This window comes from Vigna umbellata, chromosome 4 (assembly GCF_029865625.1).
Source record: "Vigna umbellata cultivar VRB3 chromosome 4, Vumbellata_1.0, whole genome shotgun sequence".
NCBI lineage: Eukaryota > Viridiplantae > Streptophyta > Magnoliopsida > Fabales > Fabaceae > Vigna > Vigna umbellata.
In genome coordinates, this window is record NC_142168.1 from 47,580,534 (window position 1) to 47,641,481 (window position 60,948).

The 60,948-nt window shown below is 36.4% G+C and overlaps 4 protein-coding genes and 1 pseudogene across 4 annotated transcripts; 2 read left to right on the forward strand and 3 right to left on the reverse strand.

Moving 5' to 3' along the window:
* The first annotated feature begins 11,292 nt into the window (after positions 1-11,292).
* On the forward strand, positions 11,293-14,240 carry LOC124847267 (UPF0481 protein At3g47200-like). The gene is made up of 2 exons (XM_047324718.2): positions 11,293-12,336; positions 13,588-14,240. Exons 1-2 carry the CDS (start codon positions 11,801-11,803, stop codon positions 14,126-14,128), a joined length of 1,077 nt encoding a protein of 358 aa, XP_047180674.2. The 5' UTR covers positions 11,293-11,800; the 3' UTR covers positions 14,129-14,240.
* Positions 14,241-32,355: 18,115 nt separating this feature from the next.
* On the forward strand, positions 32,356-35,609 carry LOC148200419 (uncharacterized). Its single transcript, XM_088112091.1, has 4 exons — positions 32,356-32,758; positions 32,922-33,318; positions 34,024-34,115; positions 35,170-35,609. The coding sequence occupies exons 2-4, from the start codon at positions 33,204-33,206 to the stop codon at positions 35,314-35,316; spliced, it is 354 nt and encodes a 117-aa protein (XP_087968217.1). The 5' UTR covers positions 32,356-32,758; positions 32,922-33,203; the 3' UTR covers positions 35,317-35,609.
* Positions 35,610-44,032: 8,423 nt separating this feature from the next.
* LOC148200420 (uncharacterized) lies at positions 44,033-45,601 on the reverse strand. The gene is made up of 2 exons (XM_088112942.1): positions 45,425-45,601; positions 44,033-45,358 (listed from the first exon to the last, which is right to left on the reverse strand). Exons 1-2 carry the CDS (start codon positions 45,599-45,601, stop codon positions 44,033-44,035), a joined length of 1,503 nt encoding a protein of 500 aa, XP_087969068.1.
* A 150-nt stretch (positions 45,602-45,751) lies between these two features.
* LOC148200421 (uncharacterized) lies at positions 45,752-46,603 on the reverse strand. Its single transcript, XM_088112943.1, has one exon. The coding sequence runs from the start codon at positions 46,601-46,603 to the stop codon at positions 45,752-45,754; it is 852 nt and encodes a 283-aa protein (XP_087969069.1).
* A 5,290-nt stretch (positions 46,604-51,893) lies between these two features.
* LOC124833428 (uncharacterized) lies at positions 51,894-52,779 on the reverse strand (annotated as a pseudogene).
* Positions 52,780-60,948: the final 8,169 nt, after the last annotated feature.

A 60,948-nucleotide genomic window follows, 5' to 3' on the forward strand; every position in this document is an offset into this window, starting at 1 on the left:
ACAATCACACAAATTAACCAGTTAAACCAGAGTCCCCGGCACGGCGCCAAAAACTTGATGGACAAATTTATGAACACCAAAATATGATGTCACAAACTTGTTTTTCAATCGGCAAGTATGACCGAATCGTTCAAGTAATAACTTGGTAAGACCAAGTATCGTTCTTCCCAAAGGACTCACGACCTAGTTTAGTTGTGTGGTTTATTGATTAGCTAAGACTTAAGAAGAAATATTTGGATTTTATATGCAAAAGACCAAAATTAAATATGTATGCATGAAGTTTTGATCAATGGCAAAAGCAAAAGATAAACACTTTCAATGAAATATATGTATGAATATGTTGTTGGGGGTCAATTTCATCTATCCACTCTCATATATTTTAGGAATTCAACATTCAAATCATCATTGTTAATGCCACTCTCTAAGTACCTTTCAAGAAGGCTTCTCCTAATCACGAGTTCATACAATTCCTAGCATTCCTAATATTAGTTCATAAGTACAGGAGCTTAACGACAACCATATAATATTGGGAGAAATTCCCCGGATCTAGACTTCCCCGTACGCGCCGTATCGACAAACCAATATCATGCATCGAATGAGTTAAACAATGCAAGCATTAAGCAAAGAGGAAAAACCCTAACTAATGATGAAAGAAAGCATAGATCTTAATAAAAGATGTAAAAACAAATTCGATATATGAGAGCTTCAAAAGATTACATTGATTCCCCAACAAACATACAGAGTTTAGTTCACCATATTCATGGTGAACCTAGATGAATAACAATGAAAGAATGAAGATAAAACCCTAAAAACGTGAAGAGGAAGCCTCAGAATCCAAGATCCTCCTTCACAAGGGGTGGAAGAGAGAGTGTTTCTTCGTTCCCGCCAAGATACCTAACCCTAGGAACCCTAAAGCTTATATATTTTCGTAATTACAGAAAATTAGGTCCAAGCCCATAAAAGTGCCGCTCAGCGGTAAAGTACCGCTCAACGGTAAGTGCGTGAGACGTTTCTTCCCCTCAGCGGCCATTTTGCCCCTCAGCGGATCTCCCGTAAGCTCCTGATTGCCGCTCAGCGGTAAACTGCCGCTGAGCGGTGACTTCGGCTTCTCCTTTTGCACTTTTTGATGTCTTTTCTGATTCCATCTCTCTCCTTCTTTACTTCTTTCACCAAATTCACCTTAAAACCTGCACAAAAACACTGAAATCAAGCATAAACTTGTCCAGCTCTCTTATTTAAAAAAATATGAAGAAAAGAATGATTTCAAGCTAGTTTCTAAGTATAAAGGTTGCTTTTAGTATCAATTTTAAGCATGAAAATAACAGTTTTTCAACTGTTATCAGTATTCTAGGAGAAGTATTTCCTTCTTGGACTTGCTCAACCACAACAAATGAGCTGATACAAATGAAATTCATTAGTGTATAACAATTGTACCGTTGGAAAGATAAGAGATGGATGATGACATACTCAAGGTACGACTTAACTTCACTGCAATTGATTAAGACATGGGCATGAGCAGAGTTGAATTCAGCATCAGTTAACCAATGAGTGTATTCTTTCCCTACATGACGGCCTGATTGTCGAAAAACTGATAATGGACCTTCATGTGGTTCAACTTGCCATTGCATTTCATTTCTGACTTGAGTGGGGGACAACATGAAGTTTTTGAAATAATGTGAACAAAAATACGTTGTCTCTCTGTGCAAGTAAGCTGCACAAATTGAGCCTTCTACTCTACCTTTATTTTTAACTGAACGTTTGGATTCTCCCATAAACCTTTCAAATGGATACATCCACCTGTATTGCACAGGTCCCCCAAGCCAAGCTTCATATGCAAGATGAATTGGAATATGCTCCATTGAATCAAAGAATGCAGAGGGAATGTCTTTCTAATGCAGAGAATAATTGGGATATTTTCATCCATCTTTTAAGGGAATTCTCCTTTAGTGTCGTGCAAACACAAATCTTTAAAGAAGTTACTGATTTCTATCAGTGGATTTAACACGTGCATTGGCAAACAACTGAACGCAAGAGGGATGAAAGTCTCCATGAATACATGACAATCATGACTCTTCAACCCTTAAATAGTACCGTTCTGAACATTTGCACATCTGGACAAGTTAGAAGCATATCCATCTGGCATTCTAAGCTCCTTGATCCATCCACACACTATTCTTGCCTCGTCTTTTGACATGGTGTAATTGGCTTTTGGTTTAAATAATCGGCCGTTACCTTGCGCCTTCAACTCTAAGTCTTTTCGTCCACAATACAAAGGTAAATCTTTTCTTGCTTTCTCATTATCTTTTGTCTTACCTATAACATTCATAACTGTGTTGAAGACATTGTCAAAGAAATTTTTTTCTGTGTGCATGACATCGAGGTTATGTCTTAGCAAGTTGTCTTTCCAATAGGGAAGTTCCCAGAATATGCTTCTTTTAGTCCAATTATGCCATTGTCCAAATCCTTCTATCCTATTCTGACCAAATTCAGTGACTTTTGGATAGTCTTTCACTCTTCTCCAAACGTGTGATCCAGTCAACTTCGGCGGGGGCATATCTGTTTCAACTTGCCCTTTGCGAAATGCCTTTTTGTTTCTTCTAAAGGGGTGATCAATGGGCAAGAACCGTCGATGACAGTCAAACCCAACTACTTTTCTGACCATAACTCAATTGGAATGACTTTGTATCTCCCATGCAATGTGGACAAGCTAATCGACCATGCGTGCTCCAACCAGATAACATGCCATACGCTGGGAAGTCATTAATAGTCCACATCAAGGCTGCCCTCATAAGGAAATTTTGCTTCCTTGAAACGTCATACGTCCAAACACCATTCCATAGCTTCTTCAAATCATCAATCAAAGGCTCCAAATAAACATCAATCAATGATTTGGGATTAGATGGACCTGGTATTATACACGATAAAAACATGTAAGGCTTTGTCATACACATCTCAGGTGGTAGATTGTATGGGGTAACTATCACGGGTCAGCATGAATATGGTGATGCAAACGTCTGAATGTACGGGGGTAAACCCATCAGAGCATAGACCAAGTCTGACGTTACGCGGTTCACTAGCAAAGGATGGATGTTTACGATTGAAGTGCTTCCAAGCTTCACCATCAGAATGATGATGCAAAAATCCTTTAGTTTTGTTACCATCATGCCATGTCATGTGTTCTGATGTTTGCATTGAAGTAAACATTCTTTGTAATCTTGGATTATAGGCAAGTAGAACATGGACTTTAAGGGAATTGGTTTTATTTGCCTCCTTCCAGCATGCATCGTATGATATCGAGGTGAGCTACAAAACTTGCATTCCACCAACAATGCATCATTTTTGCCATTGTCATTGTCATAGAATAACATACATCCATTAACACAACAATCAATCTTCTTGACTTCCAATCCCAACTTTGAAAAACATTTTTTGGCTTGGTAATAATTCTTCGACATAAAATTGTTTGGTGGTGTCAAATCTAACATCAATTTTGTATAAAAGTCCACTGCTTGAATGGGCACGTTCCAATTAGATTTGCCAGCCATGATCCAATGCACACTGACAATTTTGACTCAGTTGAACCTTCAAATACAGGTAGATTTGCCTCTGTCAGTAAATTGTAAAACCTCTGAGTGGTTTCATTTGGAGGCTCTTCATCATGACTATCTTTTGCTTCTTGTTCAGCATGGCGATGAAGAGCATTGTCGACCATCTCTTGCATATAGGCAAATTGATCTATCTCAGATGTATGTACAATAGTATTCGAACCTGATGCAAGCCGCTTTTCAACTGTAGTGGAGGTCGAAGGAATTTCTTCACCATGAAATGTCCAAACCGTGTAATTAGGCATGAACCCTTTTTGGTATAGGTGAAGTTTGACGACTTCATCTTTCAAAATCCTTGTACATTCACACTTGATGCATGGACATCGAATCCCTCCATCCAGAGCATAATATTGATATCGTCGGGTCGTCTCCACAAACTCTTCAACTCCGATGACAAAAGATTCCTTCAAACCTCTCCTTCCGCTATAACAACGGTCATACATCCATCCATGGTGGTTGGGAAAATGGGCCATGTTCTGTGACAAGCCAAACAAAGGCAAATTTAGCCAAAGCAGCAGCACTCCATGTGACATAAGTAATAAACCTATTACTACTCAAGTCGAACATGGAAGACAATTTGAACACTACTGTCATAAGCATACAATTTGTATATGCAAAGAGAAGTCCTTAGTATTGAAATGCCTAAGACATCCTAAGGGGTTGTGTATTGAAGTTGGGGGAGACAACTTATTATTACTGAAGTTCTCTTTTAAAGAGTACTTCCACATATTTTGTAGGTTATAAGTGTTTATAGTATTTTCACACTTCTCATTCCATTGAGAACGTGTGTAGTACCATAGGATTTTAAATGACTACTGAACTTAATCAAGTTGTAGCCTAATAAATGAAAGACAATATACATGAACATACAATATAGAGATCAACAAAATTTAGGCAATCAAATAGACAACAACAAAATTTTGTAGTGTGAGTTCTTAATTAGCTAGGTTTTACCATTCTAAACTTGTTAGGATAGTTTCTTTCGAGTTTATTTTCCTAGTTTAGTGCAATTTGCAATTGTAGTACACCTTTTGTAAGGTTTAAGTAGTGATTTTTAGCTACTTCATCTACTTTTTTAGGTTTCAAGTAGGCAAACTTTGAGATTTAGCTACTTCATCTATTTTGACATGTTTCTTAGCTTCCTTTAACAACTTTAAACTTGTTAGGATGTGTAGAATACACAATCTTAGGTTACTTTAGAACAATTCTCATTTTCTCACCTTTTTAGTACACTTTTTAGGTTTAAGTAGCCAAATTTTCAGATTTAGGTTGTTTTTGTAGTGTGAGTTTCTAATTAGCTACGTTTTACCATTCTAAACTTGTTAGGACAACTTCTTATAAGTGTATTAGGCTAGTTTAGTGCAGTTTGCAAATTTTAACCATTCTAGTGCATTTGTAGTAGTCATTTTGAAGAAGAAAAAGCTGTATTTGGTGTCAATTTTCGTACACAAGTGATTTTGTGCTATTTTCCAGTTTAAACAAGTCCTAATTGTTGTTTTAAACTTGTAAGAACACTCAAATTGAGACCAGATTCATCTATGTGCAAAATAGCATATTCAAACCTCATTTTTGAGTCAAATTGGGAACTAAAAGGGTGAATCTGCTATACACTTTGGTTTTGAACCCAATTAGAGTTCAAACAAGTTTAAATTGATGAATTAAAGTTGCTCAAAGTGGAGAAGGACCATAATTAGTGAATTCAAAGGGGCTGTCCAACAAGCAAAAATGTGAAAATTGGCAACTCCTATAGCCAATTTTTGAGTTCTAGGTTGTTTTCGTAGTTTGAGTTTCTAATTAGCTAGGTTTTACCGTTCTAAACTTGTTAGGACAATTTCTTTGTTGTTTCTTAGGCTAGTTTAGTGTAGTTTGCAAATTTTGACCATTCTAGTGCATTTATAGTAGACCTTTTGAGGTTTTGAGGTTTGCATTATAGGTTCTAAGTCTAAAACCTCTTACATATTTGACAATCAATTTCAAACAATTCAAAACAAAGTTTGACAAAACTCAATGTATTCAGTATCATAAACTCCAATCAACATAACTTAACATTCAAACTGGACATTCACAACATTTTATAACAACATAAAATTCATGAAACAAGAATGAAAATAACATATCACATATAATCATGCAATTTCAGTTTAGGTGACCATACCTTCGCCTTTGTTTTCCTTTCCTGATCAAGTCTTCTTTGTAGACTCTCTTCCTCCCCTTCTGGCCACAATTCCTTTAAAAACTCACCTAAGACATCAAATAGAAGTGTATTTAGGGTTACTCATTAGATTTCGTTCCATTAATTTAATAAGCATAGCAAGAGTTTAAGCATTAGCTAATAGTATCCAAAAAGGAATAGCAATAACCAACTAAAACATCACCAAACAAATTTATCATACTGCACTAGAATTCAACAAACCAATTTCTTTGAATTTTGACAACTTTTGGCCAAAGAAAATAATCAAACAGTAGCTTGAAAAAAAAATTTGCATTAGAGAAAGTCCCTTGTTGGGTGGTTTGATACTAAATCACGTATGGAAGAGATTTAAACAAACAACTGAATGTTCAAGAAACTTTGTTTGGTGATTTTAATTGTGTTTAAACTCTAAAATGAGTTATAAACAACCTGCAACTCAAAATCACTACTCCACTTCCATTTTAACTCAAAAAGTGATGGTTTAGAAAGAAAATTTTCATATGAACCAAACTATGACCCAATGCGGTGCTTAAGACTTTACTTTTAATTCTTTCTTCCTTTTTTAAACTTTTCAAAAGTGTGAACAAAGTTCAAATGGGAAGATTGAAGAGTGCTACTAACAGGTCAGAAGTATGAAGAGAGTGAGGTGTTGGGTTAACTTCAACAACACTTTTAAACCATTCAATCAATATCAAACTTTATTTCTAATAAACACTTTTAAATAATTAAAAATAACATAAGCTATGCAACCATACAATTCAAATAATTAATGACAATTAAAAATCAGAATCAATTATGAGTTAGCAAAAGAATGTGTTGAAACATATTTCTTTGGTGCAGAGAGAGTAACTGAAGCTCTTCTTCCTCTACTCCAACTCTCCACTTCACCAAGGATTGTCAATATCTCTGTTCAAATAGGACTATTGAAGGTAAAGTTAAATTCAAAACATAAATGAGTATGGTTTACTGTGAAGTGTTGCATAGTTTTTTCACATTTTTTCTTTGAGAATGAAGAAAACATCAATTAATCTCTGCCAAAGCAATGAAACCAGACAAGTTGTTATCACTTCTCTTCCTCTGGTTGCATAGATTTTTACTTATGAATACATATGTCTAGTTTCACTAAGTCCAAACAAGAAAACAAAGTCCTGTAGACTAGTTGCCTTTCAATATGTATGTATATATATATATATATGTATGTATATATATATATATGTATGTATATATATATATATATGTATGTATATATATATGTATATATATATAATTGAAGCTTTCAATTTAGAGTATCATATCCAGGCTATAGAGTTGGCATATATAGCTTGATTGCTAACTCTATATCAATTTATATTAGCTTTTTTTTACTGGCTAATAAAATTTATGAAGTGATTAAAAATTATTTTAGTAAAACAATAATTAATTCAAAGATACTATAGGAAAAAAGGGAAAACAATTTGTCTAAAGTTTCCATGTAAAAGGACGTAGGGATAGTCTTAGAATGAAATAAATGTACTTAATAACTAGTTCACAAGGTTATAGTAGTGATTTCAATGTCAACTGTAAAAACATTTGTTCTAATGATGGAAAAGTAAATATGTAATTATAAATGATATTAATTCACTTAATATATTCTTTATATTGTATAAATATAAAGCTAAACCCAAAAGTCATGAAATCATTTAGCTGGGCTTTATCTATAAGGCCACTGCATCAACCAACAAAGTCATCCCTCCATAACTTTTCAACCAACCAAAACACCATTGCTTGCTTAACTAACAGAACAAAACCTCTTCCTAACCACAAAAGAACTTTAAAACAATTAATAATTCTTCCCTTGGAAAGAACAACATAGTGGGAACTCATTGTCTTTGCTTTAACCCTATATCCCTTACCACTTCCTCAATTCTTCAACCATATTCTCCTTAACCCCTTCCTTTATGTATCTACTCATTGTTATCTTCTGTATAAACATTTTTTTCGACTAATTACTCAAATATATATTATTAATAATATAGTCACAATTTTCTTAAATAACAACCAATTTTAGAAAGAAATAAATATATATTATTAATATAGTCACAATTTAAATACCAATTTATCTAAAATATTTTCTATTATTAAAATAAAAAATATTATAAATAAGAAAATGTGTTCATTCATTACAAAAATAATTCAAAATTTAAAAGATAAAAGAAATGAAATAAGTTGGATTAAGTAGGATTATTGAGATAATCTTTAAGACAGAAGAAACAATTTTGAATGGCAAGTTATTGACTTCAATTTAAGGTACCATTCTCAGGTATACCAAGTTATGTTAAAGTTGTTTAGGTTTCAAAGGATTTAGCATTTATCTTTTGACTATATGTTTTGCACTAGATTCTAAGAAGTCTTCAAGCAATTATTAATGAAGCTTTGTCAATTACTTTCATGCATAGGTGTTGAATTTATTATGTTTATTTCTAGATGTGGTTGTTAAAATTTCATATTTGGTATCATTAGTTTATTGATTCAGTTGAAAATTTTGATACATATATACAAACACACTATTATGCATACATAATGTGGTCAGATGAAATTGAAGAAGGAAGAGAGAGAGAATTGATGTTCGTATAGTGGATGGTGCACCAGAGAGAGTGTGGTGTGCATTGACAACATATTAGACAAAGAAAAGGTTTTGTTAAATGAAATTAGAAAGCTTAAATGGCTATTCATCAAGTGTGTGGGACTCTTCAGATTGATTCATGTGATGGGCATGACAAAGGAACCAAGTAAAAGGAAATACCAATATTGCATATTTTGGACATCATTGAGAATGTTTATCTGAATGAGTCTATTGAGAGAATGGATAAAGAGCAGCAACAGATAAAAGGTGGAAATCAAATCAAGAGAATCAACAATACAATCAACAGATGTTTCAAAAAGTCGGGCAAAATAACTTAAAGAAGAAAAGTGTGGTGATCTTCATGGAACCAATGGTTCTTGAAAAGAAGAGTTAAAAACTGCAGTTAAAAGTTATGCTCTGTCGTTACAAAACTTGATGTTGCAAAGCAAGAACTAAGTAAAATTCGGCAGAGGTATGATTTATCCTTAGAAGTAGGAGTTTATGCTTTCAAGCAAGCCAAATAAGCAGAAGATTTTGAATATCTTCTTTATTCTCACAAAAAACTCTGATTTCAAATTTGTTAAAATAGCATTCTTAATTCAAGTTGTTCAGTAATGAGATCAATGAACTTGGTGGGAAAACATCCTTCAATAAAAGGAAATTTCGCGAGGACTTCATTAAGCAAAGGCTTCCCCGTTTGCTCCCAAAAATAAAGAAAGTTTGTAAAAGCATATGTGCTTTGAATAGTGTAATTCTCAGCATTTTACATGGTTGTGGCATCTTGTACCACTGATCCCATGAGGACGTCATAGATGACTATGACCCTTTTGGCTTGAGATGAGAGGGATTGAAAAAGTTTTCACAGGCTCTGGAAGATGCATGGAGGCCCCGAATGAAGGAATTAGATGAGATGAGAAATCAATTTCTGTACTGTTTAAGTTCGGAGAAGGGGAAACAAAGGTTGGAAAATCAAAGGCATGGAAATGAATGTTAGAAATGGAATTGCGGTGACGAAGTGTGGCTTGGCGAATGTGAGTGACAGTGGAAACGTAATGAACTGGTATGTTGTGTGATGAGATAATGTTTGAGAGATGCAGAAGCTGATTGAGATGGCCTTGTGCAGGGAAAGGTATCAGAACCACCACCACTTGATTTTTCTTACCAAGATTTTTTCTCCATTGGAAGCCATGACCAGGAAGTTAGAGAAGTTATTACTCAACTTTAACAATGGATTTCAAAGTACATTTCATATCACATAATCGTGGAGAAGTAGATTTGATAAGAGATGATTAACAAAAGTACTTTTGTTTTTTGAGGTCACATTGAATGAAAAAGATAGGGATATAATGATGACATCACAACAGCTGGAAATGATCAAAACAAAAAGAAGATTTCATGCAGAGACTAATCCAGGATTTCTAGATGAAAGAACTGAGAAATTTGAAGTGGCATGCTCTAGGAAAGAGATCTTCGTATTTTTACAAAATGAAACGGATTTATGGATGGAAACAAGATAAATTGGATGCAAGCAAGCCCCTACTCCATTGATCTCAAGCATAAGCTATAGGGAAGCTAAAGTAAAACCCGCAGTAGACAAAAGAATGAACCCAAGATAAAGACTGATCTTGTTCAAACATGGCCAAGGCATATAGCATATTCAGTTAGTCTCATTAATCAATTCATGCTCAATGCAAGATAACCTCACCTTAAATCTGCAGCATACAGAGTTAGTACTAACCAACACCTATAATAGTTAGTTACTCACACTAGTGGTGTTTAAACAAGGAAGCAGTTGAATTTAATCACAATTTCCAGTTAAGCATCCAACAATCTATTCATTCAAATACCCTCAATGACCAATATCCAACGGATGTTGGCACCTTCAGAAACTCCAAGACCACACAAAAAGAACACAATTTCTACCACACACAATGACAGAGACAAAACAACATGAAAATGAAAAAAAAGAAAGAAAGCAAGCATCATTCAAGTACAATTTCTTCTCAACAAAAAATCAATTTTGAAAAAAAAACTTACCTCGAAAGAAAAATGGACGAAGATGCCAACCTCTGCAGACCCCGACCACGAACTTAACAAGCCCACATCACCCCAACGCTGCCATCAAGCCAACCTCGATGACCCACCACCACTACCGCAAAACGCCAACTATCACGACCCACCACCCTGCCTGAAAGACCATGCCACCAACGACCTAAGCTCCGCGAAAGAACGTTGTACGGTGACCAAAAACGAACTAGGGCTTTGGTATCGTTGGAGGAATTTCTGAAATTTGGGCAGAGGAGAGGAAACTTACGACTTTGGTATCGTTGGAGGAGCAATGGGGAAGGGTTGGAGGGAAGGGTTTTGGACGACGAAGAATACGACGAAGACTAAGACTGATGGGAAAATGAATTGCAGAGAGGGAACAACTTAAAATTCTTCGAAGACATTATCGAAGGCCTCTAAGCCGTCGATAATTGACTTCACCACTGCATTACCAAGGGCTCCTAGGCCATGAGTAAAAGGCCGCCGGAAAAACGCACATTTCCTGTAATGGATCAAGACCCATTTTAGTTCTTGTAATTATGGTGTTTAGAGTAAAAAGACTAAAAAAAAAAATCTCTATTGGATATTAAAATGATAGTTATCTAAATGTGAAATGTGAATGTTTAGTTCCAAGTATTCAAACGAAAATCAAGGATTCAATTAATTAAGCAAAAGAACCACGATAGAAGCTAAAGGATAGAACATGTGCATGCACGTATAAGCATAAAAGTAATACAAAGTAAACAGGAAATGAAATAAAAGACGAAAGGAAGGAGACACAAGGTGCGTGAACAACTTGCTCGTAAAGTCATGCTCTCCAAATTCCAATGGGAAAAAGAAATCCTTCCCCTTTATTAAATGAAAGTCTAGAACAGTGAGTGAGGGATCTTTATTCCTTGCCTAGAATTTACTCAAATGTACTTAGCAAGTAAACTTTATTCAGATAACAATACACAAACCCCTATGATAGTAAAATAATCTCGATCAGAAAATCTGTTACTACCCACACAAGCCTCTCCCATCTACATCCCCACAATAATAATTTTCTTGTCATCAAACAATGTCTGCAACTTCCATTTCAAACCTTCAAGAAAGGCTCCAGGAGCTTCAAAAGGCAAAGAAAACACCTTCACCAGCCCCCCAAAACGCCAAAATCCAACGAGTACCACCACACCTTCTCCGAAATCGAAAGAATTTCAGCAAGTACTACTCTCCAAAGTTAGTGTCATTTGGTCCCATCCACCATGGTGATCTCAATCTACACCTGGGAGAACAGTACAAAAAAATGTGGGCAGCAGAGTACATTGGCAGCACCAAAATATCCCCCAAGAACTGCACAAAAAGGTTGTACAAAACATGGAATCCTTGAAGCCCCTCTTTGACGACGATCTTTTCACCCAAAATCAAAGGTTTTCAGAGTACGAGAAACAAGGTTATGGATCTCCGGAGGACATGATCAGTTGGATGCTGCTCGTGGACGGGTGTGCCCTTCTTCACATTCTGGAACATGCGAAGCTCCACAAACCGTATAAAATGAACGTGAAGGTAGACCAGCTTGTGCTGGTGATGCAGGACGCGCTTCTGCTGGAGAATCAGCTTCCGTTCCTGTTGCTCAAACATCTATGGAGGGACTCCAAAGAAAACCTCATGGAAATTATGAAAGGGTTCCTCCGTTGCCACCATTGGGCCACCAAAGAAGATCAGGTAAACTTTACAGCGGATTTCCCACAGCCTACTCATCTTCTTGACCTTCAACGTTCTATCATCCTTTATAAACCTCCAACTCAAAACACTGACAAGAAAGGATGCTGTGTTCCAAAGCGCCACATCGGTAACGGAAGCGAGGCTCAAGATGTTTCACCTGAAAACCAAGACGACATGGTAACATACAGGTACAGTTTAAATTGTCTCCAACCATTTACTCACATTAAAGAGAAAAATAGGAACTATTAAAGAGAAAAATAAGACTTTGTTTATTTTAATGAATTTAAGGGAAAGTGATTGAATGAATTTGAGAGGATTTGAAGGTAAATTTTTTTTCATTGTTTATTTGAGTGGATTTGAAGATAAGTGAGAGTGAATTTGAAAGTAAAGTTTGTAAGAATTAGTATAAGATTTGATTGATGTGACAGATTAAAAATATTTATTTTCAAATTCACTCTCACTTACTTCGAAATCCATTTAAATAAACAACAACAAATTTATCTTCAAATCCTCTCAAATTCATTCAATCACTCTCTCCAAAATCCATTCAAGTGAACAAAGTGTAAATGATTGAGAAATGAGAGCTTAATGATGTGACATTCTTATATAATTAGTTTGTCTTTGTACTTGGAAAAAAATTGTTCAAAATAAGTCAAAAACATATTAATGGTTATGAGCTAAGTCGTGTGGACAAGAGTGGACAAGAGTAATTACGACTTATTAATTTATGAAGAAAACATGTATAGTTTTTATGACTTTGCTTTTGAAGTGGTTATTATTGTAGAAAAGTTGACAAAATAATCGAACTAAGATTTTTCAAAACATGTAAATCATTGTTCTTAAAGACTTATCCTTAGTGTATTACGCATGTTTCTCAAGATATAACTGAAACTTTTTAAAAGTCAGGATACTAGAATTAGCAAAGAACTCTAAAAAAGAGTAGAAAATAAACCTAAAATAACTTTAGGAAAGAAAAGAGAGAAATAATGAAACTAAGAAAAAAAAAAGATAATAAGAGAAAAGTGTTTTGTGTTTTGGAAGAGCAAAAGAATGCACCGTTTATAGAGTAAAATAAGAGATGGGAAAAGGCTCACGGTCTGGTGGAAACTACCCCTAGAGTTTGCACTTTAGATCCTGGTCAAAACCGTTCACAAAATTTACATCTTAATCCTTGGGGAAAAATATATTAGACCGTGCAGAGAAGAAATAATCATCATGCAACGTTCCTATATTTCTTTCGAAAAAAAAAAAGGTTTGCAATACAAGTTTATAACAGTTATGAGTTCACAATACTTATCTCATGACCACTAATACTTTTTTAACTTATATATCTTGGTAATATCTGGGTAAATTTGCCTTATATATGTAAAAAGACCTACATAATCATAAATACGTGATGCTTTGGTATAACTTATAATTTGTGTGTCTAAATTATGTAGGAACATAAAGGAGTTGAAAGCAGCAGGGATTGAATTCATGTCAAGTAAGACACGAAGGCCAGCAGACATATCATTCTCCCTTGGTTGGTTTCATTCAACACTGAAGCTTCCCGAGATAGTTGTGGATGACACAACAGCTGCTACTGTGCTAAACCTGATAGCGTATGAGATGTGTCCCGATTTTCAGAATGACTATGGGATTTGCTCTTATGTGTCCTTCTTAGACTCACTCATAGACCACCCAGATGATGTGAAGGAACTCAGACAAGAACGAATTTTGCTTAATTCACTAGGGAGTGATGAGGAAGTGGCTGACCTTTTTAATACCCTTAGCACTGATTTAGTGCCTGATATGGGGAAATATGTTCATCTTAGAAATCAAATTGAGAAGCATTATAAGGATAAACTTAGGACTTGGTTGGCTCTTGGGTATAATACTTATTTCAGCAACCCTTGGGCCATTATTGCTTTCCACGCTGCAGTTGTGGGTCTTGTCCTAACCTTTGTCCAAACTTGGTATGCTATTCACCCAACAAAATGATATCTTTGTTGTTGTTTTATGTATGATTGGGATCTCCAAACTTTTGAGTTCTTGTATTGTGTTACGGAATCACCAAAATTGCTGAAAATGTTTTGAATTGGTTTCTTGGATCTTTATAATGTAATGTGGTCAATAACGATGTTCCTATAAAGGTAATTACCACATATAGTTCGCTTTTGTAAAATTTCACTAAAGGCATTTTATATGGTTTGATTATTGATGTACGTAAAGGTGATTTATGAAGAATGAAACTTGTCATTATGGGTGTTAGAAGTGGGTTTAGATAAATATAAAATAACTATGAGTGATTTTGAAACTATTTGCGAATTTGGATTAGTTTATTTTAGAGAACTTTGATTTTTTTTTACTTTATTAAGTTTTATAGCTTTTTTTTTTACTTTCTTTAAGTTTTATAGCTTTAACCATTTGCCGGTGGTTAGAATTGAGAATATTTCAATGTAATTTTTCGAACATCATGGAAGGATGTATGAAACCACAAGAAACATTAGAAGGGAGAGTGAGTTGAATAGTGTTTTAAAATTGTTTTCACAATGTAGCGTCAGATGAGCATTATAAAGTAAGTTGATCAATAGGATTTATTAAGTAATTGTTGTTTTGCAAAGTTCGTGAAAAAGATATTGTTGATATGGGAGCTATATCTAGAAAAATCCATCTCACATATGTGTTTTTGATGATGAACAAAAAAAGTGTTTTATGGTTTCTTGTACAACAAATGACAAAACAATTGCTTAATCATTACTGTGTTTCTGCTTGAAATGCTTTTGTATATGTATTCATTGTATGGAAATGAATCAATTTTTTAAACACATTGCACTTTGTATATCTGAAAGAAATAATCGATTAAACTTTTTATATAATTTGTTAAATTTCTTCAAATTTCAATACACTAGTAAAAAAAGAATTTTAACTTGTGCATTTGACAACGATTTAGTTGTAACCAAAGTAAAAATTTACACAGTGGCATTTTTGTAATTATCGCAAACATATATGTCTCGGTTCAAAAAAGAACCGATTCCTAAAACTGGCACGATGACATTTTTGTAATTATCACAAACGTATATGTCTCAGTTCAAAAAAGAACTGATACCTAAAACTGATGCACTGGCCTTTTTGTAATTATCGCAAACGTATATGCCTCGGTTCAAAAGAGAACCAATGCCTAAAACCACGACATAAAATAACTGAATTTTTTCTTTTCTTTTTTGGAGAGGGTTTACACCATGGTTCTTTATAGAACCGAGGCCATAGACCCTTATTGCCTCGGTTCAAAAAATAACTGAGGTAATAACATATGGTTAGGGTTAAATTTCGTGAACAGAGGCATTTTCAGACAAAAGCTTTTATGTTTGGTGTTGCACCGCTGCTCTTTGTTCTTCCATTTTCGCAGCCATCCTCTTCAACTTTTCTTGCATTTTTTCTTTCATTTTACGTTGATTAAGTGCTTAGGTATGATTTTCTTTCTTTTTGATTGATTGATTTTGTAGGTGCTTTTCAGCTCTTCGATTAAATGCTTTGGGATGTTCATTCTGTTTCGTTTCAACCCCAAACTCACCTTCAAGGTTAGTTTTCTTTTAGGTTTTACATGTTTTTGTTTGGTTGATTTTTCTTCATACACCATACACATCAAAACATAGGTATAGGTAAAACTGAGAGTATGCTCAAACGAATTCTCAGTGAAATGAAAATTTGTATGAAGAACCAAAAAATCATGAAATCACCTCACAAATTTTCAGCTCAAATTTCAAAGTGTAACTATTTTAATTTTTTTTTAGTTTGAAAAAAAAATAAAAAAATATTCCAGATAAATAGAAAATAATGCTTTCTGCGTTTGTTTGTGTTTTTGGGATTTTGTCATATGGTTTATTTGATACATAAATGATAATTATTTTTTAAAAAAATTACTTTAAACTGCAGTTCTACTAAAAACTAAGGCAAAAAGGGTCTATTACCTCGGTTCTGGATTCAACTGAGGCAATAAACCCTTTAATTAATTAATTTAAGGGTCTACGACCTCAGTTCAAATTAGAATCGAGGCAATAGACCCAATTTTTATTCTTTTTATTTGCTTTACTACTTTGGTTTTTGTGAACCGAGGCAAAAAATTTTGACTTTTTACCTTGCCTGAATATACCTCGATTGTAGAACCACTGTCATAAACCCAAAACAACCGAGGCAATATCCCTTCGTTGCACTAGTGTACATGCTTAACAGGGGCAAAATAGCTATATATTAACTGATTACATTAGTTGTATAATCGATTAAAACACATTATTATGTCAACATGTGTTTGCTGAGTACATTGATGTGTTTGAAATGGAAAATGATTTTTAAATTTGCTTAAGTATGGAACTCCCAATTACATAAGTTTCATAATCGGTTAAAATGTTTATCTTGTGAAAATCATTTTCATTAAAAGCCATAACTGCCTATGACATTCATATTTGTTTATTGTTGGCTTGTATGATTTATTTAATCGATTGCATGTGCTGTTTAATCTGTTAAATCTGAAACAGATGTAAAACTATTAAAGTAGAAGAAAAAACTTAAAAGATTACATTAAAAGTGTAATCGATTACACTGTGTCTGGTTTGAAAAAAATATATAAATAGACACGTTGTGCGTCATATTCAATACAATTACATGAACTTACACTTTCATAGACACGTTGTGCGTCATATTGATTGCAGGAGCGTTCTAAGACTTGGATAATCAAGATGATACATTTGGAAAGAAATCATCAAGATTCTTGCAAGATAGTTGTGCTAATACATTATTGATAAAAACTACACTTCAGATGTACTCTTTGAGAATCAATGTTAACATTACAATCAAGAGGATTATGTTCCTGTTGCTGTGAGTTAGGAGGAGAACTTATGTGTTCTACATTGATTGTCACGAAATTGTTGACATCTATAACTAGAAAAATACTGCAAGAAAGAAAAATAATATAAAATTAGTTAATTAAATTTTTACTACAAATTAATTATGACAATAAAGATAACTTACATAAGTTGGAATTATCCCTTCTTCACATTGTATGATAATTTCTTTCATATAACACATGTAATACCCACAATTATTGTCGTTGGATTGTTTTGGACACAAGAAAACAAAAAGTTGAAAACATCTTTATAATTTGAACATAACAACAATCCAGAACTCAAGTAAACTCCAAACAGATTTAATGCATGGTAACTCTTAATATTAAGTCATCCTTATTTACATGTACGAAGATAATCCCTTCGCTAGATGGAAGACCAGAAGATATAACATAATTTGATAAAAACTACTTGTTTTACTGATATTTTAATTACAAGAAGCACTAATTTCATAGGATTATAAACCTCACCTCTGTTTGGGTATCAACAGATGCAACATGTTTATTTTTATGCAGATCTTGAAGTGAGTCAATTTCATCTTCTAATTGAGAAGCACTGATGAAATATACCAAGTCACCGATCTCAGCTTTAGGACTTGACAAATGTCGCTCAGAAATAAATATTTAAGAACCACCACCAGGCAAATCTCCTTTTCCATTATTTAATTGACCATTTTAGACCATTTAATACTGCTGATACTGGAGAGACGAAAGAAAAAAAAAAAAGAAACTTAAAAAGTGTTGATAACATATATAAGAAAAACAATTACACACTAAACACACCACATTTGTCTATAGTTGTGCAAGCCTCCTCAAAAGTGAATCCCATAACAACAAGTATGGACAATATCTCAGTTCTCTTCTGTTGAGGGTTTTTCCTGCGAAATGGAAACAAATAAATGGAATCTATATACACAATGTGAGTAAAATGCTTCCTAAAATTCAGATAACTAACAACAACGTATGCATGAATAACATAATATGGCTGGTGCAGTATTTAATATATCATATGATGCAACTATATCTCTTATTCATTTTAAATACTTCATCATAATTTGTTAAGGTATTGTTTTTTTTTAATTATTTGTACGAGTGAACTTGTTAAAGCCTTAAAAAATAAATTGCACGTTATATAAACTATTGTCGTGCATTAATGCCATTTACTATATAACCAAATTTGCCCATGCTATACTTCTCCATCAATCTTTTCCAGATTAAAATAAAATAATTCAAGATAATTTACAACGACTCGAATCAAATAAACTAAACATAATCTAATTACCTGTACCATCACCGCCATGTCCACCTTCGGGTACCTCGCCTTGTACATACAACATTCTAGGTTCGGACCCATCCTTCGATAATCTCTCTCAATGCCGACTCAGGGCTTTAGGGAAATGGAAATGGGAAGAAAGAGTACTTGGGAATCCTATCTTCCACCGCACTTGATGAACCTTGGCTGACAAGCAATGACGAAGGAGAAGAGAACGCAACAACCACTTGCTTAGCTAAGAACGATCAGGTTTGATGAATGGAACACAGGTTTGGGATGAACACGAATTGAAATTTGGGGGCAAGCGGGAAGAGAAATTTGGGGGTAAATACGAAGTGAAAATTTGGGGACAGTGGGTTGGATAAATCTGAACGAAGTGAGATTGAAAATTTAGGGAAAATAAGAAAATTTTTGGCAAAGGATAAAAAGAAGCTCGAAGGAAAAACGTAAAAGAGCACGCAGACGAGGGGGACTGAAAACCTCTTTTCAAAATTTTTTTAAATGTCCAACGTTTTTTATCTATTGTGTTGAAATAGATAACACTTTTAAAAAAAAACGTTATTTATTGATTTATTTTAAATTATGAATGAAAGAGGTAATATTAATTATCTATAGATAGTATTTTTCTAAGGAAGCGTGGTCTATTGTCACATTTTTAAATAGTTCTTTTTTAAATAATTATTATCTATTGTTCTGCACGTTCATAAATAACATTTATTTAAAAAAACGCTTGAGTATTATCTTTAGCCAATTTTACAGTAACGATGAGGATCTACGTTAGGAGAATTGGGAATAAAAATTATACATAGTCTATTAAGAGGTGTTGGGGCTGTTATGCCAGGGTTGTTAAGCTGTGTAATGTCTTTTAGGGGGTTAGCTATGTAAGGGAGAAAGGTGTCTTGAGATAGGGAGGTGATTTTTTTGTATGACAAAATAGAAAAATATGATTAATTTCACCCAAGAAAAACATGTTCAAAAAGTAGAAAGTAGAACCCATCAATGTCAAGTTCTCTTCAATTGTAGTAACATTGTCAATTCAATAGTCTCCCACTAGATAACTAAGAGGGAAAAGATTAAATAATTTGAAACGTGAACATAAATGTTTTTTTCTTTTATTTCCTTTTTGCTATAAAAGTGACTCTTTTTTTTTGTTGCATTTAACTTCATAACAAATAATATATAACCTATTGATTGTGCCAACTTTGCCCTATAAAGTGACACACCAACCCACTCAACAATGGTTGTGTGGTTGTAAAGGATATGATATAAACTATGGTTGGAAAGGATACTATATAAACAAATAACTTTATTATTATGTCTTTAGTCTTTTATTAGTGTTTAGCATTTTGAAGATGTAGAAAGAGTAGGAAACATCATGATGGAGGAATTGAGTTAATAATTTCAAAATAGATTAAATGGTTACATTTATTTAAAGCAAATGTAAAACAATTTTATATTTTATGTAAAACATTTTAGGATTAAATATGTTTTTAGTCCCTAAACTATTGGTCGTTTCTGGTTTTCGTCCCTCTTTCAAAATAAGGTACAATTTGGTCCTCATTCTTTTCGAAACGTTCGTTTTAGTCCTCAAAAACTAACACCATTAAAAATTTGGTCCTCATTTTGTACTACAACCAAAGTTTCGAGGACTAAAACGAACGTTTCGAAAGGAATGAGGACCAAATTGTACCTTATTTTGAAAGAGGAACGAAAACCAGAAACGACCAATAGTTTAAGGACTAAAAACATATTAAACCCAACATTTTATTATAAAATACATTTTATTAAAAAAATATATAAATAATTTAAATAATTCCTAACATAAAAATAATAAAGATTCCTAATTTTGTCATTCTTCTACTTAATAATTGTGAATGATAATTTATTTTACTGAATTATTTTTACTTCATCTTTTTTTTTATTTTGTACTAAATTATAGTAATGAATTATTATATATAATTCATTTTTATTTTATTTCAATTCTTTCTTTTATTGTACTTCATTTGTTAATTATGTTAGTGTTATTGTTCTTGTTTTATTTTATGTTCATGTAAAACAAAATATAAAAAAATATTTTTGATAATATATGAAATTGTCCTTTAATTTATAAAGAGTTATATTTTATTTCAATTAATGTATTTAAAATATTATTTTGTAATAATTTTAATTCAATTTCTATCATTAATATTCACAAATATGAACTCTAAAAGTAATTATGTAATTAAAATTATTAATTTTTTAATAAAATTATATGAATAAAACTATATAGGAAAATAATACATATAAAATATTTTCTATTTAATTAATACAATGACATATAAATCAAAATGATTTTGATATTATTTTCTATTTTTATTGTAGTATTTTTATTTTCTACCAACTAATTGAATTAAATTTTTCAATATTATTTTAAAATACACAAATTGAAATACAGGAAAAACTTTCAGTAAGAGGAGAGTTTGAAGAGAGTTTTTAAATTTTTCTTACAAATAAGTGTTAGTGCTTTGATAGGGGTTCGATAGTTTGCAGTAAATGTTAAACACTTAAATATTTCTAATTGTGTTACGAAAACTTTTACTAGTCCAACTTACTAGATCGTTTAACTTTACTGAGTAAACAATCCAAGTGTTTTAATTCACTTATGAGTTTACAAACACAACAAAGGTGTTTTGAGTAAACAATCCAAGTGTTTTAATTCACTTATGAATTTACAAACACAACAAAGGTGTTTTTAGAAAACAAGTACAAATTATAACTCTTATATAGAGAGGATAAGTTTTCAATACAAAGAAATATGAAGACTTGTAATAAACTTTTCTTTTTCATAAATAGTGTTAGACAATAAAAGTTTGAGAGAAAAGGATAACGTAAAATTTAAAGTGTATTCTTCTTTTCTCTCTTTATGCAATCCTCTTTATATAGTCTTCTTCGAAAAAGATTTGTTACTTAGAAGTATTGACTTTCTCGTAGGTAGGTAGCATTTTGGTACGGAGTTAGATGCTATGTGCTTTTGTAGAGATAGCTTGTATGGATGAGTAGAGCATAAAGCACTTGAAGAAACATTTTCAAACTGTCTTTCTATTATCTCTTAATGTTGCTCTGATCTAGTGCCAAACTTTTGAAAAAGCTTTATACTTTGGTGATCTACATAGATAAAGAGAAGACAACACCACAAACAAAAAAGTACTATCTATATATATGCATTTAATACATTAGATGTTATGCAATTAGGCAAGGTAATGTTAGGAGAAGACAAACTCGTCTATAGAAACCTTGAGATTGTTAGGACAAGACAAGCTCGTCTATATAAACTTTAGTTTTGAATTTTAACTAAACAACATGAAAGGAAGAAGTCTAACAGATTAAAAGAATAGAAAACAAATGTTAAGTGCTAGGATAGAAAAGCCTAAGTTAGAAAGAACAGGTAACCTCACAATAGGAAGTCCCATAGAATAGAAGAATAGAAAACGAACATTAAACGCTAGGATAGAAAATCCTAAGCTAGAAATAATAGGTAACCAAACATTAAACGCAAGGATAGAAAACCCTAAATTAGAAGGAATAGGTAACAACATAATAGGAAGCCTTTTAAAAGCTAGGACAGAAACTCTAAGTTAGAAAGAACAGGTATCCGCACTATAAGTCCAAAACACTAAGAAGAAAAGACATAAACGATCCTCTGAAAGAAGTCGAACACATACAAAATCACAGAAAGATCAAACTAGGATAACTTAGAAAACAATAAGATTAGGCCAACTTAGGAAAACACTTAAGATTTTAGGAAATAGAAAAACAACCAAGTCAAAACACCTAGATGCAATGCCAAATGACTATTAAGTCAAAAGCGTTTAAGAGAGTTGAAGCTAAACGTGTAAATCTTATCATACTTAAAGGGTATTTCATTTAACTCTCGAGAAAATGAAACAATGTCAAGAAGATGTCGTTGACAAAAACACCCTAAAAGACTAAAACTTAAAACACCAAAGAAAACAAAAACAATGATAAACGTTGTCCATACAAAAAAGTGTTTACTTAGTCTAAACGATACCAAGAGCTAAACTATTACTTCGTCTAAATGATGAAGTCTTTACTCAACACTTGGTGCCTTTAGAAGAAAAACTTAACTGAGAAACGCTACCTTAATAATAGGAAATCAAAAAACATTTTATTGTTTTGACCAAGCATTAAATGACATTACATGCTCAATATTCTAAAACAACAAAAGTGATATCTGATGAATGAATTATATATCAAAACCTTAAATATATCAGTAGTAGGTGTCATTAAACAGAAAGACATTCACATAATACCTATGTCTAAACAAATCATGAAAAGAACAAGCAAAACACGAACCAAGAAGGAGTCTCTTACAAACTAAACAATATCAACTACATTCATAAACAAAATATTATAAAACATAAAAACCTGAACAAACGCTGAAAACTTTTAAAAACATCAAAGCAAACAGGAAATAGGACATACATGCTTCTGTTCTATCTTGTGTAGGACAATTGCTACAAATGTTCATCTACCTCATCTTATAATGAATGTTGGAAAAAAGAAGATAAAAAGAAGAATTGATCAGTTTATCAAAAGTCGTGCTAAATGAGAGGTCAAATTTGTTTTGATATAAGTTCTGAAAAACATGTATGCTCTGACAAAAGACTTCATCCTATGACAAACATCTACACCAATAACCAGAAAAGAACATACCTCAAGACAAGTTTTGTCAAACGCTCATATTATATATTTTATAGAAATAATTATATATTTTTTATAGTTAGTAAGATTTATTTCATTATTCTAAATTTGAATATTCATTGTTGTTATGTTAGTAAAATAAGTAATGTTTCAATCAAAAGAATTTCTACATGAAATGTAATAAATAATAAAATAAATCATAATAAATTGTAATAATTAATAATAAATAGTACCTATATATATATATATATAATTAAATAATTAAAATAGTAATATCAAAATGGGTCATTCGATCCGACTAGACTCGGTCCATCACGAGTTGGCCACTTAGTGAGCCAACCCAACTCAACTCACTTATTACGGAGTTGAAAAAATTTGAATCTGGCTCGGCCGACATGGATTGGTGGGTTAAACGGTTTGACTCAATAGCTCACTTAATGACAAGTTTTATTTTCAATTAAAAAATAACAATTTTTCTAATTTAAATCTAAATAAAGGGAAATGGTTTTAAATTTGATTTATGATCAATCAAACATAAGATTTCATTCACAAAAGTATCACAAAATCTCCTCAACAAAACTTTTAATGTCTTCATAGCGATTCAAATTTGTTTCTACATAAAGATTGAGTTACTAAATATAGATTTGTGAATTTCTCATGTTGCCTAATTACTCCATACAAAAATAATTTCACGTGAGCCTTCGTTTCAACATTTTGTAAAATTACTAATCCAACAAAAAGTACATATTAGAAAAATTTGGTGGATTGGTGAATCAACCCGACTTACCACGAATTCAACTCAGTTAAGTCAAATTCTTAGTGATCTGGGTTCAAAATTGACTCATATCACTACAACAAATATGTTTATTACCAAAGGATTAATACCGTCGACCTTTTTTCCTTCGATAAAGTTCATTTACCGAAGGATTTATCGACGGTCATTTGAGTGGTTGATTACCGAAGGCTTTTGCTCGTCGGTAATGGGGTAGTGACAGTACCAAAGGAATACGCCCTTCGGTATAAGGTTCAATTTAGTGAAATTAGAATTTGGGATATCACTCTCCCCTTATGCCAAATTCAGTCTTTGTGAAAGCTTCTCCCCCCAAAAACCTCTCGACCGTAATCTCCCTCTCTCGTTCGGTGGCCATTTTTTCGCACTTCCCCCTAGCCTTTATGCCATTCTCCCTTTTGTGATTTCATCTACTCCTCAATCGCGGTGTGCCCATTCGTCTATCGAGGAAGGAAGTTGACCCTAAGGAAGCTGGTGGTTGAGGTGAGGGTTTACATTGTCGTTGGAAGGGGTTTTGTCACGGTGGTGTGGCGGCTTGATTAGGGTGCTATGGCGGCCTGAGTAGGGTTTGGACTATCGCAACAACGCCAATCGAAAGGGTGTGACGAGATCGTTGTCGCTACGTGAGGAGGTAGGTTCAAACTGTGTTGACACATTTTCGTTTTGAATATCATTGCATTACATTGAAGTTTTTGTTCAGTAGTCATGTATATTATGGTTTTGTGGTTTTGATTAGGGGCTGAGGCACAGTTGTTGAAGGGTTGAAGTTGAAGTGAAGTGTCAAAGATTTCATCATTTCCAGGTACATCATTTATGTTTAAGGACATGTCTTAATTGTATGAACTTTTGCCACTGTATTTGGTTGAGCGTGATGTTGCTGTCGTAAGTGCACAACAGATTTGAGCTCCTAAACTTGTGCATATATCAACACTTGTGGCCCCTAACTCTTTATTAGAATCCCTCTCCCTTTCACCATCTCTTGAAACCCATCTTTCAACAGCCACTTCTCCAATTGCTCTAATCCATATGCACATCTAATCACCAAAATGAATGCCCTTTTCGTTCATTCCAATCCTCACACTAATTCTATCAATTGGTCAGGATTTGGATGGTTTAGGCGACCAAGGACATAGGTCCTACACACCACACCTTATGCCCCGTAACCCTTTCATACTCTTTAACATACTGGAAAGTTAGAGTATGCTTTGTTGGGTTATAATGATTGGATGAGTCTAAAGTGAACTTAAAGCTTAGGTTATGAGAGCTTGTAGACCAGAATTGCAATACTATAACACTTATTTTGTGGTGTTTTGTTCTTCATGAGGCTAGAATGGTCAATTATAGTGCATTTAGATGGTTGATTGATGCCCTTGCACATTGCCTTGATTGTCCAATACCACTTTCCTTTTATCTTGAATGGTCCACTATGATCCTAGCACATCAAAATAACTGTTGTGTTTGATCTCAAACAGCTAGAACAACATTTGAAACTATTGTTTTAAATCTGCTTCGGTATATAGATCATTGTTGAACATCTTACATTAATCTTCTAGTGTCTTGTTGATGTTTTAGTTGTTGTTTATGAGTCTAGCTAGTTGTTCAAAAGCTATTTGAATCTTTGAGTCAAATTTTGGGTGGTGGAGTTGCTTAATTTGAGAAATATAGGGATTGACTAAGTCAAATTCTGGAATGTGTGAATGTGAAATGTGTGAATGTGAGTAACTTATGCCTTGTACGTTCTCTCTTTAGAAGAAGCTTTGTATCTATGAGTACTATTGAGGACTTTAGAGCTTAGTCATGACTGCTAATATGCTATATATACTTGTGTACCAATGTTATGCCCTTAGGACTTAAAAAAAATTTAAGAAAGCCTTGGTTGCAAGGTTAGGAGGGAATTGAAAGATTTGAAACAATTTAACATTGACTGTGGATGTCTACATAATAATCTTCAAGAACCTGTGTTATAATCACGGTAATAGAAAACTTGCAATTCATTTTTAGTCCTGCACCATCCATTTAAAACACAAGAAGACCCTAGAGTGCCAACTCCAACACTTCAAAACTAGTCAAACAATTTCCAACTATTTGAAACCAGGTTTTCCTCCAAATTTCGGCTTTCAATTTCACTTATTAGTTTTGTCAAGTCTTGTGCATCATATGTAGTTTAAAATTCTGTTGTCAAGTGTGTGAATCTGTTCCAGCTTTCAATTTTCATTTTCAATTTGTGTTTAGGTGCTAAATTAGGTGAAATTTGCTACATAATTGGCTACAACAAGTGTGGTTTGATGAATCTTGCTAGGTTTTTGCATGTGCAACATTTGAACAAGTGTATTTTTCCATTAGGAAATTGTGTGCACTGTTCATTTGGTAAATTTTAAGCCTATATGCAGAATCACCCTTTAAACCATCAAATTTGATTTAAAATGGAAGTTAAGCAGTGAATTCATATTGCAATCTGTTTTCTAGTTGTTTCAATGTTTAAACATCTTTAAAATGATGATATAAAGTTGATTGATGCATCAAAATAACTTCCGAATCACCTCCTAGAAATTTTCGGTTTGAAACCACTAATGTAAAAGCATTGTTCTAATCTAGTGTTAAAATCAAGTGCATTTGTTTGAAACAATCACCTGCAGATTCACATCTAGTGAGGGTAGCAGCTTGTGCTTCATTGTCTGATATATTTATAAGGTTAGATATTTCTTTTCCTACCTTGAGACTATTATTAGTTGGTACAAATATTGGTCTGCAATGTAGAGTGCTCATGCTTGATCCATCTGATTAATCTCTCTCGCTTTCTCTCTCTCTCTCTCTCTCTCTCTCTTTCTACATGCTACTGCATGGTTGTCACCTACATTAGCAATAATTTTTAATTTATTTGCTATGCATAATACTCAATAGGATGAGATCAAGGTTGTTGGACTTGAGTCTGCATAAACTTGTCAAACAAACCTGCAAGAGTTAACTGGATTAAAAAACATCCTAACAATTTCAGCTAAAGTAGACTAATTTTAAGTGATGTAAACATCCTAACAAGTATAGAGTAGTGAAATCAAGGTAGGAGAGTAGTGAAATGCAAAGAATAACCTAAAAGTTTGAGTATTTAGGTTCTAAAAAGTGTACTTAAAAGGTGAGAAATTGCCAATTTACCTAAAGTACACTAATTTTACTTAATGTAAACATCCTAACAAGTATAAAGTAGTAAAATCAAGGTAGGAAAGTAGTGAAATGCAAAGAATAACCTAAAACTCAAAGTTTGAGTATTTAGGTTCTAAAAAGTGTACTTAAAAGGTGAAAAATTGCCAATTTACCTAAAGTAGACTAATTCTACTTAATGTAAACATCCTAACAAGTCTAAAGTATTGAAATCAAGGTAGGAAAGTAGTAAAATGCAAAGAATAACCTAAAACTCAAAGTTTGAGTATTTAGGTTCTAAAAAGTGTACTTTAAAGGTGAGAAATTGCCAATTTACCTAAAGTAGACTAATTTTAAGTAATGTAAACATCTTAACAAGTCACAAGTCTGAAGTAGTGAAATGAACCTAGGAAACTAGTCAAAGGCAAAGATTTAGTTAAAACTCAAAGTTTGTGTAATTAGAACCCAAAGAAGTGTAATTACAAGGTGAATTCCACATTGTTGGTGTATGTATTATATATCTTTGCTTTTGTTGTGCAAGTGTGACTTATTGATAACAATAAATGTTTGTTGTATGTTCATGTATATGTTGTATGTTGATGTATATATTGTATGTTCATGTATTTTGTATGTTCGTTTATTAGGCTACAACTTGATTAAGTTAAGTAGTCATTTAAAATCCTATGGTACTACACACATTCTCAATAGAAAGAGAAGGGTAAAAGTAGTATAAACACTTAGAACCTACAAAATATTTGGAAGTACTCTATAATAAGTTGTCTTCCCCAAATTTAATACATAGCCCCTTAGGATGTCTAAGGCATTTCAATACTGAGGACTTCTCTTTGCATGCCTTTATTGTATGCCTGTGACAATAGTGGTCAAATTGCCTTCCATGTTCGATTTAAGTAGTAATAGGTTTATTACTTATGTCACATGGAGTGTTGTTGTTTTGACTAAGTTTATCTTTGTTTGGTTTGTCATTGAACATGGTCCATTTTCCCAACTGTCGCAACTGGGATTGCGACGGGAATACGAACCGAAAACGAACGGGTTTAGGAAAAGATTTTGGGAGTTGCCACCATAATTTATTATGGAAAAACTATGAAAAAACATAAAATAAAAGAATGGTCTAGGAAAAATGGATTTTAGGTTTGGGAATCGGTTACGCGTAACGAAGGTATTAGTACCTTACAACGCCTGCCTAAAAACAGTACCTTTAATTAAATGTATAAAGTTGACGTGGTTTTTTCAAAATATTCAATTTTCCCTAAAAAATAATAATATAAAAAAACTATTAAGAAAAAAAAATATTTTTAGTTTTATGAACCCGACAAGGATTAACCTTGCTCCTACGAATATCCATTTATGATGGACAATCAGGGATCGCGTAGTTCTTTATCTAGAAAAAGGTTTGTGAAATTTGTTTGAAAATTATTATAGATTGTTTGGGATTTTTTAAAAGCGAACCCCGACAAAGATTGACATTGCTTTTTTTAAAGATTTTTGTATTCTTCTATTTGAAAAAAAATGGTGGGGAAAAAAGAAAATGAAAGAGACCGATCATAAGCCGACGAGTACCCATACCTTTTATTTTATGATTTAGTATTTTTTTATTGGAAAATACATGATAAGAAACATTTTCTTTTTATTTATTTATTTTTGAAATTGTTTATTTATTATTTACTTTTTAAGTAAAATTTTAAAAAATAAATATCACGTGATGCAGGAGATATAACCAATACCAGAAGAAACGCAAAAAGATATTCTTTTTATGAAAAAAAACATTATTGGTGTGTAGTAAAAAACATAAAATCTTTTAAAAAAAACCTTCAAAGTACAATAAAAAGAGAAGGAGAATGGTGCAGAGATGACACACCTTTTTGGCTTTAAGTACTCCCCAGTTCTTCCTTGGTAGTTTTTGTTGGCACAGTCCTTTTAGCGTGAGAACTTACTTTCCTCTATACTCTCTCCCACTCTTTCTATCTTTATTATTCCAGAGTATCCTCTCTCTTGTTTTCCCTCCCTTTTTTTTTGTGACAGGGTGCGTATTTATACACACACATTGTAATATTATGGTAAACTTGCCCTTAATTGTGAATTAATTGTCAAAGAACAAAATAGGGAAAGAAAATGTCTTGGTTCCAAGAAAAAGAAATCAAATAATATTCAAGACATTGATTATAATTATTGTTAGAAAATTTGTCCATTTTTAAAATCATATTTTCCTCTTTAAAAGCAGCTGACGCACCAAATTATATTAACATACTATTTTAATTACTGTTATAATTATTGGCATAATATTGATTCAAATTATTACCATATCAAACTAATATTTCAAAAATATTTTCAAGTGATGGGTCCTGCATTAAGGAAAATTATTTTATTATTTTCTTTTTCCTTCTTTTTTTTTTACCCACCATTAATTATTATTCTCTTATTTTTTGTTCTTCTTACCTTTACTTTTAATTTTTCATTTTTATTAACTTACCCAGACGAAATTGGGTGTTGACAATTGTTCCTCTTTATTTAGATTTTGCTCGATAACATGAGCCTTAGATATTTTATGCTATCATAGTAAAAGCCACATAAAGATAAAAAAACACTAATTTCGTTCAGGTCTAAAGAGAAGGGAAAATTACCCCGAAGTGTACCTGATAGAGAGTGTAGCAACCTTGTGGATTTTGCGGAAGAGCCATGACACCTGTGGAGGTTGTGTCATACCCTATGAACTTTGTTGGGGAGGTGTATGAACCTCGTGAATTGAAACCCTTTTTTTAGAGGCGCACAAACCTCGTGAAATTTGATGGAGAGCCGCACGAACCTCAATGAAATTAGTTGGAGAGGCGCACGAACCTCGTGAAATTAGTTGGGGAGGCGCACGAACCTTATGAAATTAGTTGGAGAGGCGCACGAACTTCATGAAATTAGTTGGGGAGGCGCACGAACCTCATGATTAGTTGGAGAAACGCACGAACCTCATGATATTTGATGGAGAGATGCACGAACCTCATGAAATTTTATGGAGAGGCGCACGAACCTCATGAAATTTGATGGAGAGGCGCACGAACCTCATGATATTTGATGGAGAGGCACACGAACCTCATAGTATTTGATGGAGAGGTGCACGAACCTCGTGTTTTTTTTATGGAGAGGCCTACAAACCTCGTAATATTTGATGGAGAGGCGCACAAACCTCGTAGTATTTTAATTTGTTTTTTGATAATTCTCAAATTTGTTTTTCACTGATGTACTCTTTGTACTGATTTCCAGCAAGTTCATGACTTCCTTTCAGACGTTGGTAATGCATGGTGTGTTATGATTTCTCTTATGATGATGCATGCGTGATGCGGAGTGCATGAATGTTTGGGTGAAAATTCATGGGAGACCCAAATATTATATTTCCTGTTCCATTTTAATTAATTCCACGACATCCCTTAAGGACAAACTCGAACCCCCTGAACTTGCTTTGTGACGCTTAATATTTTCGGGAGGCACTTTGAAAGTTAAGAGTACCCTTATGATAAACAAATAAATAAATAAATTATACAATAATTTTAATTCCACTTTAAAAGCATTCCCTATCATGGAATCATTATGCATATAATTTTTTGACTGCGTCAAAATTAACTGGCAAAGGGAACTCCTCTCCATCCATTCTTGTGAGAATAAGTGCCCCACCATCAAATGCCTTGTTTACCACATATGGGCCCTCATAATTTGGAGTCCACTTGCCCCTATGATCCTTTTGTATTTGCAAAATCGTTTTAGGACCAGTTCGCCTTCTTGGAGTTCCATTGGGCGTACCTTCTTGTCGAATGTTTTTTTTTCATTCTTCGCTGGTATAATTGTCCTTGGCATGTTGCGGTCAACCGTTTCTCCTCAATGAGATTGAGTTGACCAAACCGGGTTTGAACCCAATCTGCTTCTTCTAACCAGGTTTCCATTAACACTCGTAAGGATGAGATTTCTACCTCGAACGGTAGTACTGATTTCATTCCGTATACCAAAGAAAAAGGTGTTGCGCTAGTCGATATGCGTACTGATGTGCGATAATCGTGTAAAGTAAAGGGAAGCATTTCGTGTCAGTCCTTATGCGTGACAACCATCTTTTGTACGATCTTCTTGATGTTTTTGTTTGCAGCCTCGGCTGCTCCATTCAACTTTGGACGATAAGGTGAAGAATTATGATATCGAATCTTAAACTCTTTGCACAACTCTTTCATCATTTGATTGTTCAGGTTTGTCGCATTATCAGTGATAATCTTGTTAGGGAGCTCGTATCGGCAAATTAAATCTCTTTTTATGAATTTCGTCACTACCTTTCTAGTGACATTGGCATAGGATGCAACTTCTACCCATTTGGTGAAATAGTCAATCGCGACCAGTATAAAGCGATGTCCATTTGTTGCTTTGGGTTCTATTGCCTCGATGACATCTATTCCCCACATTGAAAATGGCCAAGGTGTCGTCAATACATTTAGGTTTACGGGTGGGGCATTGATATTATCTGCATACTTTTGGCCTTTTTCACACTTTCTTACATGCGCGCAACAATCTCGTTCCATGGTTAACCAAAAGTAGCCCGCTCTCATAATCTTTCTATCCATTGAGTGCCCATTCATGTGTGTTCCGAATGTACCTTCATGAACCTCTTCCAAAATTGACTCAACCTTCCCTGCTTCCACGCACCTGAGGAGTACCATGTCATGGTTTCTTTTGTACAAAACATCCCCATTTAAGATAAAGTTGGCCGCCAACCTCCTCAGCGTCCTCTTATCATTCTCAGATGTCTTTTCTGGATATCCTTGAGTCTTTAGATAGTTCTTAATATCGTAATACCAAGGATTCTAGTTTGGCTCTAAATCTATGGAATGGTAGTATGTTGGCTCTTCGTGGCTCTTCATTTTGATCATTGGTACTTCCACATCCTGATTAATCTCAAACATTGATGATAAGGTAGCCAAAGCATCTGCCAATTGATTGTCATCTCGTGGTAAGTGATGAAATGTGATGGAGTCGAAGCTCTCAATCAACTTACTGATGTAGACTTGATAGGGGACTAGTTTTGCATCCCTGGTCTCTCATTCCACTACAAGAAAAATGTTATTTACATACGGATTATTATATACGGATTTTGATCCGTAGATAAAAATTTCATTATATACGAATTTTATATACGGATAAATTAGATATGGATTTTTTCGTATATAATGATAAAAATATTTATATACGAATTTTTTGTATATAAAATTGGTATGTAATGATAACGTTTTTTGGCGAAAATTTTACCAAAATAAATCCATGTATAAAATCAGTATCAATACAGATTTTGGTTCTCTAGTTATATACGGATTTTATAATAAATAATAAAAAAAAATTAAAAAACTAAACCTAGAAAACGTAAGAGTCAGAATCAATATTCCAAATTTCTCTTCGACTCCTTCTTCCCTCTCGTCGAGCCATCGAGCCCCTCTTCTTCCTCACGAGCTCTTGTTCTTCCCTCTCATCGAACCATTTTTATCCATTCCTTCTTCTCTAGCCTCCATTGAAATCCTAACCTCCACTGCAAACGCCTCTTTCGTGTTACCCTCTCCTCGAACCCTAGCCGCTACCACGTGCTCCATTACAAGGTTGAGAGGACTGGAGACCGCTCCACCAGTCATGCCTCCTCGTTGGCTCTCCCCTTGGAACCCTAACTCATTCTTAGACTCACATGGAGACGACTGGAATGGTAGCGTCGAAGTCTCGCTCATGCTCACTCAAAGAGAGGAAGTTCGTCCATTCTTCTCGTGTTCACTCACCTTCTCCAGAGAGTTATTCTTTCAATCGGTAAGTTTCTTCGTTCAAACCTTCTTCTTTGCTCGTCCCGTAAATCCCTAAATCCTTAAGTCCATAAATCCCTATCTTCTCTGTTGAGATTGATGCAAAATGGTCCGTTGTGGGGTTTGCACAACGATTCATCGAATATATTCTTTTGTTCTTGAATATGTAGTTGATTTTGATGCATAGAGCTTCTGAAATGTGAAAGACGGTGATGGAATTATTCCTAGGCCAAACCATGGAAGTGAGAGTGCAAAAGAAGAAGAGAGAGACCGGAGAGTGGGTCGCCGTTGATGCCAAGACCAAACCCCTCTTGGAGCTCCAAACCCCTTTTGTTGATTTGAACTTAGAATACAGATGTTCACTTCAATACTTAAGTATTTGTGGTTTGATCATATATATATTTGCAGGTTGAAGGTGAGGTCCAGCGATTAAATGTTGCAAAGTCAGTAAGATGAAACATTTGATGTTTAAGAGGCAGAATGAGCTTAAAGAATTTTACAGAGGAGTTCACATGGATTTCGATAGTGAATTTGCAAGACAGATTTTGACTAGTCTCATTGAATGTGGTACAAAACTTGTCCTATTATCTCCTTTATATAGTTTTTAAATCTCTCTTTCTTTATATCGCCCAGCATAGGCTTCAGGACCATAATGACTGAACCTTGTGATGTAAGGATTAGGTTAATGAGGCTTTAAAGAGAAAGAGTGGAGACAATATGTTTGCAGTTGTGATTTGCTTCCAGCAGCAACTTCCTTGCAACTTAGTGGCCCCTCGCTCTAGAGTGCATCGGAGCTTCTCTACTTATGGTTTGAAGGAATTACAGAGTTTCCTTGATAACTTGGGTAATTGAGTTCCTTCAATTTTCTTCTTTTTGAGGATTAAGATTCATTTGTAAGTGTAGGTGTAGTATGCTTGAGAGAAAACTTTGACTATAACATATGCCATCTAGTCGACATTTAATTTAGTTCTTGGATGTTTACAATCACTGCCACTGTCTCTAAATCATTCTTGTTATATTTCTGCATAATCAGTACGCATGGTTATGTGATGCATTTCAACAATCTTGTTCTTTTTAATAGGAGTATTACATGGTTCAGATAAACTTTTATGTAAAACAGATCATTTTTTAATTTCATCTTACTTATCATGTTTAAGTTTTTTGTATACATTACATTATTAGTTCTAAGACATCCTCATAAGAGAACTTTATGGCTTGTATAACTTCACTCTGATGTTGGTTCTTTCAATACTCTGCTTGGCATGGGAATAGGTAGCTGCACTGAACATGGCATGAACCTTTCGGGTTCTCCTTCCTCCGTGCTTAGTCTCTTTTTGGGTTCTCCTTCCTCTCTATTTGTTAAGGTACACAACCATGGAATCTTATTCTTCTCTTACCAAATTGTATCCCTTTAGTTTTGTTCTCATCTTGTATATTTGTTGTCTCTGCTTCCATTTTTATATCACTAGCGTTACTATTTAATGTGATCATTATATGTGATAATAATAAACAACATTTCCACATGAGGTTGGAGATGTATGAAGTGGTGCGAAGATGCAACTTATATCTGCACTCATAAGATAGGTGGGAATGGACACGTTAATTTTCTAATTAGGCAGATGATCCAAACATCCTGAAACAAGTTATAGTTTAGTGATCTATAGCACTTGATACTTAACTTTGTCTGCTTGTAGTTATGGGTATAAAACTTTTTATTTGTAAACAACACAAATAGTTCAGACATTTAAAGTAAACCTGAATTTAACAGTAGTGCCTCAAAGTGAAACAACGTTAGTATGATTGTATATCTGGTATAATTGGATAAGGTATGATTGTATATCTGGTATAATTGAATAAGGTATGATTGTATTTATTTTTGGTCTAATAGAAGGATAAATGAATGGGGTTCTAGTGTTAATAAACTCTTGCAATTTTTATTTTAATGAATATTAAAATGACAATTTGCTCCTCTGATAATATATTATGAGCATGGATACAAAAGCTTACATGTTTCTCTAATTTGTATACATTCTCAAATCTTGCTTGTGTAATTTGATTAATGTTTAACTGGTACATTGAATTCTTTGTCACAACATCATCTTCTTTTAAACAAAGTTGGTAGACTAATTATATGGTTAATAGTTTGTGTTAATCAAGCTTGTGGTTAAACCTGCTTTGTAACAGGGTCAAGGTTTTTCAATCTATATCTATCAATATATATAATTAATTCTAGTTGTTCTGATAAACACAATTTTTTTAAGGTATGAGCAAAGCATAGATAAGATTAACGGTTATATTTTTTTCCTATAAGTTTAAAAACTCTTACTAAGTCTACCAAGTACAATAACTAGATAAAATTTTATTATTAATGAGTAGTGTAAACATTTCTAATAGTGTTAAATGATGTGTTACTCTCAGGAGAAGAGCATGGTGGAAAGAATGAGAAGTGTTCCTCAGCAAAAGTTTTCGAACTTGGCTTCACATTTTTGCAACAATGGCAGGCATTGCCACAAGGCCTTTACAATCAAATGCATCATCATCAAGACTTTTCTATACACTTGGTAAATCTTGTACTCAACAATACAAGAATTGAAGATTTTCTCTATTTGGGGTTTAGAGCCATTGCCTTGATGATAAATGACTAGTTAGTGGTGTTTCAAACACTGGTGGAAAAATTCTTAGATAGTTTTTCACAGATAACTAATTGTATAAGTAGTTTAATTTACTATTACATTTGCCATATTATGAATTGTACTATTTATTTATGACTATTATACATTTTATAAATTTAATTCACAGTCATGATTTTGTAATATTATAATATATTTGACTTTTAAATGTGAAAGACTTGTGTACTATGATCTTTGACCAAATGAATGGTGTAATACTATAATGGATTAAACAAACATCACATTTTAATAAAAACTGACAGATATTTGTTATTATTTTTTTACAATTTGGCAGTTTTATTTTATTTTTATCAGTATATGAAACTATTAGTTATTGGGTATAGATGTGAGATCATCTAATTTTTTTTATAAAATTAGTTATATATGGATTTATCCGTATGTAATTTACATACGAATTTTATATACGGATTTATCCGTATGTAATTTATATACGGATTTATCCGTATGTAATTTAGATACGGATTTATCCGTATGTAATTTACATACGGATTTTATATACGGATTTTTCCGTATATAATTTACATACGGATATATCCGTATATAAAGTAGCTACGACAGTTTTATATACGGATTTTTGTCCGTATGTAAGTCGTATGTAATCAAGTGTTATATACGGATTTTGGGTCTTATATACGGATTTTGGTTGTATGTAATTCAATTTTTTCTTGTAGTGTTCCCCCTTCAATTGGTTGATGACTAGGGCTGAGTCCCCATGTACACTCAAAGTCTTTATCTTATATTCAATTGTTACTTTAATGCCCATAACACAAGCCTCGTATTCGGCGATATTGATGGTGTAGTCGAAGCACAACCTAGTGGTCATTGTCGTGTATTGATTCTCTGGGGATATAAGTAATGCCCCTATTCTATGTCCCATTACATTGGAAGCCACATCAAATAGTAATATCCAAGACTTTTCACTTTGGCCTCCCTCAACTTTTTCAAACAGAGCCATGATATCTTCATCAGGAAAGTTGGGTTGCATCGGCTGATAATCCTTAACGGGTTGTTGGGCCAAATAATCAGCTAGAGCACTATCCTTGACAGATTTTTGAGTAACGTATATGATGTCATATTTTGACAAAAGCATTTGCCACTGCAATTCTTCCTGTGAGAGCAGGCTTTTCGAAAATATATTTAATAGGATCCATTTTGAATATCAACCAAGTAGAATGATTTAGCATGTATTTTCTTAGGCGATGAGCGGTCCATGCCACTGCGCAACAAGTTCGCTCTAGCGGTGAATATCGTCGCTCGCAATCTGTGAATCTCTTGCTTAAATAGTATATAGCATGTTCTCTTTTCCCGATTGTGTCGTGTTGACCCAACACATAACCCATTGATTCATCCAATACAGTTAAGTAAAGAATGAGTGGCCTTCCTCCTGACTCGGGCGGTCTCAATACATGATGGTTTTGTAGGTACTCTTTGACTTTGTCGAAAGCGGCCTAACAATCCTCATTCCACTTTACAGGTTGATTTTTATGCAAAACCTTGAACATGGGTTCACAGGTGGTTGTTAATTGAGAGATGAACCTAGCAATGTAAATTAGCAAACCCAAAAAACCTCGTACTTCATTTTCTGTGTTAGGAGAGGGCATTTCCATTATTGCTCGTATCTTTTCAGGGTCCACTTCTATCCCCTTTTGACTGACCATAAAGCCCAACAACTTTCCAGACTTTACACTAAATGTGCACTTAGCTGGGTTAAGTTTGAGTTTGAATTTTCTCAATCTTTCAAACAATTTTCTCAGATTGAGAAAGTGTTCCTCTTCTCGTTCAGATTTGGCAATCATGTCATCCACATAAACTTCTATTTCCTGGTGCATCATATCGTGGAAAAACGCCACCATCACACTTTGATAAGATGCCCTAGCATTCTTGAGTCCGAAAGGCATCACCTTATAACAGAAAGTTCCCTATAAAGTAATGAAGGTGGTCTTTTCCATATCCTCCGGAGCCATTTTAATCTAGTTATATCCCGAAAATCCATCCATAAATGAAAATAAAGAGAAGTTAGTTGTATTGTCTACTAATGTGTCAATACGCGGTAATGGGAAATTGTCTTTTGGACTTGCGCGGTTCAAATCACGGTAGTCAACACACATTCGCACTTTACCATCCTTCTTTGGTATCGGCACGATATTTTCAACCCATTGAGGGAACTTTGCTACGGCTAGGAATCCTACGTCGAACTACTTTCGTATTTCATCTTTGATCTTTAGAGATATTCCCGGTTTCATTCTTCTTAGTTTTTGTCTTACTAGAAGACACTCTGGCTTGAGCGGTAGCTTATGTTGGCCTATGTCTGTATCCAAACCAGGAAAATCATTGTACGACCAAGCGAACACGTCCCTAAATTCCTTTAATAAAACACATAACTCTTCTTTCACTTCTTTTTTCATGCTAGTACCGATTTTTACCTTTCTTCTCTCGCTATCCTCTCCTACATTAAAGATTTCAACTTCTTTTTGGTGGGGTTTTAGTTCCTTGGAATCTTGCTCAACTAATCTCATAACTCTAGAGAGGGTTCTGGCTCAATTTCATAATCATCTTCCATGTTATTGATATGTTTCACGAATTTAGGGATATCAACATTATTGTTTTCAAAACATTCATTGTCACATCTGCATTATTTGAGTTTAAAGAAAAATTCTTCTTTTAGGAAAAACAATAAACACGAAATGATAAACAATGCAAAAAAAACTTAATGTAATGTTAAACTGAATGCAAAAGAAAGTGTCAACCTGTAACGCATGAACCCCAATGCTCCGGGAAAAGCAGTGAGGTTATTTAAAAACTATTACATTTCATCAAGCATCACAGGCAAATTCTCCATCTTCCAGTTTTTGAGCTGCGTTTTTGGGGTGCAAGGCCACACAAAATTTGAGCCTTCATCTTCATTCCCAATTGTTGCTATTAGGTTGGTGTTAATCCATCCGACGCTTCGAAAACTCTCCTTGATATCACAAATGTGGATCTTTCCTACCACTAGATCCCTTCTTTCCATGCGAGCTAGGCTTTGTTATTTCTTTTCCTCCCTTACTCTCCTTTTGTCGTCTCTAGTGGGCTTGTACCCCAGGCCATATCTATTCTTATTCTCCACAAGTTCTAGCAGGAGGGTCCGTCCTTGCTCATATCTTCCAAGACCTTTTCCATGATTAAAACCCTTTTTTAGCATGACCTTAGCTGTCATAAGAGAGCCACAAGACAGGTACGAATTTACTGGCATTGATTCTACATTGTATTGGCAAATCTATCTCTCCTATAACATCCCTCTTGCTCCTATCAAAAGCTCTTATGATCATAGTACTTGGCTTCAAGTGAATCACATCGTACGGTAATTTCTCCAGTGTTACTTTAGTCATTACATTCAAGGAGGAACCATTATCAATTAAAACACGTGTGTCGCAACCGGAATCGCGACGGGACGACAATCCAAAAAGAAACGGGTTTTAAAAAGAGATTTTGGAGTCGCCACCATAGTTTATTCTGGAAAACTACGAAAAAACCATAAAAAGGATAAGGCATGGTCTACAAGAACCAGATTCTGGGTTCGGGAGTCGGTTACGCGTAGGGAAGGTGTTAGCACCCTACAACGCCTGCCCTAAGGCAGTACCTTTAACTAAATGCACGAATTTAATGTGGTTTGCTAAATGTTTAATTATCCCTCAAATAAAAATTAAAGAAACAAAAATATATTTTTTAGTTTTTTGGGCCCGACAAGGATTGACCTTGCTCCTACGTATTCTCATTCAAAATGAGAAATCAGGGTTACGTAGTTCTTTTGTTTGTCTCAATGGATTCAGGGATCACCCAACTAGCACAAGCGAGAGTAACTTTGGTTAGGCCAATCTGCCCTAGTGTAAAGGTGCTTGTTGATGAGGGTAGTGATAATGTTTGTTGGGGAAAATCCTTTATTTTAGGAAAGTGAAGGGTAGAGACTTTCAAGCAACACGCGCACAAACATCTCGAAAGAAAACATCAAATTATTTTTTATTAAACACTTGACCTCAGAAAAACTTGACATCCCAATTTTCCTTTTGATTATTCATCATTTTTCCTTTTATCTATTTTCGAAAAACAATAATTTGACGATTCACAAGAAAGACAAGTGACTCAAGATTTCCTTCATTTTTTTTCAATTTCGTTTTCCTTTTTTTCCGTAATACCCTTTCAGGACTCGATTTCCAGCACTACTTGGAGAAACCCTGTAGTGAATGTTCGCATTGCAAGTCATGGATGAAGATGTGATACCAATGAGCATACTTCTCCATAGCAAGACTCTTCACAACATTGAATTCACTTGTACATGACTTATGCTTTCTTATGTGATCTTAAAGCCCACTTCATTTCTTCATGGCATTTGTAGTGGCATTCTCAAGCCTTGCCTCAGTGTTGGGTTGACTTTCTTCACACTTTAAACATCTTGAATGAATCAAAGTTTGCCTTTGCGCTTGAACCACCAGCACTTTTGGTGGAATGACCGATAGCCACTCCATGGTAATCACCTTTTGTGTATGATGTATCACGAGTCTTGAGGTATAGAGGCTTTAAAGGCTTCGTGTAACAAGTAGAGACCAAGCCTTTTTATGCAGAAAACTTGGAAGAAATGTTGCATAAGTCACATGGATAGGAGTGAAACTCGTAGGCCTTTTGTCTTGATCAACATGTTTGCCTAACAGTTTGATGGGAAGTTAAGTTTGGGTCGAGTCCAATTTTGTCTCAAAGCAGTTTCAAAGGGTAGGCCAACGATATTTGAGCAGTGGGATGTGATTGAGCTCTTTCTTCTCTCCTTATCCCAATCTTAGACCAGGCTTGTTCACATTTACTGCCATGGTAGGACCTTGAGCGGTCCTTTCAGTCTTCACACAAATTTCAAGTCTTTCTCTGATTATCACCAATTTTGCAAAGTTTTAGGGAAACACTGCTCACCATGGTCTCACAGAAGGGTGATTACAGAGTATTCAAAAATAGGGCACCCATCTCCTTATCAGTCATAGGAGGCCTTTCTTGAGCAACAATCTTTTTCCTCTTTTAAGCATATTCTTTGAACGATTTTGAATCCTTCTTCACCATGCTCGACAGTCGTAGTCAGCCAGGTGCTACATCCAGGTTATATTTATAGTGCTTCCAGATGCATCTACCAGATCCTCCCAAGACTAGACGTGTGAAGGTTCAAGATAAGCATAATAGTCAATGCCATGCTAGCCAAACTCTCGGAAGAAACGACTTGACAAATTTTCATCACATGTGTGCACAACCATTTTCTTGCCATACACCCTGAGATGGCTCCTAGGAGAAACGGTCCCCCCATGTTTCTCACATCTGGGTAATTTAGACTTTGTGGGTATAACCACACCTGGGACTAAGCATAGTCGTGCGACATTTACACTCGTCAGCCTCAACATCCATTGGTGCAACGACATGAGGAGAAGATTTCAACTCGGGTTGCTTTGTCATTGTCTTGCTCACTACACTGGGCTGAATCATTTCTGTAGAGATCATGAAAGTGGTTGCCCTAAGCTTGTTTCCTCCTTCAACTACGTTATATTCTGCCTTTTGAGTGTGAACATGCCTCAATTCCACTCCCAATGATGAAGTGTAATGTAGGGGAAGACCATAAGGAGGGAAAGTTTGTGCCTCTGGAACTCTCTATTGTAGTCGTGGTACGCACGAATCTCCAGGGCTTTGTAAGGCATTCAAGGCCTCTAGGATTTGACTCATTTGTCTCTTCAATTGTTGGATATCGACTTTCATCCCTTCTTGAACTTCTCTTTGGTTCTCCAAGATTTGTTAACTGGTTCGATTCCTTTAGGGTATCTTGGACGTTTAGCTGTATTTTAGTTTTTGTTTTTTTTATGAATTTTATTAGATGAAACAAATTAAGAAAATGAAAAGAAAAAGAAGAGACAATGTAGTTCAAATACTCTTGTCGGAAATTATAAAGCTGTGAAACATTGCCCCGGTATAGTTTGGAAATTAACATGAAACATAGTCAATAGGTTGGTTCAAACAACGAAACATCCGCCAATCCAGAAGTTCACAAAATGTGAAGCATAGAAAGTCTTGGTCAACCATCTCGGGCCTTAGCCATCACATTCTTCATTTCTCTAGTCAGTTCTTGCAACAATTGAGGAAAGTTCAATCCCCTTAGGCAGGCTGATGATTAACATTACAGACTCAGCATCAGCTAAGAACTTAGGGACGCCTTCAATGGCTTCATAGGCAAGGGAAGCTAGTTGTGAGAGACTTCTCTTCCAATTCTTTGTAACTTGTCCTTGTTCAATGACATACTCTTTCATCTGAATCATTTTTTATGGATGTCTCCTTTTTAGCTTGATGCTAACATTCTTTTTCCAGTTTCTCAACTGCTGCTTTCATCCGCTGCTCAGCATTATGAAGTTGCTTTTCACAGTTTGGGTAAGGAGAAATTAACTTGAATGACAATTTGATTGTCTTAACCATCTCTGCGATTCATTGGCTATTTATTAAAAGTCCGTGATCTTGGGTCTCTCTTGAAGCGAACAACATTGCCCCAAGCGTTCTTAACTTGATGAAGCATTTTAGCAAAGGTTCATTCCTCATAAGATTTGCAATGTGGCCCGAGATGTAGGCGTCGGTGATTCTCTCACAAGATACCCAAAATTGTTTTTGTGCTGACACATAGGATTGTAATTAATGCAACATCAGATACCCATGAGGAGGACATCAGGATAACTCCCGCAATCGTGTATGATACACGATCTTTGTTGCCAAGAAAAGCACGCCATTAATGTTCTCTTTATAAGCTTGCGCAAAGCTGCACCCATTCATTTGCTCCTTCAATTTCTGTTTTACACCACAACAACTCCTCCACATGACATGTGGCATTCAAAATGGCCTTACTCATGCGAGAGATCTTCTTTCTAGATGGATCATAACCTTGACTAAGGGTCTTGGAAACTTCAGTTAGGACAATAGTGACTGGATTTTTTTTAGAGCAAACTTTGTATCCCACAAATACATTTATGACGATGTAGCTGACAAAATCCATGATATTAGAAAAGAGCATGACACCATAGAGGATAAGAGCTAGTACATTCGTAATTGTTTCCCACCTTTCCTCCTTAGTCGAACGATACAAGTACCACTCCAGGTAAACTCCGAGGAAGGCTCCTCGCTTTACCCTTAAGCATGAACTTTCTCTCTCTCTCCAACTTCACATGGTGTACTTTTATAATTCTCGCTAGCTGCAAGACATGGGTAAACTGCCCAAGGTATTTGTATAGAGCTTTGCCCTCGAGAAGTAATTTTAAGATTTGCTCAAATTCTTCTACCATAGGCACCAATTGGAAATCCCAGAAAGTGAAACATCTCAGTGGTGGTTCATAGTATTGGGCTAAAGCAGTAATGGTCGATGTTTGAACTTCCACCTCTGACAGGCTCAACAAATTCCCATACTCCTTCCTGAATGCATCCTTTTGGGTTGTCTCCATTTTCTTCAGCAGTTCTCTCAGGCCATCCATATTACCCTCCCTTACTTCAATGGCTATCCTTTCCTTTAAAATGTCTGAACTTGAACCCCCTTAACTTCAGATCTCATGTTAATTTCCATTTTATCTCAAAGGCTTAGTCACAAATTTATAATTTCCTGACTAGAACCAGTGACAAGACCATAAAAATGCATGAGAAAAAGAAAGAAAGAAAAGAGAAAGGTGTATAAAAACGGCATAAAGATATGTACAAGGTGTTGGATTTTATTAAGCAAAAATGAGGGTTATAAGACTGCACACATCTCCCTTTGTGCCCTAATGAAGGTTGAACACTTAAGATCCAAGGTCAAGTATATGCAATCTCACAAGGATGGTACCCTGAACCTAAAGATCAATGGTCACTAGAGCTATGGCCCCCTTCATAGTATCTCCACAACAGTCAGAGTAATCAACTAGGTGTGAAGACACAAATGAAGAGAACAGACTCTAGCTGGGGTTCTCACGATAGCCAAACAGGAAGTACATCCCAGAGTGACACCGCTACACAACCCCTCTAATTCTAAGTTGCGCTCAGACCCGGGTATAGGGCCTCACTCATGATATGCATAATGTGTGTGTGTGAAGGGAGAATGCAATGCATACCCAAACCCTCACCTGCAAAACAACCAGAAGATTTCCCAGGCAGATATAAACATGTTTTTTACCCTAGGTTTCAATATAGAACAATCCAAGCAACTTATGCAATTATTTAAAATATCAAACATAAAAAATGGGGAGGAAAACATAAAGCAAAACCACATCAGAATCGTGCATCTAATTAAATGGCTTGACTCTCTAAAAAATCCCCAGGGGAGTCGCCATCTGTCGCAACCGGAATCGCGACGGGACGACAATCCAAAAAGAAACGGGTTTTAAAAAGAGATTTTGGAGTCGCCACCATAGTTTATTCTGGAAAACTACGAAAAAACCATAAAAAGGATAAGGCATGGTCTACAAGAACCAGATTCTGGGTTCGGGAGTCGGTTACGCGTAGGGAAGGTGTTAGCACCCTACAACGCCTGCCCTAAGGCAGTACCTTTAACTAAATGCACGAATTTAATGTGGTTTGCTAAATGTTTAATTATCCCTCAAATAAAAATTAAATAAATGGTTGCGACAACGTGCTATGGCATGATCAAGGCATTTTACAAATATATGAAGGGCTTTATTGTGCCCTCTTCCCTCAGTGGGTATCTCTTCGTCAGTGAAGGTGAGGTAATCATTAGTAGTGATGTTGCTAACAATCCCCTCGAACCGGTCCAAATAAATATTCTGCTCCACGTGAGCCCCGCTGAGTACCTTCATTAATAACTTTCTGTGCGAGGTTGAATGCATGAGTAATTTCAAGAGGGAGATCCTAGCTGGCATGCGTTTCAGTTGATCCACCACTTTATATTCGCTTTGCTGTATAAACTTCAAGAATTCACAGTCCTCTTCATCAGAAATTTCGTTACCATTATTCTTTTCATAACTCTTATCCGATGGCCTGATCTTTTCTTCTAAAAGTTCCACATCTTTCTTTGTCAAAAGCAATAGTGAATAGATTCGTCCACTTTTCGTCATCCTGCCAACGCCTGATATATTTTCAATCATTGGCTCGTCACATTCTTCCTCAAGCACACACGTGTCATATTTCCACGGGACAGTCTTATCATTTTTATAGGGAAAAGGGGAAGGTGTTTGGATAACAACAGAGGACCTTCCTTGTGTCATGAGTGTAGAAGGGGTCCTGGTGAAACGAATCGCTAATGGTTCTTGTAAAGTCATATTGGGCTCTCCACTAGTCTGTGCAAATACTTCTCCTTCTTTATCCTCATAGTATATTTGTAGGAAACTTCTATCAATCAGATCTTGGAGAATGCTCCTAAACCCGATACACTCATTAATGACATGTTCGACTCCTAGATGAATTCCACATGCCTCTTTGAGACCGCTTTCGCCCCTTAGCAAGCCCAATCTTACCAACCTTTCAAAAATGACCTTTTTTGATCTTCGAATTTCACTTACATTCCTTACTAGCTTGTGTCGTCCAACCTCGATGGCATTTGTTGAGGTGTTTCCATGCTCAGCAAGGGGATTAACCTCAATACTAGGTTTGCCTTCTTGGAACTTCAACCATCCTGCATCAATTAACGATTGTACTTTGAACTTAAGACCCATGCGCCTTTCCGTCGAATGCCCAATTCTTGCATTTGGATCATAATTATGAGGGTATGGAGGTTGTAAGGGTTTCATGGGATGAACACTGGCCAAGCCCTTCTTTAAGAGATGAGGTAACAATTCTATATACGTCGTAGGAATAGGAGTGAAATTTTTCTCTGGGTCCCTCCTAGGATTAGCATTTTGACTAACGTTCCGATCAGGACCCAAGCCGACTCCCACTCTCCAAGCATTATTCAAAGCCTGTGGTGGTTGATAATATCCTGGCTACTAAGATTTAATTTAGGGATTAGGTGTTGTGTTGTTCACATAGGGAGGGTAGCTTGGGCTTGGTGGATAGCTATGAGTGGGAGTATGTCCTCCCCACATAGACACTATTGATGTCGCATGCAGTCCTCCTTCCTTCTTTTTCCCCGGATTAAAAACAGATTTCTTCGAAGTGGTGGCTCGAGATGTAATTTTCCCACTTTTCAGTCTGATCTCCATCCTTTCGCCTATGATGATGATATCAGCGAAATTGGAAGACACATTGACAATCATATGCTCATAAAAGGGTGATTATAGCGTGCTCACAAACATTGCAATCATTTCTTTGTCATATAGAGGTGGCCCAACCTACGCTACCAGCTCTCTCCATCATTGCGTGTATTCTTTAAAAGACTCTTCCTCTTTCTTCGCCATGTGGTGTAATTGTAACCTGTCTGGCCCAACATGCATGTTGTATTTGTATTGCCTTACAAAAGTATCTGCCCAAGAACGGATATGAGAGGAATTCAAATGTGTATACCAACTCAATGTCGCTTCAGCCAAACTATCTTGAAAGAGATGGATAAGTAATTTATCATCATGAGAGTAAGTAGCCATTTTTTGACAATAAATGGTCAAATGGTTCTTAGGGCACGTGTTTTCCGACACCTTAAACTTGTGTGGAATCGTCACTCCTAGAGCCAGACTTAACCTCGCAATGTCACCAAACCCGTAACTTTCAAACCCTTCTATGGCTCTCAGCCTGTCCTCTAGAATTTCGAGTTTATCCTTCGCTCCTTCTACATTCGTGTACAAAGCAACATCTTGGGCGACAATTGTGTGGGGAAGCTTGAACGTTTCATTCGATTTTGTGTCGGTCGTTTGCATAGGCCCCTGGGTACTAATGGGGAGTACGCTGCTGGTTATGGGAAAAGCCAAAGAAGTGTGCTCTGCCTCTGAATGATCTCCAATAGGCGGCGTGTAACCTGGTGGTAAACCATACATTGGAAATGTGAACTGTGTGCCCACAACGTTATGTACTAGAGGGTGAGCATCATCATCGGCCTTTACAGACAATGTCTCTCCTGCAGTCTTTATGGCTTTCAAAGCCTCCAAGATTTGATCGACGTGATCCTTTAGTTGGCTAATATTGGCCTTTACAACTTCACGTTCCTCTTCCCAAACTTCCATAGCCTCAGAGTTCGCTCGAGTCCTATAAGGATGTCGTGGAAGTCCCGCCATTGTTTTTTTTATTTAACTTTACAGTGTGTTTATTAATTTGAATTAGATGAAAATTAATTATGCGAAAATGCAAAAATGATGCATGCTACAAATAGGTGGAAATCACAGGTCCTTGATATCGTTACGAGAGAAATTAACACAGCCTAATACCATTGCAAACAAACCAAATTTTACATTTAAAGAAACCGAATAAATGTCAAAAGTTACTAAAATGAAAATATCAACTCCTAGCTTGGGCGATGAAAGTCTTGATCTCACCCACTAGCCATTTATAATAACTAATAAAACGAGTGACTTATTGATGAGTCAATATTTTCTTGATTTCACTTAGCTTATTGTGCTAGATTTAATCAGGGAATTGTGCTAGAATGTCCAGTATTTTCCCACTTTTACTAATTGTGCTAAATTTGACCAGAAATTCTTATTTTAATTAATTTGAATTATCTGAGACTAATTATTTGCATTATTAATTGTAGGGAAATTGTTGGATAATATTTCGGGACTTAAAGAGAAATGTCACAACAATTAATTTTAAGCTAAAAAGGAAGAGAGGTTTGGATTTCATTTTTAGAGGTGCTAGGAGTGCATACGGAATAGCTAATTTCGTTTTGGCCTTGGAGGAGTGGATTTCAAGTGGTGTGTTTAGAGAAAAAGGCGGTGCAACAAGAATTAAAATGGAAAGCACCACAGTCCATGATGCAATTAATTGGGAAGCAGCGAGGTGGAGAATTAATAGAAGAGCACCAGTCTACATTTGGTTTGGCTTTGGAGGGAGGTGCATGAGGCAGCTGGATGGAACGTGAGAGCATCCACTTACACGCTTTTGGCTGGGCTTTTAAAAATATTTGTTTGGAAGAAGAGCAGCAGCAATTTGGTGTCACGCGGAGAAGGAGAGAGAGTTGGGACGTGGAAGTGGGAGGCCACGGACATCAAGGACACGACCCAAGATTAAGTGCTACTGCCACCTCTTAAAGGTCCAGTAGCTTGGAGAATAATGCACAGTCCAGCAGCAACTTGGAGAGCTTCACACGTCCAGGAGAGAAGCAGTCCAGCAGGGGGTGACGAAACGCAAAGCAAGTCCAGCAGCGTCTAAAATTCACGTTTCCAGCAGCCCACGTGGAAATGCAGGGGGTACGCGGATTCGGAGGTCCAGCAGCTTTGAAGTGGTGTGAGTATTGGAGAATAGGGTGACGGGCAGCAAGCACGGGAGGCACTCCTGGTCCAGCTTGCACACGGCATCCAACCACCGAGATGGAGAGAGTTTTTATTAGGGATGGTATGTAGATAAAGGAGGGACGCGCACACGTTGAGAAAACGAGCCGCCACCTATTAGGATTGATGTTTTTTTGCTTTAAAGAAAGGAGAGCAGCACGTTGTAGATGGTGCTTGTCACGGCTGGGTCCAATAGGAGAATGTAGTAGGAAGTGGTGGTTGATGAAGTGTTGAGTTCATTTGAAGTAGCTGCACGGTGATGGCTGGAAGCACACGAGAGGCGAGGCTGATTCATTTTTAGAGAATTGATGTGGTGCATGGGAAAGGCGAGCTCCAAGTGTCACGTCTAGAGGGGTACACACGGTGCTTTCTAGCCACATTCCTTTCCAATTATTAACTTTAATGTTGCATTTTTATTTTTATTCCCGCAATGATAATTTTTCTAATTTAATTTAGCAATTTCATTTCCATTTACCATTTCATTTCCAATTTATGCCATTTATGATTTACTAATTTAAAGTGGGTCACGCATTTAGTTTTCATGACAAATTTAATTATCTGGCTGGAGTGCAATGTTAGATTTAGAACGGTTCGATTTACTATTTTCATTTACTTTAATGCTTTCAATTATGTTCGGCTTCTTTATCTTTTTACATTTTCAATTTCCTCACTTGTTTTAGAAACCTTTCGGTCTCAATGTAGAACCGTTTGATCTTCTGTAGGATCGTTCGGTCTTCACGCTTTATTAATTCATTTCACTGTTTTCAATTATGTTTAGTTGTATTTAATTTCAAGTTTTAATTTAGTTCATTTAAAATCACAAAAACATTTTCAAAACCCTCCACTACGTGTTTGACTTATTGACTGAACCACATTTGGTCCTTGAGAGACGACCTAGGAGTCACTTCCTAGCACTGTACTGCATTCTTTAATGCACATCAAATTTGATGGGCCACGACAGCCCGCATCACTTATTCAAGTGGGTTGTAAAAATGTGTCATCACTTTAGCATCGGATACCATCTTGGGAACATCTTTGATAGCTTCATTAGCAAGAGCAGCTAGTTGGGAGAAATTCCTCTTCCAATGCCTCACGACCTGTTCACGATCCTTAATGTGGTTCTCCATCTGTTTCATCATAGCTTGATTTCTTTCTTCTATTTTCAACCATTCCGCTTGTTTGGCAATGTAGCTCTCCATCTCCTTCACCAAAGCCTGTTGCTTTTCTTCTGCCTTTTCACGTTCTTAGTCTAGCTCTACCTCGAATGAGACTGCCACTCTTTCATTTGTTGCTCTATTTCCTTGACTTGAATCTGAGCTTCCCTCAGTCTTTTTAGGGCCTCTTGTCTATCTCTCCTGGTCTCTTCATAAAGATATTTCCAATGTTCTTCGGCCTCCAATGTCGTATTCCTTTCTTTCACCCTCATGTCTAGGTCCGTGTTAGCGGCTGCAGGATCCTACTTTATTTGGAGAGTGTAACCTTTTTCGATGCTTTGTTTCATGAGAATTTCTTCATATGCCCGTGTCGTTTCTTCCTTTTCCGATGTTAAATGTACAAAATCATTGCAAGTATTTCGTAGCTCCTTTATCAACTTAATACTCTGATCTCTCATTTCTTCTATTTCTTCCTTCAATTGTTTTACTTTATCAGACTCTAGATCTTGAAACTGCCCTTCATTTGAGAAGTGACCTGTGATTAACTTGAATGGTAATTTAATGTCCTTTACCCTTTGTGTAATCCAATTGTGATAATTGACTTCTTGATTTATCACTCCTGCTCTTTCATCTGCTTCAAATCGCATGACGTTTCGCCATGCTCTTCTGATCTCTTTTAGCTTCTCAACAAAACATCCATCTTCATAATAAATGAATAATGGAGTGAGATAATCGAGTGATGGTGCTCCTCTCATGCGATGCCTAAACTGTCTTTGAACCAAAATAGGATTGTAATTGATACAGTATCGAGCTCCAATGAGTGGAATGTTGGGGAAATTGCCACAATAATCAATGAAATACCTACCCCTAAGCCAAAAAGGACGTCATTTTATCTTCCCTCCATTTAGACCTACGAAGAAATGAATCCATTCATCTGCTTTTATGCTTTTATCAATTGTCCCCTTGAACATACGAGAAGCCAATGATAGATATAATGCCTGTAAACAACATATAATCTTTTGTCCCTTCCTTTCATGGCAGAATCTCAATGTCCCATAAACATCAGCGAGGGTTGCAGTGACAGGATTCTCCAATCTCGTTTTATTTGCCACAAAAATATCCATTGCACCATAATCCACAAAATCCTCAACCTTAGGAAACAACATGACACCGTATAAGGTAAGGGCCAACACGTCCATGAAGGTTTCCTACTCTTCGTTGCTAGCCAGATGATGTAAGTATTGCTCCAAATACCCTTGGGTGAGTCCTTGCACATGATTTCTTGTTACCAACCTGTCTTTCAACTCTCTTGGGTGTAATTTCATGATAGCAGAGATGGTAGTAATAGAGGTCTGATGCTCTAAGTGTTGGTATGGAGTTGTACCTTCTAGCGGTAAGCCCAAGATATGCTCAAACTCTTCTATAGTCGGTGCCAACTAGAAGTCTTGAAACGTAAAGCATCTAAGTGGCGAATCATAATATTGGGACAAGGCTGTGATAGCAGGTAATTGTACCTTCACTTTCATCAAACTGAGCAAATTTCCATACCTCTTCCTAAACACTTCCCTCTTCATGGTCTTCATTTGCTTTCCTAATCTTATCAACCCCGTCAAATTCATACTAGAGACTCTAATGTGTGTTCTTCTTCTTAATATGGTAGAATTAGTTTGTTGCATAGTTTTGGATTCCATGTTAAGTCCCAACCTTTAAGGTATCAAACAACTCTGTGATTTCTGCTAGTACTAGTAAAAGAAATGTTGCTAATGTATATGATGCGTGAAAATTTATATGCCAAATAATAAAGCCATTTTTTCATACCTTTAAGATAAGTCCAATGTTTTAAAGTCTAAACATTGTACATGCAATCTCATAAGGATGGATTCCTAAACCTAAATCAAGGCCACCAGAGCTATGTTTCTTTTCACAACATTTTCCACAATAGTTGCATGTGAAGAGAACAGACACTGGCTGGGGTTCTCACGATAGCCAAATTGGAAATATTTCAGACGTGACACCGCTACGCAACCCCTCTAATTCTATGTTATACTCAAACTCGGGTATAGGGTCTCAGTCATGGTATGCACAGTAATAATAAAAAAAATATAAATAAATTACCAAAATAAATAAAGATAATCATATATATAAATAAAGGGAAAATAAAATAAAATAAAGAAAAACCAAGCAATTTTTGACATTTAATTAAAAAAGCCTGATTCTCTAGCATCTCTAGTGGAGTCGCCATCTGTCGCAACCGGGATTGCGATGGGACGACGAACCGAAAACGAACGAGTTTAGGAAAATATTTTGGGAGTCGCCACCATAATTTATTATGGAAAAACTATGGAAAAACAGTAAAATAAAAGCATGCTCTAGGAAAATTGGATTTTAGGTTTGGGAATCGGTTACGCGTAACAAAGGTATAAGCACCCTACAGCGCCTGCCTAAAAACAATACCTTTAATTAAATGTATAAAGTTGACGTGGTTTTTTTCAAAATATTTAATTTTCCCTAAAAAATAATAATATAAAGAAACTATAAAAAAAACTATTAAGAAACAAAAATAATATTTTTTGTTTTATGAACCCGACAAGGATTAACCTTGCTCCTACGTATATCCATTTATGATGGACAATCAGGGATTGCGTAGTTCTTTATCTAGAAAAAAGGTTTGTGAAATTTGTTTGAAAATTATTATGGATTGTTTGGGATTTTTGAAAAGCGACCCCGACAAAGATTGACATATTTTTTAAAGATTTTTGTATTCTTCTATTTGAAAAAAATGGTGGGAAAAAAAAGAAGGGTTAAATATGTTTTTAGTCCTTTAACTATCACGCAATTTTGGGTTTAGTCCCTATTCGAAAGTTTTTTCATTTTAGTCCTCGTAGTTTTGAAACTGTTATAAATATCCCTAATTTTGGATGACGTTAACTTTTGTTTGACGTGGCTAACGGCCAACCCACGTCTGCATGTTTCTCACCCTCCTCAAACCTTCCCTCTGTCAAACAAACCTGGCTCAGCACCACGTATGGCTCTCCAACGAAAGGGTTTTTGCTTATACACCCCACAAGCAAATCTTCAACCTTCCCCAACCCCTTCTCACACACAACTGCCCAGTACAAATCTCTTGCAACTATTTGATCTTCCGCCTCCAAAACCTTTGTGCAATCATCAAACACTAGCGGCAACACCAACTCAATATCTTCATTTCTCTCCACATCCACCACCCCCACCAACCTTCATTCTCTTCTCTTCAATCAAAATCTCTTCTTCCCTTGCAATCAAGTTGTACACTGCTCACATCCTTGAAATTGAATTCATCCACAGACCCGGCTTCCCATCTCCCGGCCACAAAGCCCCCAAATTGTTCCTAAAAAGCTCAAGCCGACCGTTCCGGTTATCAAACAGCACATCCTAAAAATCAAATAACTGGTCATAGAAATCGGCCATGGTCATCATCACGAAAACAACCACTATCCTCCGAGAAACATGCACCCGTTCACCCGTTCGAATGTGCTTCACCTCAACCCCCTCCGTCGGAACAAGACCCTACAGTTTCTTCCTCCATCCTTCTTCCCCGTCGAGGACACCCTTCTCTTTTGCGTTCCTGAGTGATATCTCTGAATCGGCAAGGTGTTGCACGAGTTTTTGATCCGAGTACTGGAAGAGAAGGTAGTCGTGGATGAGGGGCTGTTGGGGAACTACACAGAACAGGTGGATGAGAGCCTCGGGTTGGTGGCCCACATGGCGGCGAACGAATTCACGGCCAGTTAAAAGGTCAAAGATGGTAGAGAATAAACTCAAACCTGGCATCAGACGTGGGCTGGCCGTTAGCCATGTCAAACAAAAGTTAACGCCATCCAAAATTAGGGACTATTTATAACATTTTCAAAACTAAGAGGACTAAAATGCACAAAACTTTCGAATAAGGACTAAACCCAAAATCGCGTGATAGTTAAGGGACTAAAAATATATTTAATCCAAAAAAGAAAAGGAAAGAGACCGACCATAAGCTGACGAGTACCATACCCTTTATTTTATGATTTAGTATATATATTTTTTATAGAAAAATACATGATAAGAAATATTTTCTTTTAATTTATTTTTTTCAAAATTGTTTATTTATTATTTATTTTTTAATGTAAAATTTTAAAAAATAAATATCACGTGATGCAAGAGATATAACAATTACCAAAAGAAACGCGAAAAGATATTCTTTTTTTAGAAAATAAAAACATTATTGGTGTGTAGTAAAAAAAAATAAAATCTTTTAAAAAAAATCTTCAAAGTACAATAAAAAGAGAAGGAGAATGCTGTAGATATGACATATATTTTTGGCTTTAAGTACTCTCCCAATTCTTTCTTGGTAGTTTTTGTTGATAGAGTCCTTCTAGCGTGAGAACTTAATTTCCTATATCCTCTCTCTTTTTTTCCCTCCCCTTTTTTTTTGACAGGGTGCGTATTTATATACGCACATTGTAATATTATGGTAATTTTTCCCTTAATTGTGAATTAATTGACAACGAAGAAAATAGGGAAATAAAATGTCTTGGTTCCAAGAAAAAGAAATCAAATAATATTCAAGGCATTGATTATAATTATTGTCAGAAAATTTGTACATTTTTAAAATCATATTTTCCTCTTTAAAAGCAGCTGACGTAGCAAATCATATTAACATACAATTTTAATTACTGCTTATAATTATTAGCATAATATTGATTCAAATTATTAAGGTATCATACTAATATTTTAAAAATATTTTCTAGTGATGTGTCCTGCAATAAGGAAAATTATTTTATTATTTTCGTTTTCCTTCTTTTTTTTTACCCACCATTAATTATTATTCTCTTATTTTTTTTTCTTCTTACCTTTACTTTTAATTTTTCATTTTTATTAACTTACCCGGACGAAATTGGGTGTTGACACCAACCACTGTGGATGGATGTACGATCGTTGTTATAGCAGAAGGAGAGGTTTGAAGGAAGCTTTTTTCATCGGAGTTGAAGAGTTTGTGGAGACGGCTCGACGATATCAATATTTGTGCTCATGAATCAAGTGCGAATGTACAAGGATTTTGAAAGATGAAGTCGTCAAAGTTCACCTATACAAAAAAGGGTTCATGCCTAATTACACAGTTTGGACATTTCATAGTGAAGAAATTCCTTCCACCTCCACTCTAGCTAAAATCTGGCTTGCATTAGGTTTGAATAATTTTGTACATACATTTGAGATAGATCAATTTTCCTATGCAAGAGATGGTCAACAATGCTCTTCATCAACATGTTGAACAAGAAGCAAACGATAGTCATGATGAAGAGTCTCCAAATGAAACCACTCAAAGGTTGTAGAATTTACTAACAAAGGCAAATCAACCTGTATTTGAAGGTTCATCTGAGTCAAAATTGTCAGTATGCATTAGACTAATGACTGGTAAATCTAATTGGAACGTTCCCAATCAAGCATTAGACTTCTTTACAAAATTGATGTTAGATGTGACATCACTAAACAATTCTATGCCGAAGAATTATTATCTAGCCAAAAGATGTGTTTCAAAGCTGGGATTGGAAGCCAAGAAGATTGATTGTTGTGTTAATGGATGTACGTTATTCTATGACAATGATAGTGGTAAAAATGATGCATTGTTGGTTGAATGCATGTAGGACGGAGGAAAAAAATATCAATTCCCTTAAAGTCCATGTTCTACTTGCCTCTAATTCCAAGATTACAAATAATGTTTACTTCAATGCAAACATCACAACACATGGCATGGCATGATGGTAACAAAACTGAAGCAGTTTTGCATCATCCTTCTGATGGTGAAGCTTGGAAGCACTTCAATCGTAAACATTCATCCTTTGCTAGTGAACCGTGTAACGTAAGACTTGGTCTATGCTCTAATGGGTTTACGCCGTACATTCAGGCATCTGCATCACCATATTCATGTTGGTCGATGATAGTTACCCCATACAATCTATAACTTGAGATGTGTATGACAAAGTCTTACATGTTTTTAACGTGTATAATATTAGGTCCATCTAATCCCCAATCAGCAATTGATGTATATTTGGAGCCTTTGATTGATGATTTGAAGAAGGTATGGAATGGTGTTTGGATGTATGATTTTTCAAGGAAGCAAAATTTCCTTATGAGGGCAACTTTGATGTGCACTATTAACGACTTCCAGCCTATGGCATTTTATCTGGTTGGAGCACGCATGGTCGATTAGCTTGTCCACATTGCATGGAGCATACAAAGTCATTCCAATTGAGTTATGATCGGAAAAATAGTTGGTTTGATTGCAATCGACGATTGTTGCCCATTGATCACCCCTTTAGAAGAAACAAAACGACATTTTGCAAAGGGCAAGTTGAAACGAATATGCCCCTGCCGAAGTTGACTAGATCACACGTTTGGAGAAGAGTGAAAGACTTGCCAAAAGTCACTAAATGTGGTCAGAATAGGATAGAAGGGTTTGGGGAGTCGCATAATTGGACTAAAAGAAGCATATTTTGGGATCTTCTTTATTGGAAAAACAACTTGCTAAGACATAACCTCGATGTCATGCACATAGAAAAAAATTTCTTTGACAATTTCTTCAACACAGTTATGAATGTTATTGGGAAGACAAAAGATAATGACAAGGCAAGAAAAGATTTACCTTTGTATTATTGAAGGCGCAAGCTAACGGTCGATTGTTCAAACCAAAAGCAAATTACAACATGTCAAAAGACGAGGCAAGAATAGTTTGTGGATGGATCAAGGAGCTTAGAATGCCAGATGGATATTCTTCTAACTTGTCCACATGTGCCAATGTTCAGAACGTTATTATTCAAGGGTTGAAGAGTCATGATTGTCATGTATTCATGGATACATTTCATCCCTCTTGCATTCAATTGTTTGCCAATGCACGTGTTAAATCCACTGATAGAAATCAGTAACTTCTTTAAACATTTGTGTTGCACGACACTAAAGGAAAATTCCCTAATTGATGCTGAATTCAACTCTGCTCATGTCCATGTCTAAATCAATTGTAATGAAGTTAAGTCGTACCTTGAGTATGTCATTACCTAACTCTTACCTTTGCAATGCTTAAATCGTTATACACTAATTCATTTCATTCGTACATAGCAGGAGCAGGAGAAGGAGAAGGAGCAGGAGAAGGAGAAGGAAAAGGAGAAGGAAAAGGAGCAGGAGCACGAGCAAGAGCAGAAGAAGGAGAAGAAAAAGGAGAAGGAGTAGGAGCAGGAGAAGGAGAAGGAGTAGGAGATGGAGAAGGAGAAGGAGAAGGAGAAGGAGTAGGAGCCGGAGCATGAGCACGAGCACGAGTAGGAGCAGAAGAAGAAGAAGGAGAAGGAGAAGGAGCATGAGCAAGAGTAGGAGCAAGAGTAGGAGCAGGAGCAGAAGAAGGAGCAAGAGTAGAAAAAGGAATAGAAAAAGGAGAAGGAGAAGGAGTAGGAGCAGGAGCAAAAAAGGAGCAGGAGCAGGAGCAAAAAAGGAGCAGGAGCAGGAGCAAAAGCAGAAGCAGGAGCAGAACAAGGAGAAGGAGCAGGAGAAGGATCAGAAGCAGAAGAAGGAGCATGAGCAAGAGCAGTAGCAGAAGCATGAGCTGAAGAAGGAGAAAGAGCAGGAAAATGAGAAGGAGCACGATAGGAGTAGGAGCAGGAGTAGGAGCAGGAGTCGAAGCAAGAGAAGGAGAAGGAGCAGGAGCTGAAGTAGGAGAAGGAGCAGGAGTAGGAGCAGGAGTAGGAGAAGGAGAAGGAGCACGAGCACGAGCAGGAGCAGGAGAAGGAGTAGGAGCACGAGCACGAGCAGGAGCAGGAACAGGAACAGAAGCTGAAGAAAGAGAAAGAGCAAGAAAAGGAGAAGGAGCAGGAATAGGAGCAGAAGTAGGAGCCGGAGCAGGAGCAGAAGCAGAAGCAGGGGAAGGAGAAGGAGTAGGAGAAGGAGCACGAGCAGGAGCAGCAGCAGGAGAAGGAGCACGAGCAGGAGCAGCAGGAGAAGGAGCACGAGCAGGAGCAGCAGGAGAAGGAGAAGGAGCAAGAGTAGGAGCAGGAGAAGGAGCAGCACCAGGAGTAGCAGAAGGAGCAAAAGCAGGAGAAGAAGAAGAGCAGGAGCAGAAGAAGGAGAAGGAGATGGATCAAGAGTAAGAGCAGAAGAAGGAGCAGGAGATGGATCAAGAGTAAGAGCAGAAGAAGGAGCAGGAGCAAAAGCAAAAGGAGTAGGAGCAAGACCAGTAGCAGAAGAAGGAGCAGGAGCACGCGCAAGAATAGGAGTAGAACCAGGAGCACGAGCACGAGCAGGAGCAGGAGTAGGACCAGGAGTAGGAGTAGGAGCAGAAGCAGGAGAAGGAGAAGGAAGCAAGAGTAGGAGAAAGAGCACGAGCAAGAGCAGGAGCAGGAGTAGGAGAAGAAGCAGAAGAAGAAGCTGACGCAGTATCAGGAGCACGAGCCGGAGAAGGAGTGGGAGCACGAGCACGAGCAGGAGCAGGAGAAGAAGAAGAAGCAGAAGCAAGAGAAGGTGATAACGGTTGAAAAACCGTTATTTTTATGCTTAAATTTGATACCAAAAGCAACCTTTAAGACTTAGAAACTAGCTTGAATTCATATTTTTGCTTTAGTTTTGAGAATAAGAGAGTTGAAAGTGAATTTAATGGTTTTGTGCAAGATTCCCTTCATTTTGTAGGCTAATTGAATGATTTGAAAGAAGAATTGAAATACCGAATGATTGGAGTGCTGAAAAGTCAACCAGAAACCAGAAAAGTCAACCAGTCAACCAGAAAAGTCAACCAGTCAACTAGAAAAGTCAACCAGTCAACCAGAATGCTGAAAAACCAACCAGAACGCAGAAAAAGTCTGACCGAGTGGCGCTGAGCGGAATTTTGGCGCTGAGCGGCAGTTTTCAGGTGCCGAAATCACCGCTGAGGGGCAAAACAGCAGCTGGGGGGCAAAATGGATCAACCGCTAGTACCGCTCAGCGGTAAAATACCGCTGAGCGCCATTCTAAATGGGCTTGGATTGGTTTTTTGGCACTTTTATGGGCTTGGGCCTAATTTTTCTGTATTTTTGGAATAATATATAAGCTTTAGGACGTCCTAGGGTTTGTATCTTTGGCAGAGACGAAGCAAACACTCTCTTTTTCACCCCTTGGGGTAGATTGGGAGATGGTGACAGCTCTCCTCTTCTCTTTCACGGGTTTTTCTATCTCTTTCATTCTTTCATTATTGTTCATCTAGGTTCACCATGAATATGGTGAACTAAACCTTGTATGTTTGTTGGGGAATCAATGTAATCTTTTGAAGCTCTCATATATGGAATTTGTTTTTACATCTTTTATTTAAGATCTATGCTTTCTTTCATCATTAGTTAGGGTTTTTCCTCTTTGCTTAATGCTTGCATTGTTTAACTCATTCGATGCATGATTATTGGTTTTGTCGATACGGGCGCGTACGGGGAAGTCTAGATCCGGGGAATTTCTCCCAATATGATATTGGTTGTCGTTAAGCTCCTGCACTTATGAACTGATCATTAGGAATGCTAGGAATTGTATGAACTCGTGATTAGGGAGAAGCCTTCTTGAAAGGTACTTTAGAGAGTGGCATTAACAATGATGATTTGAATGTTGGATTCCTAAAATATATGAGAGTGGATAAGATGAAATTGACCCCCAACAACATATTCATACATAAATTTCATTGAAAGTGTTTATCTTTTGCTTTTTGCCATTGATCAAAACTTCATGCATACATATTTAATTTTCGTCTTTTGCATATAAAACCCAAATATTTCGTCTTTAAGTCTTAGCTAATCAAGAAACCACACAACTAAACTAGGCCGTGAGTCCTTTGGGAAGAACGATACTTGGTCTTACCAAGTTTATTACTTGAACGATTCGGTCATACTTACCGATTGAAAAACAAGTTTGTGACATCATATTTTGGTGTTCATAAATTTGTCCATTAGAAGGAACGGGAGAAGGAGAAGGAGCAGAGCAAGAGTAGGAGAAAGAGCAGGTGCAGGAGAAGGAAAAAGAGCAAGAGCAGGAGCAGGAGCAAGAGCAAGAGAAGGAAAAGGAGAAGGAGAAGGAGTAGAAGCAAGAGAAGGAGCAGGAGTAGGAAAAGGAGCGAGAGCAAGAGTAGAAGCAAGAGCACGAGAAGGAGCAAAAGCAGGAGCAAGAACAAGAACAAGAGAAGGAGCAAGAGCAGGAGCAGGACCAGGAGAAGGAGAAGGAGTAGGAGCAGGAGCAGTAGTAGTAGAAGGAGTAGGAGCAGCAATAGGAGCAGGAGCAAAAGCAGGAGCAAGAGAAGGAGAAGGAGAAGGAGAAGGAGAAGGAGCAAGAGCTGGAGAAAGAGAAGGAGAAGGAGAAGGAGTAGGAACAGGAGCAGGAGCAAGAGCATGAACAGAAGCAGAAGCAAGAGCAGGAGCAAAAGCAAGAGAATGGGCAGGAGCAAGAGAACGAGTACGAGCAGGAGCAGGAGAAAGAGAAAGAGAAAGAGAAAGAGAAGGAGCAGGAGTAGGAGCAGGAGAAGGAGTAGGAGCAGAACGAAGTGCAGGAGCAAGAGTAAGAGCAGGAGAAGGAACCGGAGCAGAAGTATAAAATGGAGTAGAAAAAAGAGTAGGAGAAGGAGAAGGAGAAGGACCAAGAGAACGAGAAGGAGCCGGAGCAAAGGGAGCAGGAGCAGGAGAAGGAGAAGGAGTAGGAGCAGAAAAAGGAGCAAGAGCAGGAGTAGAAGCAGGAGCACGAGCAGGAGCATGAGCAGGAGCACGAGCACGAGCAGGAGTAGGAGTAGGAGTAGGAGTAGGAGCAGGAAAAGGAAAAGGAGAAGGAGAAGGAAAAGGAGCAGGCGCAAGAGCAGGAGTAGGAGTAGGAGAAGGAGAAGGAGCATGAGCAAAAGCAGGAGGAGGAGCAGGAGAAGAAGAAGAAGAGTAGGAGCAGGAGCAGGAGTAAGAGCAGGAGCAGGAGCAGGAGTAAAAGCAGGAGAAGGAGCAGAAGGAGCAGGAGCTTAAGCGAGAGCAAGTGCAGAAGCAAGAGCAGGAGAAGAGCAAGTGCAAGAGCAAGAGGAGAAGGAGCAGGAGAAGGAGCAGGAGGAGGAGGAGGAGAAAGAGAAGGAGAAGGAGAAGGAGTAGGAACAGGAGCAAGAGCAAGAGCATGAACAGAAGCAGAAGCAAGAGCAGGAGCTGGAGCAGGAGCAAGAGAACGGGCAGGAGCAGGAGAAATAGAAGGAGCAGGAGCAGCAGAACCAAGTGCAGGAGCAAGAGCAAGAGTAGAAGAAGGAGCAGGAGCAAGAGTATAAAAAGGGGTAGAAAAAAGAGTAGGAGAAGGAGAAGGAAAATGAGAGGTTGAAGGAGAAGGAGCAAGAGAACGAGAAGGAGCAAAAGCAGGAGAAGGAGACGGAAAAGGAGCAGACGCAAGAGCAAGAGAAGGAGAAGGAGCAGGAAAAGGAGCAGGAGCAGAAGCAGGAGCAGAAGAAAGAGCAAAAGCAGGAGCAAGAGCAGAAGCAGGAGAAGTCGCAGGAGCAGGAGCAAGAGCAAGAGAAGGAGAAGGAACAGTAGTAGTAGAAGGAGAAGGAACAGTAGTAGTAGAAGGAGAAGGAACAGTAGTAGTAGAAAGAGAAGGAGTAGGAATAGGAGCAGGATCAAGAGTAGGAGCAAGAGAAGGAGAAGGAGAAGGAGAAGGAGAAGGAGCAGGAGCTGGAGAAGGAGTAGGAACAGGAGCAGGAGCAGGGACAGAAGCAGAAGCAGGTGCAAGAAGCAGGTGCAAGAGAACGAGCAGGAGCAGGAGGAGGAGCAAGGGAACGAGCAGGAGCAGGAGTAGGAGCAGGAGCAGAACGAAGTACAGAGCAAGAGCAATAGTAAGAGCAGGAGCAGGAGAAGGAGAAGGAGAAGGAGAAGGAACAGGAGCAGAAGTATAAAAAGGAGTAGAAAAAAGAATAGGAGAAGGAGAAGGAGCAAGAGAACGAGAACGAGAAGGAGCCGGAGCAAAAGC

Excerpts from the sequence above, each read along its gene's own strand:
- LOC124847267 (XM_047324718.2), top strand. The coding sequence starts at position 11,801 with ATGGAATCCTTGAAGCCCCTCTTTGACGACGATCTTTTCACCCAAAAT. Across the intron at positions 12,337-13,587 it reads GACGACATGGTAACATACAG|GAACATAAAGGAGTTGAAAG; the intron begins GTACAGTTTAAA and ends TAAATTATGTAG.
- LOC148200419 (XM_088112091.1), top strand. The coding sequence starts at position 33,204 with ATGAAACATTTGATGTTTAAGAGGCAGAATGAGCTTAAAGAATTTTAC. Across the intron at positions 33,319-34,023 it reads GACTAGTCTCATTGAATGTG|GTAGCTGCACTGAACATGGC; the intron begins GTACAAAACTTG and ends GCATGGGAATAG. Across the intron at positions 34,116-35,169 it reads CTTCCTCTCTATTTGTTAAG|GAGAAGAGCATGGTGGAAAG; the intron begins GTACACAACCAT and ends TGTTACTCTCAG.
- LOC148200420 (XM_088112942.1), bottom strand. The coding sequence starts at position 45,601 with ATGGAGATCAGACTGAAAAGTGGGAAAATTACATCTCGAGCCACCACT. Across the intron at positions 45,359-45,424 it reads GCCCAAGCTACCCTCCCTAT|GCTTTGAATAATGCTTGGAG; the intron begins GTGAACAACACA and ends CAACCACCACAG.
- LOC148200421 (XM_088112943.1), bottom strand. The coding sequence starts at position 46,603 with ATGGCGGGACTTCCACGACATCCTTATAGGACTCGAGCGAACTCTGAG.